Raw genomic sequence first — 55,809 nt, 5'->3', positions numbered from 1 at the left:
CCATCCCCCACCTAGCCGGTCGTCCCCTCTCCGGTGTTGCGGATTGAACACACACACACACACACACACACACATTCTTCTGTTCCTTTTTTTAGAGTGTACAATTATAGGTTATTAGTTAACAGATTTTGTCATCATATTGCATAATGTTGATGTCTGTAACTTTGTGCATGTTGGTCGTATGGAGATGATTTGTATATGAAAAATCATCTAATATTCACGCTCTTCATGTTGGTGCATGTTTTATGCATAATAGAGTTCATCTTTATGCCATAATATCTGTTGCAGAAGTGGTATGTGATGTTACTGCTGAAAACTGTTAATACTTGTCACTTTGTCATTTTTTGTGTGATTTTGTGCATGTGTCATATGAGCATATTGTCAACATGTGTTTGTATCACTTTTATGTGTATTTTCTGCTAGTAATTTTGACATGCCATGATATTCCCTAATGTGAGTGCCCTGAGCTTGCAAACATGCCTAGTCACTGTTTCTGTTTTCAGACTTGTTAATTTCACTAAGTCCTAAACTATCTGTTATAAAACTTGCCAACTTTGCTTGTTGGTTGCTACTAATCTAGACCTCATATTGATATGATTCCTTCATGTGATTTGGTGTTTGTGATGTTTAATTTGATTCCATGCTTTTGGTTGCTATGTTACCTTGCTGTAGCATGTTTAGTTGTTGCTCTCAAGTTGCTATCATGTTATATCTGTCAGCCCATTAACAAAATGTTCCATTTTGCAAAATCTATAGTAAATGATTTGTGCATCATATGAACTTGTGACAATGGAGTATTTTAAGATTGCTATGTCTATTACATGCTCATGCCAGTTTCATAAATTGTAAAATTGTTATGCTTGCTGTTATGTGCCTCCCAATTCAGCATGCCCGGTTATTCACTAAGTCTGAAATCTGTTATATCTTCTTGCCATGTTCTCTTGATGCTACCATCATATCCATAACTCTTCTATACATGATCAGTAACCATGTTATGCTCTATCATGCCATACCATTTGATGCCATGTTCTTGCCCTGTAGCATATTTAATTCTTGCCTCCATGTGTGCATCTTAAATCTGTTTTTGCCACACTGAATAACAGCAAGTATAAGAACCTGTTTTAACTTTGCAACTTGCCTTGATGAATCCCACTGATCTAGAGGTCATATTGTTGGGGAACGTAGTAATTCAAAAAATTTCCTACGATAACGCAAGATCTATCTAGGAGATGCATAGCAACGAGAGGGGAGAGTGTGCCCACGTACCCTCATAGACCGAAAGCGGAAGCGTTTAGTAACACGGTTGATGTAGTCGAAGGTCTTCACGATCCAACCGATCCATGTATCGTTGTAGTGCTTAGAAGGGACGTCATCATGCTGAACGTGTGCTGAACACGGCAGTGCTTAGAACTCTCCCTCGACCCTCTACGGTGATGATGAAGTTACCGACGCAGGGCTTCGCCTAAGCACTACAACGATATGACTGAGGTGTTAAACTGTGGAGGGGGCACCGCACACGGCTAAGAGATTGTTTGTTGTGCTTTGGGGTGCCCCCCTGCCCACGTATATAAAGGAGGGGGAAGAGGAGGCCGGCCAAGGGGGAGGCGTGCCAAGGGGGGAGTCCTACTAAGACTCCAAACCTGGTAGGATTCGCCCCCCCCTTCCTATTCCAAGAGGGGGAAGGAGGGAAGGAGAGAGAGAGGGGAAGGAAAGAGGGGTCCACGCCCCCTCCCCCTAGTCCAATTCGGACTGCCATGGGGAGGGGCGAGCGCCACCTTGTGGCCTTCCCTCTCCTACTCCCTTATGGCCCATAAAGGACCATAACTTCCCCGGGGGGTTCCGGTAATCCCTCGGTTCCCCGATAAATATACGAAACATCCCGAAACATTTCCGGTGTCCGAATACCTTTGTCCAATATATTAATCTTTACCTCTTGACCATTTCAATACTCCCCGTCATGTCCGTGATCTCATCCAGGACTCCGAACAAACTTCGGTCATCAAATCACATAACTCATAATACAAATCGTCATCGAACGTTAAGCGTGCGGACCCTACGGGTTCGAGAACTATGTATACATGACCGAGACACATCTCCGGTCAATAACCAGTAGCAGAACCTGGATGCTCATATTGGCTCCTAAATATTCTACGAAGATCCTTATCGGTCAAACCGCATAACAACATACGTCATTCCTTTGTCATCGGTATGTTACTTGCCCGAGATTCGATCGTTCGTATCACCATACTGATACGTCTCCAACGTATCTATAATTTTTGATTGCTCCATGCTATATTATCTATTGTTTTGGACTATATTGGGCTTTATTTTCCACTTTTATATTACTTTTGGGACTAACCTATTAACCGGAGGCCCAGCCCAGATTTGCTTTTTTTTGCCTATTTCAGTGTTTCGAAGAAACGGAATATCAAACAGAGTCCAAACGGAATGAAACCTTCGGGAACGTGATTTTCTCAACAGATACGATCCAGGAGACTTGGACCCTTGGTCAAGAAAGGAGGGAGGCGGCCACGAGGGTGGAGGGCGCCCCCCTAGGGCGCGCCCCCCAACCTCATGGGTCCCCCCGAAGCTCCACCGACGTACTTCCTCCTCCTATATATACCTACGTACCCCCGACAGATCAGATACGGAGCCAAAAACCTAATTCCACCGCCACAACTTTCTGTATCCACGAGATCCCATCTTGGGGCCTGTTCCGGAGCTCCGCCGGAAGGGGGTTCAACCACGGAGGGCTTCTACATCATCACCATAGCCTCTCCGATGAAGTGTGGGTAGTTTACTTTAGACCTTCGGGTCCATAGTTAGTAGCTAGATGGCTTCTTCTCTCTTTTTGGATCTCAATACAATGTTCTCCCCCTCTCTCGTGGAGATGTATTCGATGTAATCTTCTTTTTGCGGTGTGTTTGTTGAGACCGATGAATTGTGCGTTTATGATCAAGATTATCTATGAGCAATATTTGAATCTTTTCTGAATTCTTTTATGTATGATTGAGTTATCTTTGCAAGTCTCTTCGAACTATCCATTTGGTTTGGCCAACTAGATTGGTAGTTCTTGCAATGGGAGAAGTGTTTAGCTTTGGGTTCGATCTTGCGGTGTCCTTACCCAGTGACACAAGGGGTTGCAAGGCACGTATTGTATCGTTGCCATTGAGTATAACAAGATGGGGTATTTATCATATTGAATGAATTTATTCCTCTACATCATGTCATCTTGCTTAAGGCGTTACTCTGTTTTCATTAACTTAATACTCTAGATGCATGCTAGACAGCGATCGATGAGTGGAGTAATAGTAGTAGATGCAGGCAGGAGTCGGTCTACTTGTCTCAGACGTGATGCCTATATACATGATCATACCTAGATACTCTCATAACTATGCTCAATTCTGTCAATTGCTCAACAGTAATTTGTTCACCCGCCGTAAAATACTTATGCTCTTGAGAGAAGTCACTAGTGAAATCTATGGCCCCCGGGTCTATTTCCATCATATTAATCTTCCTACGCTTTATTATTACTTTGCCTTTTATTTTACTTTGCATCTTTATACCAAAAAATACCAAAAATATTATCTATCAGATCTCACTCTCGTAAGTGACCGTGAAGGGATTGACAACCCCTATTCGCGTTGGTTGCGAGGAGTTATTTGCTTTGTGTAGGTACGAGGGACTTGCGCGTGGCCTCCTACTGGATTGATACCTTGGTTCTCAAAAACTGAGGGAAATACTTACGCTACTCTGCTGCATCATCCTCTCCTCTTCGGCGAAAACCAACGCAAGCTCAAGACGTAGCACATACCTAGTTCAATCTTGTTACCGACAAGTCTCTTTACTCATTCCGTAATGTATCATCCCGCAACTAACTCATTAGTCACATTACTTGCAAGGCTTATAGTGATGTGCATTACCGAGAGGGCCCAGAGATACCTCTCCGATACACGGAGTGACAAATCCTAATCTTGAACTATGCCAACTCAACAAACACCTTCAGAGACAGCTGTAGAGCATCTTTATAATCACCCATCATTGTGACGTTTGATAGCACACAAAGTGTTCCTACGGTATTCAGGAGTTGCATAATCTCATAGTCAGAGGAATATGTATAAGTCATGAAGAAAGCAATAGCATTAAAACTAAACGATCATTATGCTAGGCTAACGGATGGGTCTTGTCCATCACATCATTCTCTAATGATGTGATCCCGTTTATCAAATGACAACACATGTCTATGGTCAGGAAACTTAACCATCTTTGATTAACAAGCTAGTCAAGTAGAGGCATACTAGGGACACTCTGTTTGTCTATGTATTCACACATGTACTAAGTTTCTGGTTAATACAATTCTAGCATGAATAATAAACATTTATCATGATATAAGGAAATATAAATAACAACTTTATTATTGCCTCCAGGGCATATTTCCTTCACATATGCTCATGTTCAGTAAACATCATTTGTTATGTGCAACTTTTACTTCCAGGCCATGCTTGTACTTGCCATGTATAACCATTGTAGCATATTTTATTTGGGAAAACTTTGTTTTTGCCACTCTAGTTTTTACCCACTTTGCTTATGCCACTCTAGAATTTGACATTTCACTTTTGCCACTCTAGCTTTTGACAATATATCACTTTTTGCCATTCCGTGGCAAAAACAAAATTTTCAGAGTGGCAATTGTGATACATGTCAAATGCTAAGAGTGGCAAAAGTGAAATGAAAAATTATCATTTTTGCCACGGAATGGCATTTGTGATGTATTATCAAAAGCTAAGAGTGGCAAAAGTGAGATGTCAAATTCTAGAGTGGCATAAGCAAAGTTGGTGAAAACTGGAGTGGCAAAAACAAAGTTTTCCCTATTTATTTCTTGTCTCCAATATATCATCAGATTAACTCTGGTCATCTCCATGGAAATACAGGTTGTAATGTTCCATCTCCGTGGATTTGGTCCCTGATCGTCACCGCGCTGTTCAACAAAAGGTGTCCATTTGTTGTATCTTGAGTTTTGTTCATAGGATGATGGTTGGTTCATTTGTTATGTTGTGTATTCATCCATGTGTATAAATCTTGTATTCCATTTTGTAGTCATCTTGTGTATAAATCTTGTATTCATCTTGGGATTGTTCATAACTCTCTCGGGAATTCAACATATCCCCAATAACATGGACATGAGGGGGAGGGACGTCGGACAGTCATGAGAGAGGCGGTCCGCAAAGTATCCTCTCTCGAAAGATAGGATGACTCATCAGACATGAGGGGGGAGGAGTCCTTGACGATCGGCTGAAACTGACTGTTATGAATTTGTGAACTTTGCATGATGTTTGCCACTAATCCATTGCTCATATGCATATAATTCCTTGTTGTGATTAGGTATGTGTGTTTGCCACTAATCCATCTCTCATGGTTGTATATTATCATGTTGTAATATTTGCAGAAACTATGGACAGAGACTTAGAAAAAGAAGAGTTGTTGGGGGATATAATCCGCGATGGAGGTGATATCACCTTGTCGTTTCTCAAGGACACCATTGGTGAGGAAAGAGACCCTATTAGGAAATAGCTTATAAATAGACGCTTACTAGTAGCGCACTATATTAACCCACGCTATTGCTAATTACTAGTAGTGCGTTATATTGTCCCCTCGCTACTAGTAAATATTACAGGTAGTACATGGCAAAAAAACACGCTATTACTAATATCTCCCATGAACAAGATGTAGTAGCAGCGCATGTAGTAAAACCTGCGCTATTACTAGATGAAAAGCTATAACGCAGGTGATACATCCCACGCTACTGCTACCCCGATCCACTCCCACCCCACCGAACTCTCTCGTGAATCCCTAAAAAAACTCTCTAACCTCACCCCACCCCTTGGTCGACCTCCTCTCCCCCACGATCTCTTCCCCGCCGCCGCCACCCACGTCGGCAGGTTCCGGCGAGCTCCAGCTGCGCGCAACACGCCCCCAAGCTCCACCCCTCCCTCCCCCTCGTCCAGATCCGTGCCTCAAGGCCTGCATCCTTGCCCACGGCTAGGGTTTCGGGCGCCTCCCGTGTTCTTGCCGGAATCCACCACAATCGGCGATGGCGAGGCCGGCGCTTGCAGGATCCGTCACCGGCGTTGCCCAGGTAGGCCATTCCCCTCCTTCCTTGCTCGGATCCGCCCTCTCCTCCTCACCTCACCTTCTCCTCCTATCTGTCCCTTTGCTGCAGGTCACGATGGCACGGAGGAGGAGGGGCACACCTAGGCGCCGGCCCTGCTCTGCTCGAGGAGGAGGGGCCTGCTCCTAGGGCGACCAAGAGGTCCTGCACGAGCTCAAGCATGGCCACGATGACCCACCACGACAGGTAGCATCTCCATCTCCCTCCCCTTCTTCCACTACTCACTACTGCTGCTAAGTTGAGGCCAAATGTCAATAAATATGCATCATGGGCCTGAGTCAATTCCCTGAGTCAATTCATTCTTCAATCAGCCTATCATTGTTCTTTTAGTTGCATCGTAATGGTATTCTATAATAACTGCAGTTTGCTGAACCTCGTGAGATGCTAAATTCACCAAATCCTCGAGCAAGTATATGGGAGAGAAGGATGCAGTAGCAAGTAGCATTGAAGCTTACTATTTTTTCAATGAAAAACCATTATATGGCTGCTTCACACCATCTTGAGTTGTATCAGGATATTTGTTAACTGCAGAAAAAGAGAAATGTTAATGTTTCCATTTAAATATATTGAGGGATGACATATGTAAGTTATTTCAGGTGGATTTTGCTTCTATTCTGGTTGTGGATAGCCTTGGTATCAGTGTGAAGGTAACAATCCTCTCAAAGATTGGCTCAATTTCAGTACTTTCTACTATTTTTCATGCATAGGCATATAAATGATGAGATAAATAATAACAGTAAAAATGGCGGTGACTGGGTAGCAGAGTGTTCATTATAACAACAACCAAGAGTTGGACTGACTAAGGTTGAATCCATATTCACTGTAGATTCAGCATGGTATTACAGTAGTGCTTGTTTAGTAATTAGTAATCTTACTCTAAGCATAATAGTGGTCAATCTGCTCACCTTTTCATATTTACCTACTTGATCACTTTAGTTTACTCCCATAAAGTCTGTTTAGCCTGGCTACTATGCATGTTGTGTCCTACTTCCTAGCGAACTATCCTTCCTATAAAATTCGAACACAATCTAGCTTGGTGCAAACTGATTCTGTAGCTTGGTTATCCCGTGTAACGCATCTTAAGAGACTACTAAGTTATCCTGTGTAATTGGCACACCCTACTTTTGTAGTAATAAATATATCATGTGCTGCTACATACAGGTGATACATTGCATTTACCATAGTATTTGATTACATATGATAACAAAAAATCTGTTTTTCCCTTAGCGGTTCGGCACACTTAGTGCGTAGAAACAGATTTTTTTTTTGGAAAGCTTCATCATGACATCGATCTTGGTTTCGCCTTATTGCCACTCAGAGGTTGGATGGAGCATCGAGGATCTCAGGCTTGGGGTGGCCACCTGTTGCAGGATCGCAGGAAGAGTTGGATGTGTTCTGCAAAGACCAGGTGATCAATGTCGTTGCCGACAGGTACCTAAAGTACACACTTCTAAATTTAGTTGTTTATTTATCCTCAGAGCTGGTTCCCTTGATACTTTTTCTTAGAAACATGATCAAAGATACAAGAAGTTTTACTTCTGAAGCAGAAGTGGCAGTATAGTGTGCATGCCCTATTGACTTGTTCATGCCAATGGCAGAAGTATCTGATTCATCCGACCCAATTCATGTAAACTTGAGTGCAGCAGTAGATAAACATTCACTTACAAATTCTACTCCAAATGGACAGTCATAGTAGTACGCGGGCAGCGCAAAATGTGTTTTTGTTAGTTCAGTGAAAATTAGAGATCCACCTGATGGTACTTCATTTTTATTCTAATCTGCCAAATGCTATTCAGGAAATGAAGTTTCTTCCTCGATCAAGTTATTAGTCCTTGGTTCATTATCGCCCTTTGCGCCATCGACAACGGGTCATCTAGTAGATTGAAACGCTGACAGTGAAGCTGAGAATGGTTGATGTGGATCTAGCTTCTGGCCGGTGGAAAGCAAAGCTGTCTAAATCTCATTTCACTCGTGGTCATGCCTAGCATTGTATCCTTCTTAAGTTGGGTTTTCCCCAATTTCTAGGATTGGTCTGTTTGGTACTACTTATAATTCATATATATACTATGCTGCTGCTATATGCTTTTGTTTCTGCTATTATTACTTAGTGATCTATAGGTTACTGTTATACTGTACTAATCCTACAGGTTCTTTGTGAGTTCCTAGTAGTGGTCTTGGTTCATTGTTTAATTCCAGGATTTGTGAGTTCTTAGTAGGGAACACGTGGACATGAAGTTGCGACGGCGACGATGACGACGGCTTCGACATTGTCACGGGGCTGCGGTGGCGACGATGACGACGGCATCGACATTGTCACGGGGCTACGGCGGCGACGACGATGACATCATCACGGTGATGCGGCGACGACGACGGTGTTGTCACGGTGCTGCCGCGGAGGCAACGACGATGACATCAACACCATCAACACGGGCTTGTGGAGGCGCCGACGACCTATACGTGTGGTGTATAATGGATATATATGTGTGTGTATTAATTATCTATATCAGATATGTATGTTCGACTGTATGCATAACATGTGTGTATTATGAAATGCATGTATGTGAGTACTATAAAATGAAATAGGTAGATTTTTATTTATTTTTTAATCCTAATTTGTTACTAGTAGGGTGGGTGTATCATAGACCGGCTACTACTATGCCGTTAGTAGTAGCGGTTTGAAATAGTAGTAGCTAGGGGCACCAGCGCTACTGGTATGTCTGTTTATTAGTAGCGCGGGGTAAAATACACGCTACTGCTAAAAAATAGTTGTAGCGTCATAGCAGTAGCGTGGGAACCTACGCTACTGGTAGTCTAAAACCCACGCTACTGGTAAGGTTTTTCCTAGTAGTGAGAGGATGATAGCTCCGGTGATCGAATGGAGGAGGAAGGAGATCATGACGGCTCCGGCGAGGTGTGTGATGCATTAATTGTTTTGTATGTACATATATTAACGCTTCTTTCTTCTTTTAGCCCTCCCGATCGAGCCAAACTTCTGCAAGGAGATGAGGCCCGAAGAAAAAGTTGAGCCAGGATGAAAGGTTCATGATCGAAGAAGGCGCTCCAGATGGCCAAACGATTGCTCCAAAGCAGAGAAAAAAAATTGTACATCAGTGCAGAGTTCTTGTTAGGGACAGCATCCCGATCAGCATCCAAGAATGGAATAAGAGGAAGGACGGTGGAGTTTCTTATGTCGAGGATAGACTGAAAGATGATCTTTGTAACTCGCTGGTGAAAAATTTCAGCCTACCACCAGAGGAGGATCCGAATAACCCAGTTATACAGCGACAAGTCAAGACGTGGGCTATTAAGAAGTTGGCAGAACTATTCAAGAGCTGGAAGAAAACATTGAACAAGTTTGTCGACAAAGACGAGACTCCAGAATTCACCGGTCAATATGTGAATATAAAAGATCACTAGCCCGCATTTGTGGCGTACAAGAAATCAGAAAAAGCTAAGAAAAGGTCACATACAAATAAGCTGGTCAATATGTGAATATAAAAGATCACTAGCCCGCATTTGTGGCGTACAAGAAATCAGAGAAAGCTAAGAAAAGGTCACAGACAAATAAGCTAAATGCTGCAAAGAAGCAGTATCACCATGTTACGAGGTCAGGTGGCTACAGCAAAGTCCGGCCTCCGTGGGACAAACTTGAGAACGACCTGCTTGCTAAAGGGGTCCAACTAGAGACATTAAACTGTCCCTAAGAGGAGTGAAGGTGGAAGTTACTCACCGTGGCAACATACGGCGCAAGGACCCGCGGATATCTGGTTTAACACCTCAGACGAGCTAAGATATGGAGCTTCCTCTTTTCATCATGCACCATTGTGATTTCCCTCTTATTTCGTCCGAAGCCATTGTACATTGGAAAACCTATGGTGCTATTTTTGTATTCCTAAAAAATGGTGTTCTTATGCCGCAGTTTTCGTGTTGATCAAGGGGGCACGGTGAAGTCCGTTATCCAGTATTTTCAGGAGACATGGGTTTGACATCAACCTTCTCTGTCTAACAGTTGGGAATGTCCAGTATTTCATCAACCTTCCTGTTGATCAAGGGGGCAGCGTCCAAATTACCTCCCTATGGAGGTATTAATGCTAATATTGAAAATACACTCCCTTTTGTTTTTCACTTCTTTTTCGGTACAACCCCTCTAAACACATCAATGAACGAGATTTGTCCATACCTCTTCATAATATTTGTTTTTCACTTCTTTTTCGGTACAACCCCTTTAAACACATCAATGGACGAGATTTGTCCATACCTCTTCATAATAAAAGGAAGGATGGTCTTTCGAGAAAATACGTCGCGAAGATCTGTCCCGTTCTGAGTCCGCCTTGGGCCGGCCCATTAATGGATTATGTACGGTAGCACTAGTACCGATCGAAAATCCAAAAATATAGTGCTTCTATTAGGAATCGAACACACGACCTCCTGGTTTGTGAGACTGCTATTAGCCACCAGAACAATAACCGTTTACGTAGCGCAGCTTTTATCACCTGGAAAGGACGTACTGTAAATGTTCTTTTATTAGAAATACTGTAGCAGATCAAAATTGGTACTGTACAACCGGACCGGACATTCTAGCTAAAGCGTCCTTTATAGCTTAATGTGTTTTTTCATCTTTTTCAAAACTAGAACTTCTTTTGGAAACGCGAATTTTTATTTCAAATTTCTGAACCTTTTTATGGAAAATACTTTGATTTTGTGAATATTTCCAAATCTTGAGAACAGTTTTTCAGAATTATAAACATTTTTCCGAAACTGCAGACATTTTTCAAAAAGACGAATAATTTATCAAATTTGTGAACATTTTCTTTAAAACATGTCAATTGTTAAATTTCCAAACATTTAAAAATGCAAACACTCTTTCAAATTAGCGAGCGTTATTGGAAAACAAAAACACAAACACAAACATTTTTTCAAATTGGAAAAAAAGTGTTCAAGTTAGTAAAATTTCATACACATTTTGAAATTCCAAAATTGTTGACAAATTTCAGGAAATTGTTAGGAAAAAAATAAAATGTTTATGTTGAGTGATAATGACGGGAATTACAAATACACTCATCTAACCGGTATGGTTTAGGCTACGGATAAATGATCCCAGCGTCTTGTAAGAGTCTGGCATGGACATATGAGGCATCCATGTCAGGTTTAAATGACTTCCGATATCGTTTACATGTTGCGACACGTCTGACCATTTGTCGACCTATTTTCACTAAGAAAACTCTAGAAAATGCAAAACTTCTCAAAAATCTAAACAACTTGGCATTGTGCCTTGAATTGGTCATAGAAGCAGGTGGAAAATATTGAGGGTTATTTGATGGATGTCGAAAAATAACGAGCTTTCAAACGGACCCTTCTGGCCTATCCGAACACCCTCCCTTGAACATAGTCTATTTTTGGCATCCTTAAAATGAACCCCACTTTTGCAGGAAGGTAGGCATGCCCATGGTAGGAACATGCCTGGTTTGGACAATTTTTGACACCATATGCAAGTAGTGACACATCCGGTCATTTATCGGCCTTCTTAACCAAGAAAACTTCAAAAAATGTAAAATTGGGCGAAACCCCAAACAATTTGGCATGGTGCCTTGAATTGGTCATATAAGGCCATGAAAAATGGGGCAATTTAAGGGATGTCGAGAAATGAGGTGCTCCCAAACATACCCTTCTGACCTATCCGAACACTCTTCATTGAACATGGTATTTCTATGAAAATATCAAGACCACCCCCAACTTTTGCAAGGAAGTGGGCATGCCCATGCTAGGCATCCATACCTAGTCTGAATGATTTTTGACACCGTATGCACGTTGCGACATGTTCTGTCATTAATTGTCATTTTTTTCACCGAGAAAACTCCAGGAAATTTAAAACTTGTCGAAAACCAAACAACTTTTCTTGACGCCTTGAATTGGTCATAGGAGGCCCTTGAAAAAAATTGGAATAATTTCAAGGATGTCGAGAAATAACATGCTCTCAGACGGAGCCTCATGGCCCCCAGAACATACTTCGTTCAAAAATGGTCTATTTTTGTACATCCTTGAAATTATCCCAACTTTTGCCACCAGGTGGGCATGCCCCTCATAGGCATCCATGCCATGTTTGAACAATTTTCGACACTGTATGCAAGTTGCGACACGTCCAACCTTTTTCTGCATTTTCTTACCGAGAAAACTCTAGAAAAATACAAATCCTGTCGAAAACCAAACAGCTTGTTCTGGTGCCTTGAATTGGTCATACGAGGCCATTAAAAAAATTAGGACCATTTCAAGGATGTCGAAAAACAACGTGCTCTCTGACAGACCCTTCTGGCCAACCCAAACACCCTCCATTGAACATGGTGTTTTCGTCGACATCCTTGAAATTACCACAACTTTTTACCACTGTGTGGACATGCCCATGGTAGGCATCCATGGCAGGTTTGAACTACTTCCGAGACCATATGCAAGATGCAACACGTCTAGCCATTTATCGACCTTTTTTACCGAGAAAACTTTAGAAAATGCAAAACTTGTCGGAAACCCATGCAACTTGGATTGGTGCCTTGAATTGGTCATACAAGGCCATGAAAGAAATACTGGGGGCATGGATGCGTACCATGGGCAATGCCTATACCTGGGCATACCTCGGGCCGGCCGGGCTTCGAGACGGGGTAAAAAAGCCCGGTGCTAAAAACCCAGGCCTGCGCCCGGCCCGGCCCGGCCATTGGGCCTAATAAATCAAGCCTGAGCCCGGCCCGAGCCCGAGAAAGCCCGACATGACCCGGTCGGCCCGGCCCGGCTACGGCTAAAATTGCGTTTTTTGCAGGACCGATCTACTCGTCGGGCTCATTTTCTAGGCCCAAGCCCGGCCCATTGGCACACTCAGGCTCAGCCCCGCCCGGGATTTTCGAGCCGGGTCGGGTCGGGCCGTCTGGGCCGGGCTGCCCATGGCCAAGTATAGGCATGCCACCTGCTGGCAAATGTTGGGGTCATTTCAAGAATGTCCAAAAACACCATGCTCAACGTAGCATGTCCGAGTAGTCATCCATGCCAGGTTTGAAGACAAATGTATTTAAAATCATCATTTATATAGATACTTAAAATTGTCATTTTAAGTTTCTAACAAAACTAATGAATACAAAATGATAGAATTGAAAACAACAAATGCTTTTTAAAAGCATTTAATAAATATTTACATGAAAAAAGAATTAAAATCATTATTTAAAATAGTTACTTAAAACTGTTGCTTTGGTATTTCAATTTTTGTACAAGTTAAAAAAAGTTTAAAAGGAAAAAAGAGAAAAATGAAAAGATAGAACAGAAAAGAAAATCTTAGGCCTAGCCCAACTAAGTGACGACATCGGTCCTGTCAAGCGACTAATGAAATTTGTTCGGAATTAAAAAAATTCTCATTTTCAAAAAAATTGTTCACAAATCAAGAAAATGTTCCGGCAAATTTAGAACACTTTTTTGATATCATATATTTAGTATCATTCCTGAAAAATGTTTTGGAATTTAATTTTTTGTTTGTGCTCTCAGAAAATGTCTGTTTTCACAATTTTGTTTGTCATTTTCAAATAATTATTCGCCTTTTGAAATTCTGAAAAACAATTAAAGACACAAACATTTTTTGAAATTACCTTACAATTTGAAAAAATGCAAATAATTTTTAAATATGAATAAAATTTGGAAATAGCGAACCTTTTGAAATTTTTGGGCAACATTTTGAAAGCGTGACCATTTTTTGAAAAAGAAAGAAGAAACGTAACAGGAAAAGGAAAATAAATAAATAAAAAGAAATTATGGAAAAATGACCAGTTCACAAAGTGTTCGTAAAATATTTTTAAAATTCCCAGCCCATCACTTACTTAATGCGCCTAGCTTTACATCGTCAACCAAAGTCTTGCTGTCGCATTGGTTGTGGACGCACATAATATTTTAAGTGCTCGTGGGTTCGATCCCAGCTTGGGCTATAGTTTTTTGCTATTTTCCATCGCATGCCACCGCAAATGGGCCGGCCCAAGTAAGCTGCCTGGCGTATATGTTACTACAAAAGTAGATGGTGTGCATTTCTTTTTTCTTTGGAAACTTAAAATTTGAATTTTGGGAAATGATGGTGTGCATATGATTGATGTGTCACAAGTATGAAAACACATACTTTCACTCTTCTATTTATATGTCACTCTCTTCTTCTATTATTTTTGCACCAGCCTATGGCTAATCTTCGTCCATGGATGGCCCGTCGTAGACAATAAATGTACACTTAAAAAGCTAGCCACCATGGTTATCCATATGGGCTACTGCCTCTATCCATATATTGGAGGAACGGAGTAAATAATATATCAATTTCGTGTGTTGTAGGTATGAATAATAATGATCGAGATTCCTTCTCACACAACATATTGAAATATATGAATACATATTTAGTGGAAACCATACATTCAGTGAAAACATGGAAACTTCATCTTGGGCCGTTGGATAGAGAATGTGTGTTGTTGGATGAAAAACTGTACAAATTGCAAATAGAACCCCACAACTATCCTGTACGGCTGTACCTCGGTACAGAATAATCCCGATGGAGGCTTAGCCATCCCGTTCAACTAATTGGGCTAGTAGAGACTGAAAAGTCCTGTTAAAACGTGCATGTGTCCTGTTCAAACGTGATGTCAAAAGAAAAAAAAATCCTGTTCAAACGTGCCTGCATATTTGAATGCACAAGATGTGTCTTTTGATGATTCTTTTTGCTGCCTTTGACTCAAACATGCCTACATATTTGGACGGCCAAGATTTTAATAGAACTGCAACTGTTCTGTTTGCAGTATCATGTATTCATTCCTGTGCATACTTTTCTTTGTTGGGCAGAGTATTGTTGGACAGGCATCTAATTCTGCTAGCATAGCATTGAGGGGCTATGTGCAAAATATCAACGCTGACAGCAGGCGTTTTATTGCAAATAGCACGTAGCAGTTCTGTACGGATCTAGTCCATACATACTGGATCCAACGGCCTGCACTTAGGTTTCCAAGCTTCCACTGAAGATGTGGTTTTCACTTGATACTGTCTCAAAATATATATGGCAAGTGGATGTGTTTCCATAAAACTTTAAGGAAGTCGAAACATGCTGACATTTTCAAATGTGGAAGGAAATTAAAAGTAAAATTAACATTGGTTTCTGTTGTATAGATCGGTCTTGGTAAAGGAAGAACTTTTTTACCCATCATGATGAATATTAAGATATAGTTACATTTCCTAAGGACTGGAAAGCATTTAGAGGCATGCAGTTGCAGTAATCGGAACAACAATGATAAGGAAACTATTTTTGGTAACTAACATTTAAGTTTGAGGAAATTTACTTCTAACCTATACGACACTTAATACCATTGGTTCCTAATAGATTAAAACCAATAGATATATTTCTACTAAAGTCAAATGATATTTATTAATTGAAAGGAACAATAGTTGGACGATGGAAACAATTCTGAATAGGGTTTAACATGCTGTATTTTTACCAATTGGTTTCTATGGAAGTTATATATATACCGACGTCTCAAATTCCAAACATATTAAATATAAACTTAGAAACATATATTAAATCTAGCCGCGCAAATGCGCGGGTCACCCTGCTAGTTGTTGGGACTTCACTTTTTTTTTAGAAAAGGAGGAGGACCTCCGGCCTCTGCATCTGGACGATGCATGCAGCTACTTTATTAATTATTCACACAAGACCTTACAAAGTCATACAACAGTAAGACTAAAGCCACCGTCTAGGCAACATATGTCGCTATTCCTATCCAGTTGATGTAGAGATGTTGATAGTCTGGGCCTAATACCAAACAGACCTTGCAGCCAAACCTAACATCTAAGACCTGAGGTCCCAGCCAGGACGCCTGCCGGGTATGGGGCACCCACCAGTCCGGCGCACTCCTCAATCAGGACGCCTGCCGGGTATGAGGCCGCCACAGCCACCTGCCACCAATCCATCTTGAGTGATGTACTGCTGCATCTACCTTGCCCGGTCTAGCTGCCGTCGATATCACCACGACGCCAGACAACGCCATCATCCTGCGCTCGTCCATCCTCACATGCCCACCGGCGAGACCCCGCTGCTCCATGCCGCCGAGACCCGCCGTCGTCGACGCGAGAGAAGGCACGCCACACTACCTCACGCCTCTTCCATCTGGCGCCGCTCCACAAACGATGCCCCCAATAAGGAACACGACACCGCAGCGCCGTCATCGTCCGATCCGGCGGTCGTGGGATTTCTCCCGGAGCGGCACGAGCAGGTTGACGATAGTTGCTTGATGATGCCTTCATCAAGGTAACGACATAGACGCCGCCATCGCCCGCCATGACCGGAGTCGGCTCGGATTTCACCGGCGACTATGTCTCCCCAACTCGCCGCCGGTGCTAGTAGTGGGATCCAAGATCCATCACTACCAGCCTGGCCAACTGCCTTCGGTGGAGAAGGCAGCCACCACCACCATGCCTGGGCCAAGAGACCCGGACGTCCTCGTGCCGCGAAGAGTACCCAGGGGGGATCTCCTCTTGCCGTTGTCGAGACGAGGCGCAGCCGCAGTGGATCTCGATCTAAACCCCTCGGGCCCAGATCAGATCTCATCGCAGCCAAAATCTCATCCGCCAAACGACCGCCGGAGATCTCCTGGCCACTGCCAACCCGCTGCGCAGTGCCGTTGGAGGAGGAGGGAGATGGACGCCGCTGCCCCACGCGTTACCGCCAGCGGAGGACTGTGCCGCCGCCGCCTCACCACAGGGGCTTCGCCCCGCGGCGTCCTCAGCGACGGCGGCGGTAGTGGGAGGCGATGGAGGGGGACTGCTGAGGGCGGTGTGGACCGGGACTCCTCGGGGGCGGTGCGGCGCCGCCGCCTCGGGGGAGAGAGGTCGGGGAGAGAGCCTCGGGGAGAGGTTGGGACTTCACATGATTATGCAGAACATAACCTTTTTTTTGATGCGTGTCTACAGATGGTGAATCACAACTCTTAGCACGATGATCCGTATGCAAAAGAATTTGGTATTAAGATCAGCGAGCGCTTAGCATCGGTCGAGGCACGGATTTACCTGCTCCTCGGGTAGGTGAAAGTACCTCAATTATGCTGAGACAATGTCTTTTGAAGTTCTTTGTCTTGTGCCCTTAGCTCTTTCTGTGCTAGTGATCCTGTTTTATGAATGGATGGTCCATGAGAGCTGGACATACTGCATAAGTTTCTGTAACTTCGCCTGTTTTCTGAATGTTTGGTACAATGGCTTCCCTTGTTGTTTCTACTGGTAGAGAGAAGGATGGCTTGCCTAGAGTTGGCCAGTGGAATATGATGAACATGGTAACAAAATAATAATCCATCAAATCAAACAGCCGTATTAACGCCACAGTCTTGGCCAAATTGTTATCTACATGAATTATATGGCCTTTGTGTGCTTTATCTCAACCCTTACAGTTCATTTTCAATTTTTTTCCTTATGCAGAAAATGGTCAATGGTGCTAGAGTCAAGAGCTGGCTGTGTTTCAGCTTCGCTCGAAATGTGCAAGAGAGTATGATTACTGGATTCTGCCGTGAACTCGCTCGCATGTGCCAAGCCTCAGGAATGGCAAGTATCCCTGAAGTGCTTCAAGATACACTTTTTTGCACATTGTACATGCTATTGTTTCTCTGTACTTGTTTACAACAGTAACAGTAGTACTTACTGTCATTTATAGGACTTTGCTTTGGAGCCTGTTCTTCCGGTTATATACGTGCGCCCTGATCAAGTGGAGCGAGGTTTGAAAGCCAGGTTCCATGATGCGATGACCGCACTTGGACCGCAGCGCAAGGAAATCGAGTTGCTTATTGTCCCTGATAACAATGGATCACTTTATGGTAACTAGATTTCCGGCTATGTCTATTTCTGCAACTGTTAGGGACTAGGTTTGGCCAAAATGCTCACACCGTGACGATATCAGGTGACCTGAAGCGTGTCTGCGAGATCGACCTTGGGCTAATTTCCCAGTGCTGTTTGACAAAGCAAGTGTTCAAGATGAACAAGCAAATCCTGGCAAACCTTTCTCTCAAGATAAATGTCAAGGTTGGTGTTCAGAGCAACCCTGCCTCTTGTTGCTTTTTTGTGCATTTTCTCCTGTTGTCGAGTGTAACGCGACCTTTTGTTCTTGATGAAGGTTGGGGGAAGGAACACTGTGGCTGATGCGTTGACAAGGCGCATTCCTTTGGTTACCGACAAGCCGACGATCATATTCGGCGCAGATGTCACCCATCCTCATCCTGGTGAAGACAGCAGCCCTTCCATTGCTGCAGTAAGTTGTACAATCTCTTACTCCATGTTCAGTGACTGTTCTGTTCTTATCTACATCGATCGATCGGTATATTTGCTGAAAGAAAAACATTAACCTTATATTTCTGTCATGTTGCCTTGCCCTGCAGGTTGTGGCCTCCCAGGATTGGCCTGAGGTGACCAAGTATGCTGGCCTAGTCTCTGCTCAGACTCACAGGCAGGAATTAATAGAGGATCTGTACAATGTCACTCATGATCCTCAGAGAGGAACCATCCATGGTGGCATGGTTAGGTATCCACCTCAGTCCCTCACCCTCTCCAATCTCCTTTCCTTGTCTTTATACTTTTCGGCACAAGTCACACACTGTGATGCACATGTTTGCAGGGAGCTTCTTATATCCTTTAAGAGAACAACCGGAGAAAAGCCTGAGCGTATTATTTTCTATAGGTATGCTCCCTTACAGAAATTCTACTCTAGTGCTTTGAGAAATGTTTTTAGAGGAAAATACCTGTGGTGTTTACACTGGAGTTTGTTTGAAAAAGTAGCTTGTGATCTACTTGAGAGCTGACACTAAAAGGTGGTTGCCATTTTACAGAGATGGTGTGAGTGAAGGCCAGTTCTACCAAGTTCTACTGCATGAGCTTGACGCCATCAGAAAGGTAACAAACAGTACAATTTCCCCTGTTTTTCAGGATTGTTACCTTCTCCATTCTCATCTTATCTGATCTTTCTCTCAGGCATGCGCATCGCTGGAGGCGAACTACCAGCCGCTGGTTACGTTCGTGGTGGTCCAGAAGCGCCACCACACCAGGCTGTTTGCGCACAACCACAATGACCAAAGCACCGTCGACAAGAGCGGCAAGCCGGCAACATCCACATGAATCACCAAAATGTGATTAGATTTGGTTTTTACTTGCAACTGCCACCATTTAGGATATTAAATATTTTTCTTCAGCAATACCAAGAGTGTATGAAGAGTTTTGGAAACTACCCTTGTGGAAAAACAACACAAGGAAAGCAGAACTCCAAAAACAATCTTCAGTACCAGTCACTTCTTAGATGCAGCTCAGTTAAGTTACAAAATTTTCTTCACAAGTGTGTGCATAACTATGACCCAAATCAACATAACCAGTCAAACAATCATTCTACTCCTGCGGACGATCTTGTGGCAGACGCTTGATCTAAAACGCTGAAACTCTCGGGTAGTTCGAACATGGGCCGCCGATTTCACCCTTGCAAGCACGCCCGAGGGAGCATCCGACGGCTCGAGCGACCGGGATGGCAACCGCATTGCCGTCCTGGGTATATCTAGGTGATACAGTACAAAGCAAGCGCAACACAATGAAGTCAGCTTCATGGAAAGAAAATACAGTTACATGCTCAGAGATACTCCCTCCGTTCCAAAATAGATGACTCAACTTTGTACTAACTTTAGTAAAGTTAGTACAAAGTTGAGTCATCTATTTTGAAACGGAGGGAGTAGATGGTCTCTGTGTTAGCATACACAAAGCACCTGACCAACTACTTCTGCTTTATAGTGCCAAAGAGCCTGTAGTAGTCTGGGAAGCCTTGAAGCCTTGCTGGTGGTCGCTTCCGTTATCAATGATTGAGCATGGGTCGATGGACATTCTATTTGTTCTATCTATTCCCCCTGAAATGCAGTAATCGTGAAGTTTTTCTTTTTCTTTTTGCGGGGAGTAATTGCGAAGAAATTAGTTGCATGATAGGGCAAAAGGTAAATAGGATGACACTGCTATATGGTTTCTGGTAGCGAACAAAAAGGGGGATAGGGAAATTTTACGGTACATCATACTACTGCCTATTATGGGTAGTATTAATCTAATCCAATGGTAGATGTAAAGGGCATTTTAGTCCATTCTTATTAAATTGGGATTTTCTTTCATCACGCGTCTTCCTGCCCGCAGTCACCGCACGGGACCAATCCTGTTCATCTTTCCTCACCACATCATCGTGTTGATCGGCTGCTTCCCAATCTCTTCCTCCGCTGTTGCCAGTCATTTGTCCCCAATACAGCCGCAGACCTAGCGGCGCCCATGCCCCTCACCGCCCACTGCGTTGCTCGTCACCACGACCATGAGCTAGTTTAGGTAATTAGCGCCTACCTACATGCCGCAGCTAGCCTAGGCACCCACATGAGCTGGCTCATGTTTACATGGCCGGCTGCGCTTCAGTTTTTGGGACACGAAATCCGAACAAATCCGGCGCCAGCTAACCCAGCACTAATCCTTCCATGGCCAGCTGTGCTTCAATTTTTGGGATACGGAGGGCTAACCAATCCGGCCATCTTTTCTTCTCCGTGGGAGCAGCGACGCAAGAAGCAGGAGCTACTAGCTCGGCGGATTGGCGACCCGTGGACTAGAGCACTCAAAAATTTGTGCTGGCTTTTCCCGTTGACGTTTTTGTTGCGGCAGCCTGCGACACGGCGGGCCAACGCGGGAGGCCAACCAGCATTGGTGGCTGTTTGTCTTGTCGATCGGCTACCCTCTTGCCGGCCAGCACTGTTCCTCTGCTCGCCACGAACCTTTTCTCGAATTTGCTCATCGCGGATGGCTTAAAGGCACCGACTCTGTCCATCTTTGCGCTGGATTCCCGTCTCGATGATATTAAACTCTTCCAGTTTTGCCCTTTTTGCAAGGAATACTACCCATCTAATCCCGTAGTATAAATTAATATTAACCTTTAGATCGGCAAAAATGGACGGTCATTATTTATCTGATGTACCGTAAAAGGTCTCTAAAACTACTCTATCCCAGAGAGCATCAACAGCCGGACACCCCAAACCGCATTAACCAATGATATCCTCAGAAAAAAGCTCCAAAGGCCCATAATGTTTCACGTCCAGAAAATTAGAAGCAAAAAACCTCTTAACTCAATCTATGTATAACTCCACCTCTATTTTGAGAGAGAAAGTCCTAACTGAATCTATCTATTACTCCACGGCCTCTTCCAATCTTTGTTTCCACTCAGAGTTGTTGTGTAGCCATAAAACTGAACATGCATCCATGCGTGCCGCAAGCTCGATAATATTTGCCAATTTGGTTGCCGGTTACCAATGTTGCCTAGTACCAATTCCGTAATCCAATGTTGGAGCAGGCCCAACCTCAACGATGCAGCCAGCTGGTGCTTTTCGGCGATACAGAAATATGAGGGAGGCTCGATTACTTCTCAGCTGATTGGTATTGCGAAGAGATAAATATATATGTCCGAATTCAGGCATGTACATAAGAACAGGCTGCTCGATCGATTACTCAGGGAGACACTACATATATATGATGCTAATCCCTTTGATCCGCTCCAGAAAATACATCCACAAAAGGACACAATTTTAATCGCCATAGAGTCAGTGGTGCTTGGTTCGGTCAAACTAGCCTTTACGTGTGTTTAGTCTACACGTACAACCAGAGAGAACTCAGGTTTTTATCTTTGGTTACCACTTAGAGGAGTTGTCGAGAAAGACCATGCAAAAAACAAAGAGAGGAAAGGCATGTATATGTATTGCATCCGGACTTCAACTTAATCAATCACATTTTAGTTGTCGATAAATACGTATATGCATATACTTTTCTATCATTTACGGGTTTATGTGACCTCTGTCTTTTTTTGGAAATGGAGGCGTACCCCCGGCCTCTGCATCATAATGATGCATACCGCCATCTTATTAAAAAAGTCTTGAAGTAGCACATAGTCATAAAAGTATTAATGGCCTCTGTCTATGACTGATTTTACATATGCAAAAACCTTCCAAAGTACAACAAATATGCAAAAACCTTTAACACAAATTAATAATGACTGATTTTATTGCTAAAGGTTTTTGCATGCTTTATTAATGGCGGTTAGATTTTGAAATTAGAAGTTTATTGTGATCAGTGTCAATATAATCGATAACTCGACCATGGAGTGCCCGGCCAACCGGAGGTTATTTTGTGTTAGTCTTTTGATATTATTAGTAAAAAAATGTTTTCATTACTTCTTCTGAGTTATTTGCTTCTAGACTTGAGTGCATGCATATATATCGTCTGTAAATAGTTTTAATTATTTTCTTTTGCCTACTATGCATGTAAAATGCACGGTTCCCCTCGGTGATGTTTCATAGGGATGTGTATTGACTAACCGCCACTTCCCTAGGAGATGATTCTAAACTCAATTATGTATTGATATGTTTTTGTTAATACCACTATTAATTTCTGAACTGGGACATGGGGAACTTATAGTTTTGTTTCCATGGCAATAGCCCACACATAGTTCCTTAACCAACACTTGGTTCCCTCCTTGCTTTTGATCTTACATCACATGAATCATGTTAATACATTCTTATGCATTTCTTATTTTCTTGGGGAATAATATAGTTGATATAGATATTATTGTAAGGTGGATCCATCAATTTCACCAGTTTGAAATGGTATGCATAAACTTGTTGCCGCTGCAGGCTCCTGTTCAGTGTAGGAAAATCGATGTGGCACTGTAATGTTGTGACCATACCATTCTTAACCAACTTCCACTCCTGTGTGCCCCAGTAAGCTTTCTTAAAAAAATCATTCAAAAATCACATTGGTTGCATTTCCTTTTTTTCTCAGATGTGAGTGAGGAGATCATTCGATATACGCCAATATTTTATTTTAGGTAGCACACAATGTTCCTATTAACTTTACCATTGTATGCTACTGATTCTAATATCTCTAAATACCTCCCGTTTCTCTTTGCTCGACGGAATCTTTTGCACGAAAACAGATTATTATTTTTGGAAACTTCAAAGGTACTATGATGATGTTGCTTTTAAATTGCACACGTATAGTTCACAATAAATGAAACTATCATATTATTTCACGGTCATCCTCTAATGATTTATTATTGTTTCGAGGGAATCCATTGGTTTATGGATTCTATACGGTTTGTCAATCATGTAAATCATCTTTTGACTACTTCTAACAGGCTCCAATTTGTCTTATTTTATTTATGCTATGAAAGGCCAACACCGCTGCTAATGCTTGATCATCATAGTTTATTTTATTTAGTTTTTAGTGGGCATTCATCTTGTCACTCTAAATTTTCATCAAAGTATATATCTTCTGCTCTTTTGCATACTATTTAGCTGTCTTATAAATTACTCTTTAGTCCGATATCTAGATCAAATTATTTCTTCTTATTTTGAAACACCAAGGTATATTAAATAGTTTTGAAGGAAATATATGTGTATATCAATTTGTAAACTCTATACTGTTTGAGGAGAATTTTGACGAAAGACCAATTAGTAACTACGGGCTAAAAATAATATCTTTTAAGTAGTACTTATAAACTTTTTTGACTTACATAGGCACAATCAACAACATTTTACTTTGATGTTTTAACTGAAAATCATGTTCACAAATCATTCTAAAGTTATGATATGACAAAGCTATTTGCAATGAAAATTTTACAATTCACTTGAACATTTGAGAACTTTTCTATATATAAACTGTCAAAGTTTCGGAGAAGTTTACCCGCATATTTTATATGCCAACCATTGATTAGAGGATGTCACATGCGAACTCTACTGCTCTATAGTTCAAGACTTAAAATTACATTATACATCATTTAAGATATCTTAGCATACATGACAAATATTGAAATGGAAACGGAATTGGACCACAATCTGGGATTTGTGTTGTTTAAGCATATTTTAAATGATTCTAACAAATATTTTAAATAGTACATGCATAAAAGGCCGCATCCTATGCATGATAAAATGAATAGTGTATTAGGCGGCTCTACACGTCCCCAAATTAGGCCAACAAATATATAGAGGGTACTTGTTCCCACATGATTGCATATTCATGTAGTAACTTTGATTAAATAATGTGACACTATCTTATCAAAAAACATATTAGTATGGTGGCACTACATGATGATTTAATCTAACTTATATGCATTCCTTCTATATAAATCTCTGTGTTTCTGAAAGTATATCCTTCACAAAACTGTGAGGTATAGAGGTTCATTTCAGAAAATGATTTTTGATCGTAATGCAGATTGAAAAGAAATATTAGATAACCGGCCCGTGCGAATGCACAGGTTGACGACTAGTATATAAGTTTTGATATATTTCTCTACAAATTTGATGAAACTTAAAAGGTTTGACTTTTCAAAAAGTAATACACCTTATATTTTGAAACATAGTGAGTAATGTTTTTTAGAAACCTAACAACACCAATAGCGCAGCAAAGCGCGCCCAATCCTTCTAGTAGATTACCTAACCCACTATTATATGCCACACACATTTGACCAAAAATGATAAACTAGTATGTCAATGGTTAAGTAAAAAGCTCCTCCTAAACATCTTGTGTAATCTAGTTGTTTCTATTTATTTTTATTTTTATTTTGACTATGTATTCCAAGACAAAAGCCTCACAGCTTACTTTAATAAAAGCTAACAAAAGTCTCTAAATACCGTTATCAAGACCACTATCAAGATATTTTGTATACCATAAATTACATAGACCTATAATAAGACTGCAGACCAAAAATAAAAAGTGTGTCTCTAAGAATACACTCAAAAACTTATATGCCATATCCATGTAATAGTCACAAATTAATTCGAGAAATATACACTTTTTTAATTTATTATTTTCAATCTTTTAAGTGGATTTGGTTTAATTATTTTTAAGGTCTAGCATGTTAAAAAGGTAATTTTGGTTAGAAAAAATACAGTAAATTGACTATGATTTTGATTTCACAAAACAACTGTTTTTACATAAGTACTAAAGTTTAGTGTAAATATTTATATTTATTTTGATTGTGACACGAAATCGACTCCAACTCGGCATGAAAAGGAAACTCCATAGGCCACATTATGCACCCCAAATCCAACGTTCCCTTCCTTGCAATGGCCATCTCAAATTAGCAATAGAGAGAAATCGCATCAGAACACTAGCGCTAGTCATTGGAAGCTTCGCCCACCCATGGCATTCTCTGCAACCCCCGACATGATCGACACTATTCTCGATGTCGTGGACCTATTGATCATCGAACATCTATGCATGTATCGATGGTGACACAGATGTTGTCCTGTCTTGGATCCGAGCGGGCGATTTATATGATCACCGGCTAGCTGATCTCACGGCCCCAGATCACGCGTCCACTGCGGCCGACAACAGCATGGCCTGGTTCTATATCACCCCTCTTCATTACCTAGGGCCACTGGACCAGAGAATCAAGCAAGCTATAGGGGGTGGGACTTGGAAGATCGAGCATGATGTTCTCCCACTCACCTCCTGATGGCTCCATATTTTATGCATCTCTAGAGCTCATTTGTTGCACATTATCTCTGTATATCATTTTATATCATGTCCCATTGAGTCAATTATATGTCCATGTGCATGATTTCCAGCTTTTATCCTTTTCACCACAAGAGTTGCATTTTATTCTTAGTTAGTTTTTATTAGTTTTTTTGTCTTTGTGTGTCTTGTAGGTGAGACGGACTTCCCAAGAAGTTAGCACGATAAAAGAAGTTCAAATGGTGGACACCCAGGACCCCGACTTAGCCATTTCATTTTATAAAAGTGCTCCAAATAAAGATCTACAATCAGACATGGATCAGTGTTGTTCATATGAATCCAACGAGTCGAAGAATGTCAAATTCCGAGTGTGTATGAAGAATTGGTGGTCGGTTTATCAAAGAAAGGCAGAACAAAAGACGATGTTCCATGTGACCATGGCTGGTCGTATGGACGCTATTATGGAGTCCAGACAACACTGAAAGTGGCCTCTTGTGACGGGATTCTTTCTAGATTTCATCCATGTTTGCTCCCATGAATCCGTTGGCCTTCAAGGGATGATTTGGGAGAGGATCGGGCTCATCTAGAGCCATTGAATCAAAGGGGGAATGCCACATGAAGGGAGGAGGCTTTGGAAAAGCTATTCTATATTCATCTTCAACCCAAGATGCCTCCAGGGTTCGTCATTCAGCATCTCATCTCCAAGTCCAACCACCATCCACATCAAGAACACCATTGTTGCAGCCTTGAAGGGGACCATAAGGGAGCCGCCCCGGTGGGGCGCGGCCATTGGTCGCCGCCATGCTGCCATCATCACCATCATCTTCTGCGCCACCACCACCATCACCATCCCTTCTTTCTCCTTCATCATGGTCTCCGTGATGGGTTGTAACAACTCATGAACCCCCTTATATGTGATATAATTTGAGTAATTGTTAGCTATGGGTTGGTCGATTTATAAGTGCTTATTTGATATATGTTGTCTAATTATGCGTGTTACTGTGTGTTGCTTATTTACCTTCGGTAATTTAGTGATGGGAGATGCCCTATCCATTGGCGTAGTTGGAGACATCCAACTCACTAGGCCACACATGAAGTATATAGATGGTTGTGGAAACCGGCAGACCTGCGATGTGTCAGGCGCAAACATATTAAGGGGAACACGATTATTCTAGGACCACGGTTGTCCATAGAACTCAATGATTTCGTACGGTCCTCATGACCTCGAGGACCTTAATAACTTTGCTAGTATCCACAGGTATGGGACAAGAAGTAGCACGAATGAGTTATCTCAACCTAACACATCTTGAGAGATAATGTTATGTGAGGGACCGCCCAATAGAAGTAGACCACCGTATCCTATAATGCAGGTACTGACTTGGCCACAGTGGCATAGTTATAAAGTTGAAATCCATTCCGTATCAGAGCAGAAAGAGGCACATAGGTACGTGCCAGTCTGTTGGGGAACGTAGTAATTTCAAAAAAATTCCTACGCACACGCAAGATCATGGTGATGCATAGCAATGAGAGGGGAGAGTGTTGTCCACGTACCCTCGTAGACCGACAGCGGAAGCGTTATCACAACGCGGTTGATGTAGTCGTACGTCTTCACGATACGACCGATCAAGTACCGAACGTACGGCACCTCCGAGTTCTACACACGTTCAGCTTGATGACGTCCCTCGAACTCCGATCCAGCCGAGTGTTGAGGGAGAGTTTCGTCAGCACGACGGCGTGGTGATGATGATGATGTTCCACCGACGCAGGGCTTCGCCTAAGCTCCGCAACGGTATTATCGAGGTGTAATATGGTGGAGGGGGGCACCGCACACGGCTAAGAGATCTCAAGGATCAATTGTTGTGTCTCTGGGGTGCCCCCCGCCCCCGTATATAAAGGAGCAAGGGAGGAGGAGGCCGGCCCTAGGAGGGGGCGCACCAAGTGTGGAGTCCTACTAGGACTGCCTAGTCCTAGTAGGATTCCACCTCCCATATGGAATAGGAAAAGAGGAAGGGAAAAAGAGAAGGAAGGAAGGGGGCGCCCCCCTTCCCTAGTCCAATTCGGACCAGACCAAGGGGAGGGGTGCGGCCACCCTTGAGGCCCTTTTCCTTCTTTCCCGTATGGCCCAATAAGGCCCAATACGTATTCCCGTAACTCTCCGGTACTCCGAAAAATACCCGAATCACTCGGAACCTTTCCGAAGTCCGAATATAGTCGTCCAATATATCGATCTTTACGTCTCGGCCATTTCGAGACTCCTCGTCATGTCCCCGATCTCATCCGGGACTCCGAACTCCTTCGATACATCAAAACTCAATAAAACTGTCATCGTAACGTTAAGCGTGCGGACCCTACGGGTTCGAGAACTATGTAGACATGATCGAGACACATCTCCGGTCAATAACCAATAGCGGGACCTGGATGCCCATATTGGCTCCCACATATTCTACGAAGATTTTTATCGGTCAGACCGCATAACAACATATGTTGTTCCCTTTGTCACCGGTATGTTACTTGCCCGAGATTTGATCGTCGGTATCTCGATACCTAGTTCAATCTCGTTACCGGCAAGTCTCTTTACTCGTTCCGTAACACATCATCCCGCAACTAAATCATTAGTCACGATGCTTGCAAGGCTTATAGTGATGTGCATTACCGAGTGGGCCCAGAGATACCTCTCCGACAATTGGAGTGACAAATCCTAATCTCGAAATACGCCAACCCAACAAGTACATTTGGAGACACCTGTAGAGCACCTTTATAATCACCCATTTACGTTGTGACGTTTGGTAGCACACAAAGTGTTCCTCCGGTAAACGGGAGTTGCATAATCTCATAGTCATAGGAACATGTATAAGTCATGAAGAAAGCAATAGCAACATACTAAACGATCGAGTGCTAAGCTAACGGAATGGGTCAAGTCAATCACGTCATTCTCCTAATGAGGTGATCTCGTTAATCAAATGACAACTTATGTCTATGGCTAGGAAACATAACCATCTTTGATTAACGAGCTAGTCAAGTAGAGGCATACTAGTGACACTCTGTTTGTCTATGTATTCACACATGTATTATGTTTCCGGTTAATACAATTCTAGCATGAATAATAAACATTTATCATGATATAAGGAAATAAATAATAACTTTATTATTGTCTCTAGGGCATATTTCCTTCAGTCTCCCACTTGCACTAGAGTCAATAATCTAGTTCACATCGCCATGTGATTTAACATGAATAGTTCACATCACCATGTGATTAACACCCATAGTTCACATCGTCATGTGACCATCACCCAAAGGGTTTACTAGAGTCAGTAATCTAGTTCATATCGCTATGTGCTTAACACCCAAAGAGTACTAAGGTGTGATCATGTTTTGCTTGTGAGATAATTTTAGTCAACGGGTCTGTCACATTCAGATCCGTAAGTATTTTGCAAATTTCTATGTCTACAATGCTCTGCATGGAGCTACTCTAGCTAATTGCTCCCACTTTCAATATGTATCTAGACCGAGACTTGGAGTCATCTAGATTAGTGTCAAAACTTGCATCGACGTAACCTTTTACGACGAGCCTTTTGTCACTTCCATAATCGAGAAACATATCCTTATTCCAGTAAGGATAATTTTGACCGCTGTCCAGTGATCTACTATTGTACTCCCTTGCCAAAATCAGTGTAGGGTATACAATAGATCTGGTACACAGCATGGCATACTTTATAGAACCTATGGCCAAGGCATAGGGAATGACTTTCACTCTCTTTCTATCTTCTGCCGTGGTCGGGCTTTGAGTCTTACTCAATTTCACACCTTGTAACACAGGCAAGAACTCTTTCTTTGACTGTTCTATTTTGAACTACTTCAAAATCTTGTTAAGGTATGTACTCATGGAAAAACTCATCAAGCGTCTTCATCTATCTCTATAGATCTTGATGCTCAATATGTAAGCAGCTTCACCGAGGTCTTTCTTTGAAAAAACTCCTTTCAAACATTCCTTTATGCTTTGCAGAATAATTCTACATTATTTCCGATCAACAATATGTCATTCACATATACTTATCAGAAATGCTGTAGTGCTCCCACTCACTTTCTTGTAAATACAGGCTTCATCGCAAGTCTGTATAAAACTATATCCTTTGATCAACTTATCAAAGCGTATATTCCAACTCTGAGATGCTTGCACCAGTCCATAGATGGATCGCTGGAGCTTGCATATTTTGTTAGCACTTTTAGGATTGACAAAACCTTCTGGTTGCATCATATACAACTCTTCTTTATTAAATCCATTAAGTAATGCAGCTTTGTTTATCCCTTTGCCAGATTTCATAAAATGCGGCAATTGCTAACATGATTCGGACAGACTTAAGCATAGATACGAGTGAGAAACTCTCATCGTAGTCAACACCTTGAACTTTGTCAAAAACCTTTTTCCGACAAGTCGAGCTTTGTAGACAGTAACATTACCATCAGCGTCTGTCTTCTTCTTGAAGATCCATTTATTCTCGATGGCTTGCCGATCATCAGGCAAGTCAACCAAAGTCCATACTTTGTTCTTCATACATGGATCTCATCTCAGATTTCATGGCCTCAAGCCATTTTGCGGAATCTGGGCTCACCATCGCTTCTTCATAGTTCATAGGTTCGTCGTGGTCTAGTAACATAACCTCCAGAACAGGATTACCGTACCACTCTGGTGCGGATCTTACTCTGGTTTACCTACGAGGTTTGGTAGTAACTTGATCTGAAGTTACATGATCATCATCATTAACTTCCTCACTAATTGGTGTAGAAGTCACAGGAACAGATTTCTGTGATCCAATAAGGGAGCAGGTACAGTTACCTCATCAAGTTCTACTTTCCTCCCACTCACATCTTTCGAGAGAAACTCCTTCTCTAGAAAGGATCCATACTAAGCAACGAATGTCTTGCCTTCGGATCTGTGATAGAAGGTGTACCCAAATGTCTCCTTTGGGTATCCTATGAAGACACATTTCTCCGATTTGGGTTTGAGCTTATCAGGATGAAACTTTTTCACATAAGCATCGCAACCCCAAAATTTTAAGAAACGACAACTTTGGTTTCTTGCCAAACCACAGTTCATAAGGCGTCGTCTCAACGGATTTTGATGGTGCCCTATTTAACGTGAATGCAGCTGTCTCTAATGCATAACCCCCAAAACGATTAGTGGTAAATTGATAAGAGACATCATAGATTGCACTATATCCAATAAAGTACGGTTATGACGTTCGGACACACCATTATGCTATGGTGTTCCAGGTGGCATGAATTTGTGAAACTATTCCACATTGTTTTAACTGAAGTCCAAACTCGTAACTTAAATACTCTTCTCCACGATCAGATCGTAGAAACTTTATTTTCTTGTTACGATGATTTTCTGCTTCACTCTTGTTTCATTAAGTAGATATACCCATATCTGCTCAAATCATCTGTGAAGGTCAGAAAATAATGATACCTGCTACGAGCCTCAATATTCATCGGACCACATACATCTGTATGTATGATTTCCAACAAATCTGTTGCTCTCTCCATAGTTCCGGAGAACGGCATTTTAGTCATCTTGCCCATGAGGCACGGTTCGCAAGCACCAAGTGATTCCAAAATCCCATCAGTATGGAGTTTCTTCATGCGCTTTACACCAATATGACCTAAATGGCAGTGCCACAAATAAGTTGCACTATCATTATTAACTTTGCATCTTTTGGCTTCAATATTATGAATATGTGTATCACTACGATCGAGATCCAACAAAGCATTTTCGTTGGTGTGTATGACCATAGAAGGTTTTATTCATGTAAACAGATCAACAATTGTTCTCTAATATAAATGAATAACTGTATTGCAATAAACATGATCAAATCATATTCATGCTCAACGCAAATACCAAATAACACTTATTTAGTTTCAACACTAATCTCGAAAGTATAGGGAGTGTGCGATGATGATCATATCAATCTTGGAACTACTTCCAACACACATCGTCACCTCGCCTTTTACTAGTCTCTGTTTATTCTGCAACTCCTGTTTTCGAGTTACTACTCTTTAGCAACTGAACCAATATCAATTACCGAGGGGTTGCTATAAACACTAGTAAGTACACATCAATAATCTGTATATCAAATATACCTTTGTTCACTTTTACTAGTCTCTATTTATTCTGCAATTCCCATTTCGAGTTACTACTCTTAGCAACTGAACCAGTATCAATTACCGAGGGGTTGCTATAAACACTAGTAAAGTACACATCAATAATCTGTATATCAAATATACCTTTGTTCACTTTTCCATCCTTCTTATCCACCAAATAGTTGGGGTAGTTCCGCTTCCAGTGACCAGTCCCTTTGCAGTAGAAGCACTTAGTCTCAGGCTTAGGACCAGACTTAGGCTTCTTCACTTGAGCAGCAACTTGCTTGCCGTTCTTCTTGAAGTTCCCCTTCTTCCCTTTGCCCTTTTCTTGAAACTAGTGGTCTCGACAACCATCAACACTTGATGTTTTTCTTGATTTCTACCTTCGTCGATTTCAGCATCACGAAGAGCTCGGGAATTACTTTCGTCATCCCTTGCATACTATAGTTCATCACGAAGTTCTACTAACTTGGTGATGGTGACTAGAGAATTCTGTCAATCATTATTTTATCTGGAAGATTAACTCCCACTTGATTCAAGCGATTGTAGTACCCAGACAATCTGAGCACATGCTCACTATTTGAGCGATTCTCCTCCATCTTTTAGCTATAGAACTTGTTGGAGACTTCATATCTCTCAACTCGGGTATTTGCTTGAAATATTAACTTCAACTCCTGGAACATCTCATATGGTCCATGACGTTCAAAACGTCTTTGAAGTCCCGATTCTAAGCCGTTAAGCATGGTGCACTAAACTATCAAGTAGTCATCATATTGAGCTAGCCAAACGTTCATAACGTCTGCATCTGCTCCTGCAATAGGTCTGTCACCTAGCGGTGCATCAAGGACATAATTTTTCTGTGCAGCAATGAGGATAATCCTCAGATCATGGATCCAATCCGCATCTTTGCTACTAACATCTTTCAACATAATTTTCTCTAGGAACATATCAAAAATAAAACAGGGAAGCAAAACCGCGAGCTATTGATCTACAACATAATTTGCAAAATACTATCAGGACTAAGTTCATGATAAATTTAAGTTCAATTAATCATATTACTTAAGAACTCCCACTTAGATAGACATCCCTCTAATCTTCTAAGTGATCACGTGATCCATATCAACTAAACCATGTTCGATCATCACGTGAGATGGAGTAGTTTCAACGGTGAACATCACTATGTTGATCATATCTACTATATGATTCACGCTCGACCTTTCGGTCTCCGTGTTCCGAGGCCATATCTGTTATATGCTAGGCTCGTCAAGTTTAACCTGAGTATTCCGCGTGTGCAACTATTTTGCACCCGTTGTATTTGAACGTAGAGCCTATCACACCCGATCATCACGTGGTGTCTCAGCACGAAGAACTTTCGCAACGGTGCATACTCAGGGAGAACACTTATACTTTGATAATTTAGTGAAGGATCATCTTATAATGCTACCGTCAAACAAAGCAAGATAAGATGCATAAAGGATTAACATCACATGCAATCAATATAAGTGATATGATATGGCCATCATCATCTTATGCTTGTGATCTCCATCTCCGAAGCACCGTCATGATCACCATCGTCACCGGCGCGACACCTTGATCTCCATCGTAGCATCGTTGTCGTTTCGCCAAATAATTGCTTTTACGACTATCGCTACCGCTTAGTGATAAAGTAAAACTATTACATGGTGATAGCATCTCATACAATAAAGCGACAACCATATGGCTCCTGCCAGTTGCCGATAACTCGGTTACAAAACATGATCATCTCATACAACACATTATATCACATCATGTCTTGACCATATCACATCACAACATGCCCTGCAAAAACAAGTTAGACGTCATCTACTTTGTTGTTGCATGTTTTACATGGCTGCTATAGGCTTAGCAAGAACCGTTCTTACCTACGCATCAAAACCACAACGATAGTTTGTCAAGTTGGCGCTGTTTTAACCTTCGCAAGGACCGGGCGTAGCCACACTCGGTTCAACTAAAGTGAGAGAGACAGACACCCACCGGTCACCTTTAAGCAACTAGTGCTCGCAACGGTGAAACCAGTCTCGCGTAAGCGTACGCGTAATGTCGGTCCGGGCCGCTTCATCTCACAATACTGCTGAACCAAAGTATGACATGCTGGTAAGCAGTATGACTTATATCGCCCACAACTCACTTGTGTTCTACTCGTGCATAGCATCAACGCTTAAAACCAGGCTCTGATACCACTGTTGGGGAACGTAGTAATTTCAAAAAATTTCCTACGCACACGCAAGATCATGGTGATGCATAGCAACGAGAGGGGAGAGTGTTGTCCACGTACCCTCGTAGACCGATAGCGGAAGCGTTATCACAACGCGGTTGATGTAGTCGTACGTCTTCACGATCCGACCGATCAAGTACCGAACGTACGGCACCTCCGAGTTCTACACACGTTCAGCTCGATGACGTCCCTCGAACTCCGATCCAGCCGAGTGTTGAGGGAGAGTTTCGTCAGCACGACGGCGTGGTGACGATGATGATGTTCCACCGACGCAGGGCTTCGCCTAAGCTCCGCAACGGTATTATCGAGGTGTAATATGGTGGAGGGGGGCACCGCACACGGCTAAGAGATCTCAAGGATCAATTGTTGTGTCTCTGGGGTGCCCCCCTGCCCCCGTATATAAAGGAGCAAGGGAGGAGGAGGCCGGCCCTAGGAGGGGGCGCACCAAGTGTGGAGTCCTACTAGGACTCCCTAGTCCTAGTAGGATTCCACCTCCCATATGGAATAGGAAAAGAGGAAGGGAAAAAGAGAAGGAAGGAAGGGGGCGCCCCCCTTCCCTAGTCCAATTCGGATCAGACCAAGGGGAGGGGTGCGGCCACCCTTGAGGCCCTTTTCCTTCTTTCCCGTATGGCCCAATAAGGCCCAATACGTATTCCCGTAACTCTCCGGTACTCCGAAAAATACCCGAATCACTCGGAACCTTTCCGAAGTCCGAATATAGTCGTCCAATATATCGATCTTTACGTCTCGGCCATTTCGAGACTCCTCGTCATGTCCCCGATCTCATCCGGGACTCCGAACTCCTTCAGTACATCAAAACTCAATAAAACTGTCATCGTAACGTTAAGCGTGCGGACCCTACGGGTTCGAGAACTATGTAGACATGATCGAGACACGTCTCCGGTCAATAACCAATAGCGGGACCTGGATGCCCATATTGGCTCCCACATATTCTACGAAGATCTTTATCGGTCAGACCGCATAACAACATACGTTGTTCCCTTTGTCACCGGTATGTTACTTGCCCCAGATTTGATCGTCGGTATCTTGATACCTAGTTCAATCTCGTTACCGGCAAGTCTCTTTACTCGTTCCGTAAGACATCATCCCGCAACTAACTCATTAGTCACAATGCTTGCAAGGCTTATAGTGATGTGCATTACCGAGTGGGCCCAGAGATACCTCTCCGACAATTGGAGTGACAAATCCTAATCTCGAAATACGCCAACCCAACAAGTACCTTTGGAGACACCTGTAGAGCACCTTTATAATCACCCATTTACGTTGTGACGTTTGGTAGCACACAAAGTGTTCCTCCGATAAACGGGAGTTGCATAATCTCATAGTCATAGGAACATGTATAAGTCATGAAGAAAGCAATAGCAACATACTAAACGATCGAGTGCTAAGCTAACGGAATGGGTCAAGTCAATCACGTCATTCTCCTAATGAGGTGATCTCGTTAATCAAATGACAACTTATGTCTATGGCTAGGAAACATAACCATCTTTGATTAACGAGCTAGTCAAGTAGAGGCATACTAGTGACACTCTGTTTGTCTATGTATTCACACATGTATTATGTTTCCGGTTAATACAATTCTAGCATGAATAATAAACATTTATCATGATATAAGGGAATAAATAATAACTTTATTATTGCCTCTAGGGCATATTTCCTTCACAGTCTTCTCATCTAAAACATCACATACTTCTCTTAGTTTAATTCCTCTATTTAGTTTAGTATTTATTTTTCCTTCTCTCTAGTTTAGTTTAATTCCTCCTTTCTCCTCTCCCTAGCAACTTAGTTAAGTGAGCTATTTCCAAACTCCATTTTGGGTGTTAGCATACTTGTGTTACATGATAACATAGCTACCGGGATTGTGGTACCATCCTATTTGCTCCTTGTGGAATTGACAAACCTTACTTATCAAGAAATTGCTACATTGCTCTGTGCACTTGCAGGCCATCAAGCTTTTACTAGCCTCGTTGAGGAGGAGTATAGCTATTGGCTATTACTTTACCATTCACATTTAGTTCACTTTATTTGTTACAAAAATCTTCTTATCATGTCTTCTCAGGAAAATCTAAAACCTATAAAAGAACGAATAGCACTACTAAACGAATGGGCACCAATTACATGCGATCAGTACTTTAAAATGTGCAAGGATTGTAGAAGGGCACTCCGCTTATCAATGTAAGTACAATGTTGATCCCATACTAGCAAGTTATAATAGGAGTGATAAATGCAATGCTAGTATTGAAGTTCTTCAATTAGTATTTTATTACGGTGTCGAGGATGTTGGGTAACCTAGCATGCAATTTCAAAAATTTCCTACGTTCACGCAAGATCTATCTAGTAGATGCACAGAAACGAAGGGGGAGAGTGTGTCTACGTACGCTCGTAGACCGTAAGCGGAAGCGTTTCACAACGCGGTTGATGCTCGAACTTTCTTCACGATCCACCGATCGAGTACCGAACATATGTCACCTCCGAGTTCTGCATACTTTCAGCTCGGTGACGTCCCTCGCCTTCTTGAACCCGCAAGACATCGAGGTAGTAGATGAGTTCCGTCAGTGCGACGGCGTGGTGACGGTGATGGTGAAGTGATCTCCGCATGGCTTCGCCTAAGAACTACGAAAATATGACCGGGGAAGTAAATTGTGGAGGGGGGCGCTGCACATGGCTAGGCAATTGTCTGGTGTGTTATGTGTGGCGCCCCCCATGTATATATAGGTGGGAGGGAGGGAGGAGCAGCCCTAGGTGCGCCCCAAGTAGGAGGAATCCTACTTGGGCTTCCTCCCAAGCCGCGCCCCCTCCCTGCCATTTATGTGTGTGGGGGAAAGGCAGGGGAGGGAGGCGCCCCCCTTTCCTTTCTCCCTTGAGGAGGAAAGGCAGGAGGGGCCGCCCCTTCCCCTTTCCTTCCCCTAGGGCCGGTTGGCCAGGGCAGGGGCGCACCAGCTCCTTGTGGGCTGGTATGTCCCCTCCTTGGCCCGTTAAACCCATACATATTGACGGGGGGTACCCGGAACCCCTCCCGGTGACCTGATAAGTACCCGGTGCACTCCGAAACCATTCCGGTGTCTGAATACCATCGTCCTATATACTCCCTCCATTTTTGTATACAAGGCCACTATGAAAACTACAATTTGCATCTATACAAGGCCACTAACATCAATCGAGGTAAAATTGATGATGTTTGCCTCGTACTAGCAACCGAGAACATTAATACCCCTTGCATGCATGTGGGGGGTGAGAAGATTGGTTTTTGTGTACCACATTAATCAACCAATAAGGAGTGAGAGGGTTGTCTTGTTGTGTGTTAAAGAGAAAAATACACATTAATTAACACGTCAAGCGAGGAGAAAAGACTAGCTTGCAACATTGGCTAAGTAGACATTAATTTCTACCTTGGTACCTGTAATATGAGTTTGTGGCCTTGTATACAAAAATGGAGGGAGTATCAATCTTTACCTGTCGACAATTTCGAGACTCCTCGTCATGTCCGTGATCTCATCCGGGACTCCGAACAACATTCGGCCACCAAATCATATAACTCATATAATACTATATCGTCATCGAACGTTAAGCGTGCGGACCCTACGGGTTCGAGAACTATGTAGACATGATCGAGACACCTCTATGGTCAATAACCAATAGCGGAACTTGGATGCTCATATTGGCTCCCACATATTCTACGAAGATCTTTATCGGTCGAACCGTTATGACAACACACGTTATTCCCTTTGTCTATCGGTATGTTACTTGGCCGTGATTCGATCGTTGGTATCTTCATACCTAGTTCAATCTCGTTACCGGCAAATCTCTTTACCCGTTCTATAATACATCATTCTGCAACTAACTCATTAGTCACTTTGCTTGCAAGGCTTCTTATGATGTGTATTACCGAGAGGGCCCAGAGATACCTCTCCGATACTCGGAGTGACAAATCCTAATCTTGATCTATGCCAACCCAACAAACACCTTCAGAGATACATGTAGAGCATCTTTATGAAGACCCAGTTACGTTGTGATGTTTGATAGCACACAAGGTATTCCTCCGGTATTCGGGAGATGCATAATTTCATAGTCGAAGGAATATGTATTTGACATCAAGAAACCGATAGCAATAAACTGAACGATCAATATGCTAAGCTAACGGATGGGTCTTGTCCATCACATTATTCTTCTAATGATGTGATCCCATTCATCAAATGACAACACATGTCTATGGTTAGGAAACTTAACCATCTTTGATTAATGAGCTAGTCTAGTTAAGGCTTACTAGGGACACTGTGTTTTGTCTATGTATCCACACATGTATCAAGTTCCCGATTAATACAATTCTAGCATGAAAAATAAACATTTATAATGAAATAAGGGAATATAAAATAATAACTTTATTATTGCCTCTAGGGCATATTTCCTTCAGAGGAAGCTTTACTTTATATGGGAGACGCATGGATAAATGATATGGTGGTCGGTTGTGCTTCTAGAAAATTGCATCCTATTTACCGTGCTTGCAGAGATAATTTTCACGATAATTCTTTGGTTATGACTATTCTGGAGAGGTTAGCCACCTCGAAATAAATGAGCCTTTTCAGGATCTATGGAAGGATGAAGAAAAGGATGCACAAGAGAGCCAGCAGCACCCCTAGATGCATGGTTGCAAGAAATGGTAAGAGAGCACGTATTAAATATATATATATCAAACTAACTTTCCGCCAACAGAAAGGGAACACGAAGAACAAAGTTTCATAGATGAACAAGTGTGCAAGGAAGAAGAAACCTCATGAAAGAAGAAGTTGATGACAGCCCACCTCTCACTGCGAAGATTGAACTTTGCACACACTCAGTGAGTTCTTCGATGATGCAACTTTCAAGAAGAGCACAAACTCTATGGATACATTAGTGATGACCCACCCACAAGTATAGAGGATCACAACAGTCTTCGAGGGTAGTATTTTAGCCAAATTTATTGGTTCGATACAAGGGAAGCCAAAGAATATTTGTATTAGCAGTTGAATTGTCAATTCAACCACACTTGGCCTGAGGTGACTAAGTATGCTGGCCTAGTCTTTGCTCACACTCACATGCAGGAATTAATAGAGGATCTGTACAGTGTCACTCATGATCCTCAGAGAGGAACCATCCATGGTGGCATGGCCAGGTATCCACCTCACTCCCTCACCCTCCCCAATCTCCTTTCCTTGACTTTATACTTTTCAGCACAAGTCACACCTGGTGCTGCACATGTTTGCAGGGAGCTTCTTATATCCTTTAAGTGAACAACCGGAGAAAAGCCTGAACGTATTATTTTCTATAGGTTCCTTGCATAAATTCTACACTAGTACTTTGGTAAATGTTTTTAGAGGAAAATACATGTGGTGTTTACACTGGAGCTTGTTTGAAAAAATAAGCATGTGATATACTTGAGAGCTGACACTAAAAGGTGGTTGCCATTTCACAGAGATGGTGTGAGTGAAGGCCAGTTCTACCAAGTTCTACTGCATGAGCTTGATGCCATCAGAAAGGTAACAAACAGTACAATTTCCCCTATTTTCAGGATTTATTACCTTCTCCATTCTGAACTTATTTTGATCTTTCTCTCAAGCATGCGCATCGCTGGAAGCAAACTACCAGCCGCTGGTTACGTTCGTCGTGGTCCGGAAGCGCCACCACACCAGGCTGTTTGCGCACAACCACAATGACCAAAGCACCGTCGACAAGAGCGGCAACATCCTTCCTGGTGAGTTACAGTCATGCCAATGATTCCTTCACTGTGTTCTCTGATAATCTGATCTTGTCTCCATAATTGATCTGCCTTGCTTCATTTGTTTGCAGGCACTGTCATTGACTCCAAGATCTGCCACCCTACAGAATTTGATTTCTTCCTGTGCAGCCATGCCGGCATCAAGGTAAATGAGATGTGACATGCTTGCATATTTCTATATATCATTTAGACTTTTTGAGTTTGAGGTGAGGATTGAAATGATCTCTATTGACGGTAGGGCACGAGCCGCCCCGCGCATTACCATGTCCTGTGGGATGAGAACAACTTCATTGCTGATGGACTGCAGACCCTCACCAACAACCTCTGCTACACGTAAGTTCCGCAGTCCTTCGCCCGGTTCTCATCATGTTCTTGATCAATGAACAATGAGCATTGTCTTCCTAACTTACAATCTCCTCTGACCTCTGCAGTTACGCGAGGTGCACGCGCTCGGTGTCTATCGGTAAGTTGGCACTCTGAGATCTCTGTCATCCTAAATGTTTGTCAACATTCTGAAAGTCTTGAACTGAAAACTTTTCTGACTGAACATGACATGTTTTTTGCTTCCCTGCATTGCAGTCCCTCCAGCATACTATGCTCACCTGGCCGCCTTCCGCGCCCGCTTCTACATGGAGCCGGACAGCTCCGACAGCGGCTCCATCTCGAGCGCGCGCAAGTCCGGCTCGTCGACGTCCCGCAGCACCCGCGCCGCCGGCGCCGGGGTCGTCAGGCCCCTCCCTGCGCTCAAGGACAGCGTGAAGAAGGTCATGTTCTACTGCTGATGATGCTCTACAATCTACTGCTGCTCTAATAAAAAAGCCGCACCTTAGGTGATCAGTTCACTGAAGGTGTTGTTGTACTGACAATTAAGTAGAACTATGTGCCCTGTTGTGGCTCTTGAGCTGTGAGGATTCCATTACTCTATGCTGAACCAGGTCTCATTAGAGAACTCTATTCTATTTTCTAGTGTGTTTTCTTCAGACTGTATGTGTGCTAGGACTAGGAGGCTGCGCCATGGAAGCTGCACTGAACTTGCCTGTGTTAATTTGCCTTCTATTCATGTGGATCTATCTATTCCAGAATTACTACTGTTATTATTTGATCTGGATATTCAGAATATGCCTGCTTGGTTAACTTTTCCCAAATTAATCATGGTCCTCACCAAAATGTGATTAGGTTTGGTTTTTACTTGCAACTGACACCATTTTGGGTATTAATATTTTTCTTCAGCAATACCAAGACTGTATGAAGAGTTTTAGAAACTACCCTTGTGGAAAAACAACACAAAGAAGCAGTACTCCAAAAACAATCTTCAGTGCCAGTCACTTCTTAGATGCAGCTCAGCTAAGTTGCAAAATTTTCTTCACAAGTGTGTGCATAACTATGACCCAAATCAACATAACCAGTCAAACAATCATTCTACTTCGCCGCTGAGAATTCCTACTCCTGCGGGCGATCTTGTGGCAGACGCTTGATCCAAAAGGCTGAAACTCTCGGGTAGTTCGAACAGGGGCCGGTCTCCGTCGATCACCCTTGTAAGCACGCCCGAGGGATCGAGCGACTGGGACGGCAACCGCATTGCCGACCTGAGTATATCTAGGTGATACAAAACAAGCACAACACAATCAAGTCAGCTTCACTGAAAGAAAATACAGTTACACGTTCAGAGATAGATGGTCTATGTGTGAGCAAACACATAGCAGCCAACCAACTTACTTCTGCTCTATAGTGCCAAAGAGCCTGTAGTAGTCTGGGAAGCCTTGCAGCCTCGCATTCTCGCGGATGGTCAGGACCCGGTCCTGCGTCGGGTGCAAGATGACCTGCAAAGAATGCCCGTCGACGCATGCTCAATCATTGATAATGGAAGCAACAACCAGCAGTCAGAAATCAAGAAACGTGAGCAGTTTCTTTAAAGTTTGCATTATGTACGTGGTTGTGAGGCTCGGCTCTGGTGACAACAGTTGGAACAATCTCGTCCCACCATACGCGCCTGAATGGTCTGCAACTCAAAGAAAAAAAAGGATCAGATCATCGATGAATGGTCGACGTTGTACAAACAATACAAAAGGATATTCGATCGGCTTACTTACTTTGATGACTTCCTTTCCATGACTTACTTTGATGACTTACTTTGATGAATGGTCGACGTTGTACAAACAATACAAAAGGATATTCGATCGGCTTACTTACTTTGATGACTTCCTTTCCATGAAACTCATGGCATAGCCAGGCACCTACATAAGTACATCAGAAGCAAGCATGGTTAACTAACACATCACAAAATATAAACCACTCCACAGAAGATTTCAGTACCAAAGGCTTCCCGGAAGGCAGAAGTGCACGAGGAATATCTGGAACAAACTCGACCCAAAAGTCCGAACTAATGGAGGGAGGTGGGCAATATATTTCAACACTTGCGTTGGCAGGGTCTTGAACTCAAGACCTCTTGGCTCGGATACCATATTGAATTCATGCTCCAGCCAACTCATTCAAAAGTTCAAACTGATGGTGGGAGGTGGACAATATATTTCAACAGTTCTCTCCGACCCAGACGCCCTCCAAATCACGGAAGTTGGCTCCCTGAAATGCAGTAAACGTGAATATTTTTTTGCAGAGAGTAATTACGAAGAAATTACTTGCATGATAGGCCAAAAGGTAAATAGGATGACAATGCTATATGGTTTCTTGTAACGAACAAAAAGGGGATACAACTACTCTATCTTAGCTTACCTTTTTCACAGGAAACTGCCGCACTCTTGCATAATCATCTTTGTTTAGTTTTAGCGGCCGATGATCAAACAGTTTGCCTTCCACGGGAGCAGCATCAGCAAATGAGTAGTCCTTCATCTCTTCAAATGGATAACACAATAAAATAGCGCATAATGGGACAAGTCAAGTCATAATAGGAATATAACCAAGAAATGATACGGAAACAAGATTTGAATCCATTTACGCAATTAAAGTAGTGGAAACTACATCCATGTGACATCATTTGAACCCATCTACACGATTAAAATAGGTACACAAGGACACAAGTCTGCATATATTGAGAGAAAAGGCATACCAAACGAAACATAATTTCACAGAAAGAAAAACATACTTATTGATAAAATTTGCACACTCAATCGGCCGCACTTGGGTGGATTACCTTTACGACTGAGCTGAATATAGCGTTGGAATTCGGTTTTGGGGTTATTGCGATGCTCCAGTACATCATTAGGTTGATTGTTTTTTACATGTGGAAAAATGATATATAACACATAAAAATAAAAACCCCATGGGCTCAAGCAACATTGGAGGAACAAATGAGCATGGGAGGAAACTGTTATGATATGAACCTTCGGTAAATCGGATATTGCATCTCGAAGGACAAGAGCTTTCTTCAAGTGCTTATCTTCTGTTTTGTCATATGCAACGACATATTGCTGAAAAGAATAATATTATAATAAGACAAAATAATAGTAAAAAAATTACAAAAATGTAGTGGTTATTCATATAATCTCTTACCAAAAATGCTTTTGGCACTACTCCTCCTCCCTTAACAACGTCATGGGTGGGAAGTGGGAATTTTGGAAGTACATGTGTTGCCAAATGTACATTCTTATTGAGTAGTAGCGTTACAAGGTAAAGAGAAGATAGAAAAGAGACACACCACCGAAGGAAGAGCTCCCCAGATACAAATGCACGCATCCTATACTGTGGTAGTCCAAAATTTCCGGCAACCATCATCCCAAGCCTAGCTTTGTAATTCATGGCAACAAGGCAGCTTAGCGCATACTTTCCAAGGAAACCATCTGTGAATTTCAGTATATCTACTACATTTTCCATTAGAACATATTTGGGTCTCAGATAGTCCACAATATCCATAAAGACAACCAATTGTTTGTTGCATTCATCCTTCGGTGGATCATTGTGTGTTATGTGCCTATTTAATCCACTAATGCCTTGGCAAGGAGCCCCCCACAGATAACATCCAAAAGCCCTTCGAAATAAGAAATACGCAGAAGTAGATACCACAACAAAATGAACAAGAAAGAGAAAAAAGAGTAGTATACTTACAGGTAATGGCAAAATACCCTCCCTATATCCACTCTCAACAAATTCTATAATAGACTCAGGAGAAACACTGAAAGTTTTAACAAGCATAAGGAAATATTGAATCATTGAAAAAAAAGAATGAAATGGAAAAGAACTAATCAAAGGCCGTCAATCGGCCCCCATGTATCATCAGCACGTCCATATCCTTTCCACCTCACCTATATAAGTAGATCACATATTTGAAAAAAAGTATACGCTAACGTCCTAAGAAACAAGTGTAGAATAGTTCAAAGAAGGTATATAATATCAACTCTGAAATATATAAGAACCTTCCATAAGAATGTCAAACAATAAAGTATGTGATACCTTAAACCAGAGGTGTACTTGATCATTCTTTGTTGGATCACCATAACATATGTCTAAAAGTTTCTCAAACTCAAATATGTCATGTGGAAGAGATTCATCTTTGTCATTTGCGATCGTTTCAGCTTGATCAAAGCCCAACACTGCGTTGTTTTTCTGGACTTCATATTTCTCACAAAGTTCATACCAATGATGAAGAAGGGAAAGAAAATATTTGGCCTTCTCATTTCGTACTTGAAAAATTGGAGGGAAATTAAGCCATTATGTTGGTTGATGGAAGAAGGATGTCACTCATTGGAGCTTTGTTGATGGAAAACACTACCTTTGTGCATGGGTGGTTATCCCCTACAGCACTGCAAGCATGTTCGTTTGTATCCACTGCCCATCTCTGCGTAAGACAACAACTTTAAGATTGTCAATTACAATGCCTTTAGATTCAGCTAAAATCTACTAGAAATATGAAGCACATAACGTACATTCTTTAAATTTATGCCAGTCAATGCAGCACCCATGTAACGCCCAGTTGACATGGCGCCACATCCCTAGTAAAGATCGGACAATGTTGTAGATTCTATTTGTGCATTAGATGATACCGCAAGTTTAGTCACTGCTTTTCCATCGGGAGTGTCAACATTATCCCAAGAAATATATGATGTTGTTTCGCTGCTTGATACACCATCATTTTGTACATCTACACACACAAAAAGAAAACTCATTAGATCAATATCATGATGAACAATATCAATGCACCCTTATAGTTTTGCCAAATGTACTTCAATAATCTATTAAAACAAGTTTTGTCCTTAGATAAGTTCATGATCACACCATCCAATTCTACTACTGTATTGTTATGTTACACGCAGTGGCAAGAAGAAAATCTACATGGTCCGCCTATGATTATTGGAATATAAAGGAAAAATCATAGAAAGATTACCCGGTGGCAGATTTGCAAACGTAGAATATGCGACTGAGTAATGCATATCATAATATAAATTGCAATCTGTTATGGCCTGATGTTTTGCACTGGGTGTAAGCTATACATAGTTGTTCCACAAAATAACTCACAAGGTCGATATGGACGTCCACGGTTCCGCTATCGGTTATTGAACAAAGGTGTTCCGTTCATGTATATGATTTACCGAACCTATGGGGTCACAAGCTTAAGGTAATCATGATCTACTGAGTGTAGTAGGATGAGAGTATCAAGGATTTATTTGTGGAATTGTTTTATTAATATTCGGAATAGTTCAGAGAAGAACCGGAAGCGTTTTGGGGCCACCAGTAGGGTTTCAGAGTTTATCCGGCAATACCGGATACTCCCGATAAATAATATATAGGTGAAAAGTGTACCCGGAGATGTTAAATTAATAATAAATATATTTAATAATAGTTAGGAGGCTTTTACATTCAATTCAATATCAATGGACCTTAAAAGGCTAAGTGGTGGAAACCACTTGGGCCACTTGGGCCCAAGAAGGGTAGAGCCCCCTTCTCCCCATGGAAACGGGGGAGGGAGCCCGAATTGGACGAGGAGTTCCCCTCCTCCTTGGCCGGCCAAGGGAAGGGAGTTTCCCTCCCCTTTTTGGTGCCCCCTCCTCTCCTCCTAACCTATATATACTTGAGGTATTGGCCCTTTTCTATACACAAGTTTTTGGAGCCTCCGCTAGTTCATCTAGTTCTAGTTCTAGTTGGTCCTACTTGATTAATTAAAGATATAGTTCCTCTAATCCTCATTATTAGAAGCCCGGTGTGGTTCTAATCTTCTCCCTCTAATTCCGCGGCAACGACCAATATCAACGGTTCGAGGGACTCCAAGTATGATCTACACCGACTCGTCTACTTCTGTTGCAACTCCGGAGTTTGTAACGATCGTTGATAGAAACCCTATATGCATCTTTATATTGTTCCTGGGTGATTGTAGGACGAATATTTTTATTTTCTACCACGTTTCGCAACACCAGGCTGGTGTCATCGTGTGACAATCCTAAGCCCACCCAGCATGATGTCGACAAAGGGGCGCCAAAGTCGGCTACATCTCATGGCGATGAAAAGCAGAGCATGCATCCAAAAACACGCCAAACGACCAGGACCAACAACATCTAGAGGTCGAATTGGAAAGCTCCTGCTGATTTGAACAAGACCAACCGGTGGAACCGCCCCACAAGGCAACGAGATACCCATCGGCACGACACACACAAGTAGGGGTCGGTGATTGGTTTATATAGTTATTTCGGTTCGGTTTATTCGGTTTTGTTGAATTTCGGTTTATGTAAAATAGCAACAAAAATAATCACAATAAAATTGGCACCGAACCTCATTAACCAAAATTTATCGGTTCGGTTAACGGGAAAACCGAAATATGTCTGCATCATCATCAGTCGAAGTAATGTATCATGTAGTGATTTGGTATACTTTTTACAGACATAGCCATTAATCATCTCACAAAATATATAGTTGCCAATTACCCCTTTCGTCCAATAATATAAGAGAGTTTTTTTTACACCAAACACTCTTATATTATATGACGGAGGGAGTAGCATTTGCATTCAACCAAGATACTATAGTCGATGAACTAGACCAATAGGCTTGTGCTTGCATGAATCTACGTACAATTACCGAAGCAACACACTAGATAGCTAGCGACTTAAAATAATCGGCTAGTTTGTTTTTCTTGCGTCGGAGAGAGACGAGGGTGTCAGACTCACAATTCGGTTACTTCGGTGTATAAGATTTTTCTGAACTGAAAATCGACTTAAAAATGAACACCAAATAGTGTCTATTTTTAAAACAGAACCGAATAATCAAAAACCGATTTAGCCTATAATTCGGTTAAAACGGCTCGATTTCGGTTTTCGGGTCGAAAGTGGCCACCCCTACACGCAAGAGGGAAATGAAACTGGATCTTAAATAATGGATTGTCCATAATACTTGGGACCATCTTAAAATTTGCCTAGAGTCTTGGCGGAAGGAAATGAGAATAAAATTGGTAGTTGTTATTAATAATTCCTGGTACGATGAAGGAAAAAAGAAAAAAAAATTGTGATGATCAACGATCTTAGCGCAAGGAATAAAGAGATGTGGACTATCCATAATAGTTGGGACCATCTTAAAATTTGATTGGCGTATGAGCGGAAGGAAATGAGAATTTATATAGTAACTGCTATTAGTAATATGTGGTACGATGAAGGAAAAAAGAAAATAAAAAAAATTGATGATCAACGATCTTAGCACAAGGAATAAAAGAGAAGAGAGAAAAAAAGACTTACACTTCACTGGTTAGCTAGGCCAGTGAACGCTTTTTTTCCTCGGCAGACCTGATAGGCCAAGCTTAGCTAGGATAAGCTGGCTCATTTCTGCGTCGTCGGAGTCGCCTCAGCAAACTCGATCGACCAGCGACCAGCTAGCATGGCTGGTCCGCGAATGCCTCCTAAGCCGATACATCGATCAGTGCAACGTTATTTAAGTTGGCTAGATTGCTTACACGGGAGCGGTGTGGGACTACACGACGTCTACCTGAAGAGTGTAGCTGGCTGTGCTTGTTCCCAGTCGGCATCATCCAACTCGGACAGCCTACCATACTTATCCAATGACAATGCATCGGATAGTAGTACTAGTATAAATTTTTAAGGCGGCTGCTGGTGGGCTGGCCTGCCGTCCGATCTGGACCCCGTGTGCGCTGATCGCAAGTTCGCAACGGCCAACATAGGCTGACCCAGTTCATCCCCGCGCAGCACCCAGCCACTTCTGTAGCATCGCTCGTCGCAGCGGCACCACCCTCCTACGCTCATGAAGCCACGCCGGCCACGCCATGCAACGGCAACTGGCGTCTCCCACCCACCCCTGCAGAACCCGGCGACGCCGGCCCGCTGCACCACGACGACAAGATCTATTATTAAATTTCGCCGGAAGTACAAAGTAATAAAAATTACATCAAAATACCGAGACCACCGAACGATCACTACCGCCGCTAGAAGAGCCGCTGACGCGTCACTGTCGCCACTCCCCTATCGGAGCCGGCTTGACCTTATCGATGACATCCGGGAAGTCTTCGTGCACGTGCCCCTAAGGCCAGCGTCCTGGAGCCGCAGTTGTCGTCGACGTTGAACCCTTGAATAGATTTGAAGCAACTAACACCAAATCTCGACACATGACGAGAAACCCTAACCTCACCGACCCAAGAAGATGACAGAAATCTACGCTGGAGCTCCATCGACTACATCTAGATGGACGAACTCGAGGAGGATCGAAGCCTGGAATGCAAACTCGAAAAAGAAGCACCGCCATCCACCCGAGGGCTGCACCTGCGAGGACTAAAACCCTAACCTAAACTACCAACCGAAGCGGAGGCACCGGGGTTCCCCTCCCTGCCACCGGCCGTTGGAGCGGCAGGCAGAGGGGAGGTGAATCCACGGGCTCGCCCGTGAAGTCTAGAGAGGAGAGTTTTCCCTAGCCGCCAAAGAATGGAGGGAAAGAGGCCCCTCCCGCAAATTGTTCATCATGTTCCTTCGTTGCGAATTTATAGGAGCTCTTCACAGTTATCCGACCAAATTACTTGGGGAACCATAGAACAAAAATCTGAAGGAGTGTGCTATTACAAGGAAAAGTCATAATATGAAAGTATTATGAGTTCTCATGGAGTGCGCTCTTGAACTGGGCAGTTGCATCCTTGCTACGCCATGCTTTGGGTACAGCCGAATGAAATTCCAGAGTGCTTGAATTTTCAGAATGCTTGCAGGCACTCGACCATATACGTGTGTTTTTCACACCCATTAATATATTCTGGAAAAATACAACCATTCTTATTTGCTTTAGTGTTATGTTATTCTGTGACCTCACAATATTTCAATACAAATCATGGCATTTAATGTCATCAATCACGTTAGTTAGGAATATGTTAGTTTCCTTGTGCTCGAGCGCTCTCAATATGGTGGATATATAATATTAATTCATACTTTTCAATTATGGTGTTCCTTGTTTTCTCCAACTTTTACCAAATATGAGACTTTGATGGCCTATTAGCTCTCAGGGCATGTACAATGGTTGATAAGACATTCTTATCTTAAGTCTTGCATGTAATTTAGAGATGACAAAAAGTATGTCTACAATGAGTTATATCTTAGACTTATCATCAATAACTAGTTATTCCTAAAAACATGGTTAGACATATTGTGCTAAAAGATCAGCTCTTAAATAAGGGAAGACAAGTCTTTTCTTATGATTTCTCTCTCCTCCATCTCAGCATTTATCCTACATGGCAGTCATAAGATAGCACTATTGTACATGCCCTCATATGTGACCTATTAACTCTCATCAATGATCTATTACCTTATTTAATGTAGGCCCTTGGATTTTAAATGTTGGACTATCCATAATAGTAGTTGGGAGCAACATAAAACTTTTCTGTCGTCTTAGAGCATCTCTAGCAGACCCCTTAAATCGCAAACTGTAAAACTGGGATATGGGTCGAAAAAAATGCATTTTAAGGGTTCATTTTAGTACGGCCGAACAGGTACTGTAAAACAGGGATAAAGAGCTCCTTCCTCTAGTCTGACCGCCGCCGCCCCTTCCCCTACTCGGCCGCACCGGTCGCGCCTCATCGCCCGTCGGCCGTGCCCTGTCCCCCGTTGGCCGCGCCCCATCACCACGCCGGCCGCGCCCCATCGGCCGCCGGCCACGCCACGTCGCCTCCGCCGTCCGCGCCCTGTCTCCTCTGCCGCCCTCGCCTTGCTCTATTGCCAGCCGCGTCGTCCGAGCCGTGCCCCTTTGACTGCCGCGCCGGGAGGCGGCCAGGATGAGGTCATGGGAGGCCCCGGCGATGTCGAGCTCGTCCAATTTGAACCGGCGGCGATCGATTGCGGCATCTAGTGGCCTTTTCCGGTGTGCGGTGATGAATTCAAGCAAGTTTAGGGCGGACTCCGGCAAACTCCACGGTGGCGTGTTTGCTCTGACGAGGTTTGACCGGTATACGGGGCCCCCTCGGTTCGACCTTCCAACGTCCAAACATAAGGGTTTCAGGTGTGCATTTTCGGTGGCCCTTAAATTTTTTACGGGTTGGACCACTTTTACGGTTTCTAATCTGGACACTTTTTTCGACCAAAGCTGGAAAACATAATAATTATAAGGGTTTGACCACTTATGCGGGGTCTGCTAGAGATGCTCTTAGCGGAGGGAAGCGAGATTAAAATTAGTTGCTATTAATAATTCGTGGTACGATGAAGGAAAAAATGTAAATATTTTGACAAGGGAGGGGCGAAATATTTGAAGTTGCTATTAATAATCCGTGGTCTACGGACATAGGTGTAATTTTTTAATTATGGTGTTCTTTGTGTTATATTACTTGACAGTTGATAAATAGATCATAAATTTTTCATAAAAAGATCTTATTGTGAAGAATAAAAGAGAGTAAACTAAAATTTGCGGTTGCTATTAATAATTTGAGGTACAATGAAGGAAAAATATTTTTTTAAAGTAATGGGCGATGGCGGCGACTCGCTACAGTGCTTGTAGTCGTCGTGGCCTAGATGCAATTTTTACTTGGGCAATTCTACGCGTCCGCTGGGTGATCAACCGATAAGAGTAGTCGTCTCCGCAACCGTTGGATGCCGTCCGAAACAGCCGCCTGATCTACCATCCCAGCCAACTGAACGCCTTCGCAATAGCTAGCTTGTTGCGCTCATGGCTTTGCAACAAGGACCTTGTTGCAAAGGTCCATTGAGACAGCACCACTGCCTCGGCCATGGAGCGTCGCCGGCCGCCAGAGTCGTCGCGCCTCCTTCGAACCAGCACCTCGGGCAGCTGCCTCTACTCCAGCACGACAAAGATGAAGTCTCATGCCGGGCACTCCTCTGGCGATTTCTGCAATCAAAGCTATGTTTCTGAAACATGCGTCGTGTTGCAATGTTTGCCCTCGTACGCTCTAACGCGGGGCGCTCATTCTGCACTTTCTATAACCGGGGCTATGTTTCTGAAACAATACCCTTGTTGCAGAAGAGAAAATATTCATCGTCGAACCATTTTTCTTCTTTCTGAAACAAAACCACTGTTGCAGAAACTTTCTGAAACTAGACCATATTGCCGAAAGAAAAACTTCACCGCCAAACACTTTTTTTCTTTCTGAAACACATAAAAGATCTCTGTTGCAAAAACCTTCTGAAACTAGACGCTTGTTGCGAAAAAAAACTAGTTGCACGGGACTTGTCGCCAGTGCGAGCGCTCGATCAAAATCAATCCGACAGGTACGCAGACGGCAGATGCTGTGCGGGCATCAGCCGGCTGAAGGTTAGAGTTTTCCTTTTTAGTTATGGTTTTCTTTGTATTACTTGTCAGTTTTTCGGAAAATCAATCTTACTGTAAAAAGAAAATTGAGAAAACAAAAAAGACTTACTTCACTGGTTAGCTAGGCCAGTGAACGCTTTTTTTCCTCGGCAGACCTGATAGGCCAAGCTTAGCTAGGATAAGCTGGCTCATTTCTGCGTCGTCGGAGTCGCCTCAGCAAACTCGATCGACCAGCGACCAGCTAGCATGGCTGGTCCGCGAATGCCTCCTAAGCCGATACATCGATCAGTGCAACGTTATTTAAGCTGGCCGGATTATATCCAATGGAGCGATGTGGGACTACACAACGTGGAGCCGAGCGTGTGGCTAGCTGTGCTCGTTCCCGGTCGGCGTCAACCAACTCGGACAGCCTTCCATACTTATCCAATGACACTGCATCGCATAGTACTAGTATTTTTATTCGAAAAAAACAGCATAATACTAGTATAATTTTTACGGCGGCTGCTAGCTAGTCTGCCGTCCGATCTGGATGAGATATTCGTCCCCGTACTGCTCGGCCGCTCGGAACTGTAGTCTCGGCTAAGCTCATGCAGAGAGGGTAGTTTGGTTTTCTGTTAAAACGAGCAAAGTGGCCCGCTCGATGCGCGGGCTAGAATTTTATGAAAATAAATAATGACAACATATTATTTGTTTTTTGTTAAGAAAAATTTAAATCAAATGTGAGGACTTCTGCGAACATAGTTTTGTCTTAGGTTTATTTGGTTTTTTATTTATATAGTTTATATGATAATAATTGTATAATTCATGTGTGTTTTCATGTACAAAAGATTGGCATTCTAAACTTACATGTTCCAGCGTTTTGAAGTAGTCTACACATCTATCCTCGGCTTCCATCAGTTCATACGTCTTTGGGTGCATATTATCTTCCGTTTGTCTCTATTATTCGTGGCCTTTCTTTCCTAGTGAGGACAGACAACAAAGCACCACACATGTACACAATTATCTTAGAAGCCATCTTTGTGACTACACAGTAATGGGGACATGGGCACCGGACAAGGTGTGTTTGGGTAAGAAATTGGTCTAGGTACTCTATGGATAGTCATTTAAGCTGGGGAGATTGGTTCATCATCATGTGTATGTGCCAGTGAAACATGTTTGAGCAAGGGAGATTGGATGATCTAACTTGGTTTGAGGCGTGCGTGGAACAATGGAAAGAAAATAAGTAAACAGTAGACACATTAGTAAGATAATAACATATGTTGCATTAAAAATGTAGAAATATATAAACACTTATAATGAAGAGACTTGGAATGTTGATACTATAATAACATATATGTCGTTTAACAAATGTACGAATTTGCACAATTAAGGAATAGACTTGGTATGAACTTGACAATGTTTGTTTATCATATATGTGCTCTTGGCCATCTAGAATTACTGGGATAACAGAAAGAAAGCAAACATGAATAGTCCTACCTTTTATATAGATTCTCCCGACGCTTACACTGGATAGGGTATTGTGTCGGCTTTAGAATGAAGGTCACACATATTCAGTTTGTGAGTTAATTATTCTTGGAATATAAACCCCTTTTTATGTATGTGTGTCGTCCTTTTACCACTCCATAACGCAACACTTTGGTTCATATTATGTAGGAGCGGCACTGGAAAGCCTACTTTAGTTTTATCTTAGTCTTAAAAGAAGTAAGTAATTAGAAGATGACCTGACGGCAAATTCCCTCAAGATTGTACGACATGCAACCTCGTAGTATAGGTGAAAACGTGAAAGTGTATATGGTGGTTAGGCTGTCAAGATGTACCTCTCTTTGCATCGCGCTTTTACGCAATGCATCCTAACATTCAAATATGATGGTGGCGGCATTCATTGACCAATGAGGTCGCAATCTTCGCTCCGCCAACCTAAATTTTGTGAGTAAGGTGTGGTTGTAGCCAAAATAAGGATGTACTACATGGAGGACTGATAAGACATGATCGTTGAATGTATGAAAAAATCATAATTTTGTGATTGAGAAAAAATGTGAATATTCGGCCCGCCTAATTTTTGAGTAAGGTGTGGTCGTAACCTCCATAGGGATTTACTGCATGGAGAACTGATAAGATGTATGTGGGATGTGGGATTTCGTCTCCTGTATGGTCGTACAAGACAAACTCTGTCAATACAAATCTAGAAGATTCAAACTGCGCATGAATACATAGCCTCTTATCCATTCAAATTCAGGATCGTTGCATGTGAGAAAAAAATCATAATTTTGTGATTGATAAAAAAAGTGAATATTCAGCCCGCCTAATTTTTATGAGTAAGGTGTGGTCGTAAGCGACATAAGGATTTACCGCATGGAGAACTGATAAGATGTATGTGGGATGTGGGATTTTGTCTCCTGTCTGGACGTTCACAACACAAAGTCTGTTAATACACATCTAGAAGGTCCGAATTGGCCTCTTAATGGTTCAAATTCACGATCATTAAATATGTAAAATAATCATAATTTTGTGGTCGTGAGGAAAACATGCGTATTTTTCACGAAATTTCATGAATACATAGCCTCTTATCCATTCAAATTCAGGATCGTTGCATGTGAGAAAAAAAAATCATATTTTTGTGATTGAGAAAAAAAGTGAATATTCAGCCCGCCTAATTCTGTAAGGTGTGGTCGTAAGCGACATAAGGATTTACTGCATGGAGAACTTATAAGATGTATGTGGGATGTGGGATTTTGTCTCCTGTCTGGACGTTCACAACACAAAGTCTGTTAATACACAACTAGAAGGTCCAAATTGGCCTCTTAACTGTTCAAATTCACAATCATTAAATATGAAAAATAATCATAATTTTGTGGTCGTGAGGAAAACATGCATATTTTTTGACGAAATTTGGTCGTTGTATATTTTACCGAGTGGTTGGGTATCTTATTCTTCTACGAAAATTTAATTTTTTTATGTTTAAAAACATTAGACTTTTTGTATTGATATGAACGTGTATATACAAGAGATAATTTGGATTTAGGAATAGATTAATATTTTCATGAAAGGAAGAGATCAATATTGTGTACGTGTTGGATACAGGGACATATACATATGGAAGATCCCATTGTGTTGTAGACGTGTTGGACACCTAGTAGGCTTATTTTTTAAACCTGGATGCCTAGTAGTTTTTCTTTTGTAAACACGGACGCCTAGTAGTTTTATCTTTTAGGGGGATGCCTAGTAGCTAAGTAGACGTGTTTCATTAGGACTCTAAAGTTAGACGTGTTGGACACATGATTTTATTTGGAGGTTAGCCTGGGTCCACCAAATTTCTGTTGTTACGCACAACGAATGGCTAAGAATATTTTATAATGAACATTTGCCAGATCAAGGGCCGGTATTTTCTGATTAACGTGGGATTTTCTTTGCTATTCTCTTGCTATTAATTCATCGTATATTACTTTTAATATGTAATAGATAAGAGCATGCATGCATGCGGTCGGATGTGACGCGCTCATGCATGCAGCTACCTAGTGGGATGGTGCGCCATGCACGTACCCGTTTCTTTTCTCCCGGACGTGGACCACGCTATCTATGTGAGGCAATCCCGCGATGCGTGGTCGCTTTGGATCATGGCGGAACGTCCGGGAGAGGTAGTTAGGACGCGTTTGGTAGGCTGCATATACCTCAGCCAGACCCGCGCGGGATGAAAAAGGCTCGTTTGATTACCCGCATTCACAGTTGGGTGTGCATAGCAAGAAGATTAAAGCATTTTTGGACCTGCATCCAGAGAAATGCTCAAATCGGCCGTTTTTGTGGAGCCAGGCCCATGTGGTGCAACCCTAGGCACGTGGGCGTGGCTGGTTGCACGCGTGGGTGCGGTCCTGAGACGTCGCGTTGTTTCCAAAAGCGTCGTCATAATTACCCTCACCTCCCTTCCTCACTGCTCTCTCCCCTCTTCCCCACTCACACCGACGACTGCGACAACTTGAGCTCTAGTGCGAAGCGATCCCAGACGGCGACGGCAACCACCGGAGCGCATCGGCCATGGCGGTAAGGCCTCGTCCCCTCTGTACATTCAGTCATTTCGACTTGGGCTAGATTAGATTAGAGCACTCGGTTGAAGAGTTAGGGAGGGGATTGAACACATCGAGGGTGCAGGATTGCCATCAATCGATTCTGCATCGACGGTTACTAGGGTTCGTAGGTTATCTTTCGACTACATCGGCGGTGGGGTTTAGGGTACAAACTTTCTTGTCTAGCCGCGGCGACCCTGGAGTCGCGTCG

At 42.5% G+C, this 55,809-nt stretch overlaps 2 pseudogenes; one reads left to right on the top strand and one right to left on the bottom strand.

Moving 5' to 3' along the window:
* The first annotated feature begins 16,855 nt into the window (after positions 1–16,855).
* On the top strand, positions 16,856–40,675 carry LOC123171511 (protein argonaute 1D-like; annotated as a pseudogene).
* Positions 40,676–41,278: 603 nt separating this feature from the next.
* LOC123169217 (DNA (cytosine-5)-methyltransferase CMT1-like) lies at positions 41,279–45,245 on the bottom strand (annotated as a pseudogene).
* Positions 45,246–55,809: the final 10,564 nt, after the last annotated feature.

This window comes from Triticum aestivum, chromosome 7D (assembly GCF_018294505.1).
Source record: "Triticum aestivum cultivar Chinese Spring chromosome 7D, IWGSC CS RefSeq v2.1, whole genome shotgun sequence".
NCBI lineage: Eukaryota > Viridiplantae > Streptophyta > Magnoliopsida > Poales > Poaceae > Triticum > Triticum aestivum.
The sequence above is the reverse complement of the archived record's forward strand: the minus strand, read 5'-3'. Positions and strand labels throughout refer to the sequence as shown.